Source organism: Asterias rubens, chromosome 22, assembly GCF_902459465.1.
Source record: "Asterias rubens chromosome 22, eAstRub1.3, whole genome shotgun sequence".
NCBI classification, from domain to species: Eukaryota; Metazoa; Echinodermata; class Asteroidea; order Forcipulatida; family Asteriidae; genus Asterias; species Asterias rubens.
This window is the reverse complement of record NC_047083.1, coordinates 7,386,809-7,457,713: the sequence shown is the minus strand read 5'-3', so window position 1 is coordinate 7,457,713 and position 70,905 is coordinate 7,386,809. Positions and strand designations below refer to the sequence as shown.

At 40.0% G+C, this 70,905-nt stretch overlaps 2 protein-coding genes and 1 non-coding gene across 5 annotated transcripts; 2 read left to right on the top strand and 1 right to left on the bottom strand.

The window, feature by feature from the left end:
• Positions 1-13,240: 13,240 nt before the first annotated feature.
• On the bottom strand, positions 13,241-31,747 carry LOC117304975 (zinc finger protein 143-like). Of its 3 annotated transcripts, none has more exons than XM_033789635.1 (14): positions 31,600-31,747; positions 29,372-29,522; positions 28,858-28,993; positions 28,287-28,358; positions 27,131-27,208; positions 26,194-26,286; positions 25,259-25,332; positions 23,840-24,034; positions 22,312-22,513; positions 20,272-20,451; positions 17,202-17,429; positions 16,101-16,258; positions 15,356-15,529; positions 13,241-13,498 (listed from the first exon to the last, which is right to left on the bottom strand). In XM_033789635.1, exons 2-14 carry the CDS (start codon positions 29,501-29,503, stop codon positions 13,376-13,378), a joined length of 1,845 nt encoding a protein of 614 aa, XP_033645526.1. In that variant the 5' UTR covers positions 29,504-29,522; positions 31,600-31,747; the 3' UTR covers positions 13,241-13,375. The 3 variants fall into 3 exon arrangements, with proteins under 3 accessions (XP_033645526.1, XP_033645527.1, XP_033645528.1); XM_033789636.1 differs by lacking the exon at positions 31,600-31,747 and adding an exon at positions 30,958-31,216; XM_033789637.1 differs by lacking the exon at positions 31,600-31,747 and adding an exon at positions 30,349-30,385.
• Positions 31,748-32,090: 343 nt separating this feature from the next.
• Positions 32,091-32,162, top strand: Trnad-guc. The gene has a single exon. It is a non-coding gene; the product is annotated as a tRNA-Asp (tRNA).
• A 2,909-nt stretch (positions 32,163-35,071) lies between these two features.
• LOC117305191 (SCY1-like protein 2) lies at positions 35,072-67,673 on the top strand. The gene is made up of 15 exons (XM_033789998.1): positions 35,072-35,321; positions 36,782-36,939; positions 39,304-39,445; positions 41,543-41,692; positions 48,467-48,682; positions 50,560-50,676; positions 51,447-51,572; positions 53,400-53,576; positions 55,975-56,097; positions 57,745-57,858; positions 58,690-58,822; positions 62,571-62,689; positions 63,402-63,502; positions 65,912-66,017; positions 66,338-67,673. Exons 1-15 carry the CDS (start codon positions 35,172-35,174, stop codon positions 67,373-67,375), a joined length of 2,970 nt encoding a protein of 989 aa, XP_033645889.1. The 5' UTR covers positions 35,072-35,171; the 3' UTR covers positions 67,376-67,673.
• The last annotated feature ends 3,232 nt before the right edge of the window (positions 67,674-70,905 follow it).

Sequence of the window (70,905 nt, the reverse complement as noted above, 5' to 3'; positions counted from 1 at the left end):
TTTTCATTGTATTACATTTCTCATTGTATGTAATTAATTCAACTTCCCCTTTATGCTCATATATTTTGAAGCGCTGAGTATTTATTTCATTAAAACTTAATGTCTTATATTTTGTTGTTCTAAACCTTGACTCCCAATCACATTTTGTTCAAGTGCGGTATTTCCCTTTAATTGCTGTTAAGTATGTTAATTTCGATTTGCGACTTCGTAACACTACCAACACATTTCCTTATCTTTGCGAATAAAGGACATTCTAACCGTCTGAGTGTGTTCAATCATAGGTCCTTTTCGGAACCACAGCTCCGGCTTTGGAATCGGCTCGGCTCAGGCCGGATAGCTTCGCCCCGCGGCAGTGTTTCGACAATTATTGCGCGTGCTTTGCGTACGCGCTCAGGGCTTCTTCTGACGAGAGGATCGGACGGAGCCTGAAGCCGAACCCAAAGCCGAAGCCGTGGTTTCAAAAAAGGGCAATAATAAGCCATAAACGTACGACAATGGCACCACACAGGGATACTGGCTCACAAAATGGCGCAACCTCAAGATTTATTATAGGCCTTTCTTTTGTTGATAAACAAACCGCCTTGGTTGGCATGGTCGGCCGAATGTTAGTAAAGCATTCAATCGTATTAACAGATGTTTTAACAAAATTCAAACATTTCTGCTAACTTTCAATTAAACAAAATATCTCTTATAATTAGTTGTTTTATTTTAAACAAAATCAACAAATTTTGTTACATTGTTACCAAAAATAGCGATCTTTTCTTGATTCGCACTTACGGCTTTCCATAGTTTTCCAATCTGGGTTGGCAAAAACTCGGGCTGTGACGTTGCAAAAGAAAGGTCTATAGACTGTGCAAGTCTCGCGCACACCGGAGCGAGAAAACACGACAACTGGCTGCGCACATGCCAGAACCCGCGTATTACATTTTTAACAACATAATGTCATTTTTATGGTCATAAACTACATTAAACTAAAGTAATGGACGAAACAAAATCTCCCCAACGTAAAACTCCATAAGGTTGGGACCACAATGGTCCCGGAAGTTCAAATCCACGCGAGACTTGCACAGTCTATTGCTGATCAGGTAAACTGGGTCAATTGAAAAGCGACTCATGGACATTTAGTTGGCTGTATAAATACATGATTAAATTTATGAACCTGTAGTATTGATTAATGACATCAAGCGCTAGGACTAAAGTAACTTCGCAATAATGCTCAGTGGACCGTCCCATTCCGAGCAGTATCATGGTCTTTGGAGCTATTATTATTATGATACCGTAACAACAATATTAATGTTTGTAAGGGGCCGTTCAGAACATTCAATTTTGAAATATTTTGATTAGACCTAAGCAAGAAAAACAATTTGCCCCGAAAAAACAACAAATTTTAGATTTTTTAATTTTTGGCTTCTCAGACTTCAATACTTTAATCTTTATTGAAAATGACATCAAGCGTGGGACAAAAGTAAATTGATTTACAATCACAATTAGTGACCTAAACGATTCTGAGAAACAGCTTAATATCTGTGGAGCTATTTTATTATCGTAACAACAATATTAATAATGGTAAGGGCCATTCATAGTCAATGAATTTTGCCATTTGGCAAATTGTTTTTGAGGGTAACAAACAAAAATTCGAAATCATGAACGATGTAGCAAAAATCTCTACAATGATAAGCCCTTCCCTCCACTTTAAATAATTTCATTCTGGAGGACTAATACTGGCAAGAATAAAGGTCAATTACGGTAGATTTCAGATCGAAATTTTTACCGATAATTTTTGTTATTATTTATAACCTCGATCCCGCTTATAGGCTGTGCATGATAAAACTCGCTGAGAAGAGGAGGGAAGGAGTGACTTGTTTATCAGCAGACTGGGCCTAAGGATAACGACAGGTCCCTGCTGTCAGATCCAGTGATTCCATTGGGTACAATGATACGTGCAGTGACATGAGCTTTCCATAGATGCCCAAACAGTACACTTCTGTCACGTCCGCAATATAATATGACTGCGTATCTCTACGTGAAATGAATGTAGGTCAAAGGTGAAGGTACACGCCGGTTTGGAGGTAGTCTTGGTTCAGGACTCTCCTGGATTTGTAACAAGAAAGCGCGCTATCACCCCCAACGCGCTATCAACCACGAACCGCTATCACAGGAGAGTCTTGGAACATTCGTTAAATCTCCCCCAAAAATCGGGGGGAAACATAATGCGCGTGCGTAGGTTTCCCGCAGAGCCCGCCCCTTTTTTTTTTTTTTTGGGGGGGAGATTTAACGAATGTGCCAAGACTCTCCTGTGATAGCGGTTCTCGGGTGATAGCGGTTCGTGGTTGATAGCGCGTTGGGGGTGATAGCGCGCCCTGTTGTGACAAATCCAGGAGAGTCTTGAACCAAGACTAGTTTGGAGGCAGGTCTCTGGCGTTATTCACGAGCCTCAAAGTGTGACGTCAGATGTTTAGGCTAGTTTATTGTAGGCCATATAGGGAACGTGTTCTGCATCACGTCGGCTTTTCAAAAGGAGAGCAGTGTCTGGCTCTCTTCAATTGTCTTGCTTATCATCCACTGTCATCCATCAGCTCGCTGCGACCGTAGTACGGCACGAGTCCTCCATCTAAAATACTTGAGTGAGTGTATGGCTGGCCTCACTCTATATTTATCACTCCATGTAGTTGAGCGCCTGTTTCAAATTGGCTTCTCAGTTTACTTCATGACAAATTAGTCTTGACTTTTACACTGCGTTTCACAATTGTTAATTTCTGCGCCAAGAAGTGGATTTCCTTCAGAACTCATCAGCACGCCAGGGAACCTCTCACGGACAATTGAACTTGATTACATTGTTGAAAGGTAAACAAAAAACCCGAGAGAGTTTTTGATATCCGTAAAAACAGACTGTGCGCGCCCGTCGTGTTTGCGTCGATGCAATAACCGCCTGTTGTTTTAGACCAACGTCACTGTACAACACTGATAGTCTTCTATACTTCACTGTCCCAGCTAGACTGTTGCTTTAAATTATCTTGGTGACTGCAAGGACAAAAGTGTACAACCAGCTACAAGTGGTTGAGATCGCCACCTCGCGTTGGACATTCGCTACAGAGGAGGATTTTGAGTTGGTGGAACTAGACTTTAAAACACATCAATTTGTACCTTATTGTTTGCCGTAATTTCACCCAACGCACAACGGAAATTAATGTGTCACTGTCGGTAAAAACTCGCACTGAGTTTTATAAAACATTTCGTCACACTCGCGGCTTTTGCGAGGAGTAAAGACCCAATTTTGACTGGAAATATTAGAAAAAAAATCTGCACATTCAACGAGGAGTTACACCGAATCTTGACTGAATATTAGTGAACATTTCTTCACATTCAACACCCCATTTTCGAGGAGAATAGACCGATATAAACTTCATAAAGCTTATGCCAGTACAGTTTTATGCTATAGACCATGAAGCTAACAATATGCCTTGTTGCCCTTGTCACTGTGATTGCTCTATCGCAGTGGTGCCCTATGGTCTGGGGCGACTGCCCGGCTATGGTGATCGGCAGTTGCTCAAGTGGGTGGACGCAATGGGGACGATCGTGCTACATGGTTAATACCGAAAAAGCTAATTTTGAAGATGCAAAGAAAGTTTGTGCAAAGAAAGTAGCCGTTATGGCGGCTCCTCGATCCCAGTTAGAGAACGAGTTCTTGGCAGACCTTCTGAAGACCGGTACAGAAACTACGATCAAAGCATCGTGGGTTAACTGCGTCACGCGTTCAAACGCCACTACCAGCTGCAAATGCTACGGGGATGACCAGAATGAGTATGACTTCACGCCTACTTGGAAAGCAAGTGACCCTACAGGTACAGATGGTGAGAATTGCGTCATTCTGCATGTAAGGCCGGACAATATATCCGGCAAGTGGGGTGATACAGCGTGCCATGGGAAAAGGGTCTTTGCGTGCAAACGGCCCGCCGGTCAACTTCACTTCTAAAGTGTGACCTTTTGCGTCTCATTTGCCGATAGATCGTTTTATACATCAGAGGTACCACCACCTCACTGCATACATTCAAGACACTCCTGAAAGCTTACCTGTTTCATGAGGTGTACCATCAATAATGTTTCTTCTTTTGGTGCCCCATACATCAGCAGCGCCTTGGAGCAAACTTTTGATTTTGGCGCTTTATACAGTGATTGATTGATTGATTGATTGAAGCGTTTTGGCTCACTTACAGGAAAACTAATCATTTCCTTTTGTCAACGTCACTTCTAAAGTGGGGGACGACCAGCCGATTTGGCACACGAACAGGAAAACTGCATTTCATTTATCAACTTCATTTCTAAAGTGGGGTAACTTGGACCACACGACCAACCGTTTTGCGTCACACTGGAAAACTAAACATTTCATGTGAACTTCACTTCTAAAGTGGGGCAACATGGCCATCACGGAAAAACGTTTTGGCTCGCAAACAGGAAAATCATTTCATTTGTCAACTTCATTGGTGACTATCTAAATAATTTGGATCGAGCAAAGAACATTAAAGAACATAGCGTATAGAGTGCCACCTCTTTGAACTGGCCCACTTAAACAAAGATATTGACACAAAAGCTTCGGTCATCGAAGTTGCGAGATAATAAGGAAAGAAAAAACCCTTGCAACACGAAGTTGTGTGCGTTTGGATGGTTGATTTCGAGACCACAAGTTCTAAACTTGAGGTCTCGAAATCAAATTCGTGGATTATTACTTCTTTCTCGAAAACTATTGCAATGCAGAGGGAGCCGTTTATCACAATGTTTTATACCATCAACCTCTCCCCATTACTCGTCACAAAGAAAGGTTTTATGCCAATAATTATTTTGAAGGTTTTATGCCAATAATTATTTTGAGTAACTATACCAATAGTGTCCACTGCCTTTAATTTGTCGTCGAAGTTGCGAGATAATAATGAAAGGAAAAACACCCTTGTCACACGAACGAGCATGTGCTTTCAGATGCTTGATTTCGAGACCTCAAATTCTAAATCTGAGGCCTCGAAATCAAATTCGTAGAAAATTACGTATTTCTCCAACGCTACTTCAGAGGGAGCCGTTTCCCACAATGTTTTATACTACCAACAGCCATCCATTACCATTACCAAAGTAAAGTTCTATGCTAATCATTATTTTGAGTAATTACCAATAGTGTCCACTGCCTTTGACTACTCTTTGTGCAGCAGGCACAATAAAACCATCTCAGCAGAATATGAACACATTGTGACTGGTATCCTGCTCATTTTCTGCTTAGCAGACAGTAAGCACAATTTTCTGCTTAAGCAGCTCTATTAAATTGGGCACTTTTTGTATGGATGTATTTCGTAAGTTGCTGCATAATTGATAATCTTCAGTTGCTGGTTGAGTTATTTTTGTTAAGGTCTTTGAGGCCTGGCATTATGAGGCGTGATATAAATACGTATGATGGTGTGCACACGCATGACAACGTAAAGGGGCATCTATAGGTTAAACGATTGGTTTTAGTCTAAAAGCTCACAGATTAGAAACAGTTCACCAGAACAAAATTCTCAAGGGAAGTAGTAACGGTCTGATTTACTGGTCGAGAAAATATAATTGGATATAAATCACATTTGTATATTTCGATTTGGCCAAGGATAAACAATGTTTGACAAAAGAAAAACTGATAAAAAATAAACCTGTTTTTGTTTAATCAATTAAAGCGATTTTTTTTATTTGTATAACTGGGCCTAATTTCTTAGAGATGATTAAGCAGAAAAATGTTGCTCATACATTTCATGCTAAGCAAAAATAGGCAGGATATCAGTAACAGAGTGAACATGCGACATAGACTTTTAGCTGGAGACCTTATTCGAGTAAGCAAAGTTGTGCTCAGCGTTTTGTGCTTATGCGCATCTTTATTATGGCCCTTTTCGAAACCACGGCGTCGGCTCCAGTTAAGCGCAGGCTAAATTGCCCCGCGGCTGTTTTGAGAAAATGCGCGTGCTTTGCGTACCGTCGCTCAAGGCTTCGGACAAGGGGCCATCGTTCATCGAATAGGCCTAAAGAACTGAAACTAGAATATAGTTACAAAAGGTATATAGAAGATACAGCGCACAAACGGTAATAACCTACGAAAATTGGACACTGAAATAGGTTTATTGTATGGCTTATTCGAACAGTTTACAAACTCATCTACATATAACGAAGCATTTTAGTCTAGTTTTGAATGATGTGATGTTTTTTTTGTTTGTTTTGGTAGGCCTATACAGCAGTGCCATGAGCGCCGGTTGCGGTAGATACCGGCGTAGATACCAGCGGTAGATACCGGCGTTTTAAAAAGTTAATCATTATTAATAATATAAGCATGACGTGGGTTCTGTGAAGATAATAATTTCCTTAATGTTCTGTAAACATAATAATAACCGTAATGTCAGTTTAATTGTGGTTTTATTGGAAATTACAGCTTGAAAATTGGAAATTAATTTAACCTTCCCATAGTCGATATTGTAGTGTAATATACTCTCACAAATCATTGCATATCGTAACAAAATAAAAAATATTTTGTTATTATGCTTGGATTGCGGTTTAAATTAACTTCCACTATGTAGTTTCCAATAAAAAACACCATCAAACTGACATTATGAAACTGGTTATCTTTACAAAATCCTCATCGTTTCAGTTTGTGTCTTCATTAATTTGTGTCTTGTGCACATTCACCGTTTTCGTCCTGTTTTCGGCAGTGGACACTATTGGTAATTACTCAAAATAATTATTATTACAAAACCTTTCTTGATTACGAGTAATGGGGAGAGGTTGATAGCATAAAACATTGTGAGAAACAGCTCCCTCTGAAGTGACGTAGTTTTTGAGAAAGAAGTAATTTTCCTTGAATTTGATTTCGAGACCACAGATTTAGAATTTTTAAGGTCTCGAAATCAAGCATCTGACAGCACACAACTCTGTGTGACAAGGGTGTTTTTCTTTCATTATTAATATTATCTCGCAACTTCGATGACCGATTGAGCTTAAATTTTCACATATTTGTTATTTTACGCATATTTTGAGATACACCAAGTGAGAAGACTGGTCTTTGACAATTACCAATAGTGTCCAGTTTCTATATGCGTTGATGCATCTAATGTCGGCTATTCAGCCGTTGCCACAGCGTGATATTTTTTAACAACCAATGAATTAAAGTGGTGGACACGTTTGGTATTAATATTGTATTGATAGTGCCATTATCCTCGAATCGTTGCATCTAAAAATGATTAAATGTTTGTCACGATTTATATGTTTAAAAAATATATAAAGTTGTTTGGGGGGCTGACTCCGCCTACCCCTTTTGTGACGTCAATCGAGGCAATGCCTGCAATGCGTATAGTAAACACACGTGCAAAGTACATGTACGTCCAAGTCGTGAGTTGGTACATTTCAAAAACAATTTTTTTTTTTAACGTACAAAACTCACGACTTGGTCCGTATATGTACTTTGCAATTGTGTTTACTCTACGCATTACAGGCAAAGTCTGCCTCGATTGACGTCACGAACAGCGCCCTCTCGGGTCGGGGTCTACTCTTAAATTTGTAAATAACATAAGAACTGATTTTTTAAAACCTTAGTTAACTGTTTATTTACATTCCACTCATCAAAACACATATATTAGTGACAAAAGCTTTATTTAAAAAAAATACCACTTCCAGGTGACTTTAATTTTAATAATTTTATTTTTGATAATCTTCATTAATGTATGTCTAATGCACATTAATTGTTCTTATTTGACTTGATGCGCTGATGCACCTATTATCGGCTGCCTATTCAGCCATATTTTTTACCAACAATTAATTATTGAATAAAGAAATTTATTAGCGTTAACAGGTCAACTGTGACAGGAGAGAATGTAAAAAAAAACCTAAATATATACGTGTGCAACAATGACCTTAAATCGCGCCTTTATCCCTGGTCTATTTTGCTTTCAATGTGTCTTTTTTTAATAAGGTTGTCTATTATGAATTTGTGTTTTCCTTATGAGATCAGAAGCTTCGCCATGGTTTATTTAGGCCAAAAGTGGCTAATTTTGGCTGCTGTCTTCATGCATCATAGATCCAATATCCGATTGGTCTTTTCATTTGGATCATGGGTGTTGATGGAATCATGGAGGAATAAATTAGACCTCCATGATGGAATATAGATTCTTCATTAAAAGATATTGTACAGAAGCGTATAGTCGCCACATGAAAAAAAATTGTACAGTGTACGTACACACAACTTATCGTGTTCATACAAAATAAATTAAGTTTATCTTGTTTGTACATGATAGGTTATAAATCCAAATTAAGTTTATCTTGTACGTACACAATAAGTTATTGTGTACGTACACCATACAATATTTGTTTTATTCATGTGGAGGCTTTAAGCTGCAATATAATTTTTATCCCCAAAAATTTGAATGTTAGAAGATTACTGGAGGATAGATTCTTCATTAAAAGATAATGTACAGAAGCGTATTGCCACCACAAGAATAAAAAAAATCTCTCGTCGTGTATGTACATGATAACTAAACAAGTACGACACGATGAATCATGTGTACGTACATGATAATTTATTGTGTACGTACACGGTAATTTATTGTGTACGTACACGATAATTTACAAATCCAAACTATTAGTGTCATACACAATACATACAAGTGTACGTACACAATAAGTTACAAAACAACTTATTGTGTACGTACACGATAATTTATAAATCCAAACTACTAGTGTCATACACAATACATACAAGTGTACGTACACGATAAGTTATCTTGTACATACAAAACAACTTATGGTGTATGTATATCATACATTATATTTTTTTATTCTTGTGGCAGCTTTACGCTGCAATATATTATTTCTATTCCACAAAATTTGGATGTTAGAATATGACCGCTCCAATCACGCTTCTTAGGGCATGGGAGTCTTAGCGATATCCCCAAAATGTGACCTGCTTTTGAAATAAAATTTTCACAAATTAATTTTATTGTATACAACCACATTTAAAAACAATCAGAAAAAAACCCAATCGAGCGGTTACAAAAACCAAAGCTTCCTTGATTTGTGCCAATGCTGAAAACACAATGAGGGTTTATAAATGAAGTGAAATCATACACTTTAATACAATCACCATTTGTCATTTCTAATAATTTATTAGGATTTAATCAATTATAAGAACTACATGTATTTGTACATTCTCAAAGAGTTGTCCTAGGTGTGACCTAACACTCTTTTTCAATGATAAAGCTTTGACTACAAGCTTCTATCATACCTACATCTATAGTCCGGGGGTTAAATAATATACCTCCATCATGGTGCCACCATCTTGGGTCATGTTCCCTGTATCCAATGACAATAATAGAAACTAATATTTGTACAAAATGGAACCAGACTATTTTTTACTTCCAGCCTCGGTTTGGTAGCATCGATTTGAATGGGATTAAGTCAAGATGGGTGCTATACTTCAAATATGTATTGACTTCCAATTTATTTTAAGGCACTTTAAAAATAGCCTACATGCAGTATCCAAGAAAGAATCTGTAGATTTAATCTTAAGAACCTCTACATCCTAGTTTCAGTACTGCACAGCCAAAACCAATCATGCTTAGCATGAGGCCAGTCATACCAATCATGCTTAGCATGAGGCCAGGCATACCTATCATGCTTAGCATGAGGCCAGTCATACCAATCATGCTTAGCATGAGGCCAGGCATACCAATCATGCTTAGCATGAGGCCAGGCATACCAATCATGCTTAGCATGAGGCCAGGCATACCAATCATGCTTAGCATGAGGCCAGGCATACCAATCATGCTTAGCATGAGGCCAGGCATACCAATCATGCTTAGCATGAGGCCAGTCATACCAATCATGCTTAGCATGAGGCCAGGCATACCAGGCAACAATTAGGTGTGATCCCTGGCTACATACACGCCAGTATAGTAACCGGTTGAATGGCATCTGACTCGCTTCCCCCCCCATGTAGGTGGCTCAGTTGGTCGAGCCATGGAGGAAGGAAGAGAAGGATCTCGAACGACCCGCAAAACCGCAGAGTATCAAAAGAATACCCTTACAATGCCCCTGTCTGACCAGTGGAAAAAGATTAACGAGCAGGATTAGATCTCTTTGTACAGAACCCGTGGTACCGTCGCTCTGCACCGTTGCCTTCTTGTAAAGTTTAATCATTTGAGACAAGAATTGTGAATATACAAGAATTGTGAATATACACGTTTTCGTTTACCGTTTGTGGTGTTTCATGGAAACATCATGGCATTTTTTACATTTTTTGTGACTTTCCGGTCACTAGCGGTGGTTCAAAATTTGGGTATTAGCATACGAGGGTGTTTGGTATTCAATTGTGTTTTTTGATTTGGTGGGCACAAGTGTACACAATTTTTTCTGTATTATATCCATACGACATACGACACCATAGTTGAGTGAAGAACCAAGTGCGCACGCGCAAACTCACACACGCCAGGTCGCCCATTGTTTGTGTAAGGTATGTGGGTGATTACGAGGTGTCGTTAAACGATGCGGTACCACGGGTTCGACTTTTGAAGTCCCTTTGTTCGAGCTCCTTCTCTTCCTTCCTCCATGGTCGAGCGCTGGCAGGTTAGTCCAGAGGTCGCAGGTTCAAATCCTGCTGTAGTAAGTTTTTCTTTTGTTTATCACAAACTATTCAAAGTTGACCCAGTTAGTTTCCCTTGTAGTTTATTACTTGATCATAAGAATCCTGACAAGTTTGCTGTTATCCTTACCCCCCCTTTTTTGTTTTTCATTCAAAGTATCAAAAATGGAAACAAATATACAATTATTATCACAGTATTCTAAAATAAAACAATAAATAATGATAAGTCGTTATAGGAAATCTGAATTTGTTTCATTAAATACAATTATTGAAAAAGAAGGTTGTACGGAAATATTATTTCAGTTTTATAAAAGCACGCCATTTTGTAAAGTACAAAATATTTTGCACGCGGCAAAAACAGATTCACCGTGTCCAACATGAAGGCATAAAACATGATTGGTAAAAGGGCAATTCGGAATATCCAACATTAAAAGTTCTAACTGTTTTCAAAAATGTTTTGACCAACCCAGCCAAATTTTTGCACAGAAAAAAAGGACAACCGTTCAATATTATCTTTTATAACACACCTCTTGCTCGTTCTGTATTCTGGTTGGCTGAAACACGGTCACGTGGGGTGAACTAATATAGTCTAGTGATCGCGCCCGCGTGTTTTGCGGGAATAGCGCCCGCCGGCCTGTGAGTGACCAGAAGAGGGACCTATTTCCCTCGGCCTCGGGAAAAAAGGTCCCTCTTCTGGTCACTCAAAGTCCCTCCGTGGAATAGACGTACACTAGTCACCTCATTGCCAGTCAATATGTGTATAATATAGTATGACATAGTGACGCCACAAATGAAACAATTATTTTTTAGATAACAGCTATCCCAACATTTCAATGGCTTTTCCTGGCTACAGCTGTAAAAGCTCTATAAATTATAAAAACAATATCACAATTTTAAGAATCTGGATATTTTGAATGGCCCTTTTGATGGCTGAAGGAACTTTTAAACGTCTTGTGATCACAACCAAGTTTTCTATAAGTTTGATGCTATTAGCATTTTTCGTGTCCATTTTCCCCCTCCGGTGTACAAAACGCTGTGGATCCTGTCACAGTGTACAACAAATGTATTATGTAAACAAAAGTAAAGCTGTAAAAAGAATAGGGACACCGCCAATATAGGGCTAGATAGCTCAGTTGGTAGAGCGTCGGCACCTTAATCCCACTCTAGTCAATTCTTTGTTCAACCCCCAAAATCATTTCAAAATTTACCCAGTAAGTTTCCCTTGTGGTTTATATTGATACCTGGCACCCCCGAACAAAGATATTTACAAAATAGGGACACCGCCAATATAGGGCTAGATGGCTCAGTTGGTAGAGCGCCGGCACGTTAATCCGGAGGTCGTTGGTTCAAATCCCGCTCTAGTCAATTCTTTGTTCAACCCCAAAAATCAAAAGTACAGCTCTTACGCTTTTTGACTTTTTAAAGTAAGATTTACAAGGTATTTTTGAAGTAAATGTTTTGAAATAAATAAATTTAGGCCAGGGGGCTTTTTCGCCAGTCATATGAGGAGGCTAAGTACCGGGTTTTTTTTCTCCGATGGCTTGATACAAACTAGAGATTTAGAATGCATTTACTTCTTCTGAATACTGATGATGTATTGGACTTTTAAATTTATTGTAATTCAATATTACCCTTACCAGAACAGGCATGATATTTGTTCCTTGGACAAAGAGTAGGACAATTTCACTGAGTACAAGTACATGGTGTTGACTTTAAAGGCAGTGGACACTATTGGTAATTGTCAAAGACTAGCCTTCACAGTTGGTGTATCTCAACATATGCATAAATAACAAACCTGTGAAAATTTGAGCTCAATCGGTCATCGAAGTTGCGAGATAATAATTATAGAAAAAAACACCCTTGTCACACGAAGTTATGTGCGTTTAGATGGTTGATTTTGAGACCTCAAGTTCTAAATCTGAGGTCTCAAAATCAAATTCGTGGAAAATTACTTCTTTCTCAAAAACTACGTTACTTCAGAGGGAGCCGTTTCTCACAATGTTTTATACCTTCAACCTCTCCCATTACTCGTCACCAAGAAAGGTTTTGTGCTAATAATTATTTTGAGTAATAACCAATAGTGTCCACTGCCTTTAATATAATTTTCAGAGCTATCTGATTACAATTTTTCAGATTTCTCCAAGGGTAAACAAAATCAGGAATCAGACTAAGTACAAGGAAAACCATGCCTGCCAGAATGAGGTTACCAGCCAAAATACCAAATCACATGTAACATTTATGACTGGTATCTTGCTAGTTTTCACTAGTTTTCATTTCTTTAGCATTAATTTCTGCTTAAAGGATTTGGGTGCTTTTTCAGTTACATTAAACTTACACGGTTTGAAGATAATGATAGTGGAAAGCTTCCCTTCAAATATTTCTTACTGAGGTGCTGTAGTTTTTGAGAAATGAGTAAAACAATGTCATGAAAATACGGTTGTAAATGATTAAAATAATTTTTGTCTCATGAGACAAAAATTATTTTCATGACATTGTTTTACTCATTTCCCCAAAACTACAGCACCTCAGCACGTAATATTTCCAGGGAAGCTTTCTACTATCATTATCTTCAAACCGTGTAAGTCTAGTGTAAATCTGTGGACATTGTGTTTTTTGTCCTACAAAAGTTACATAGACCCTTTAAGCTGCTCTATGAAATTGGGTTTGAAGACTAATCATGTACCATCCATTCAGTTACTGTAAGAAAGTTTGACTTTTGCGCTCACCCCCACTGAGTGACTAGCTCTATGCCTCTAATGATGCCATAGCTGTGTCCGTTTCAACTGCGGAAGCTACATTAGCGATACTCACTCCCTCTGGAGTGTCTTGTGCGTTAACAGCTACAATAGCATCCTGTAGTTGCTGCCTCTGTCAATACAAAATCCAATAGGATAGATGAATAAAAAACAGGGGGAGGATGTTCAGTACTTGGGGATGACAATTAATAGAGTCCTTTTGAAAGTGGGGAAAAAAAACCTAAAAGTCTCTAACCTTGTGTTCTTCTTCAACTTTACGTCCCGTTCTAGGACGAAGCAATAATGGTTAAGTGTCTCACTTTAAAGAAACTGGACACCTTTAGTAATTGTCAAAGACCAGTCTTCTCACTTGGTGTATCTCAATTGATCGTCGAAGCTGGGAGATAATAATGAAAGAAAAAACTCCCTGTGTCACAGGAAGTTGTGTGCTTTCAGATGCTTGATTTCGAGACCTCAATTTTGAGGTCTCAAAATCAAATTCGTGGAAAACTACTTCTTTCTCGAAAAGTACGTCACTTCAGAGGGAGCCGTTTCTCACAACGTTTTATACTATCAACCTCTCCCCATTACTCTTTACCAAGTAAGGTTTTATGCTAATAATTATCTTGAGTAATTACCAATAGTGTCCACTGCCTTTAAGGACACAAATTTGTGTCAAGACCGGAACTCATGACACGAACCCACACTCTGCTGATCACAAACACCAGCGCTTGAGTCCAGCGCACTTGACCGCCCGACCGCGACAACTCATCACTAACCAGGTTTGTAGCTAGACCAATTTTAGTGGTGGGCAATAAATCCAATTTCGAAAGGCCACCAAGGGCAAGCGGATTAAAGGCATAGGACACTATTGGTAATTACTAAAAAAAAATATTATCATAAAACCTTTCTTGATTACTAGTAATGGGGAGAGGTTGTTAGTATAAAACATTGTGAGAAACAGCTCCCTCTGAAGTGACGTAGTTTTCGAGAAAGAAGTAATTTTTCACAAATTTGATTTTGAGCCCTCAGATTTAGAATTTGAGGTCTCGAAATCAAGCATCTGAAAGCACACAACCTCGTGTAACAATGGTGCGACAAGGGTGTTTTTTTCTTTCATTAATATCTCGCAACTTCGACGACCGATTTAGCTCAAATTTTCACAGGTTTGTTATTTTATGCATGTGTTGAGATACACCAAGTGAGAAGACTAGTCTTTGACAATTACCAATAGTGTCCATTGTCTTTAATCATGTTTCATTATTGGCCATCATTCCTAAAATGCAGGCCAGGTTTCTAAACTGTTCTTGTTATGGGGCCATGCAATAAGTGTAATAGCCTTTTGAATGTGTTCTTTCTCTGTGACACTTGATATTCCTTATCATTTGCTGTGTCTCTGATCAATGCACAGTGGATAATATTTTGATGTATTCTAGGGGAAATCTGTGCTGTATAGCACAATGTATTTTGCTCAGAGTGCTGAGCAAAAAGTGTGAGTCCAGGGTCCAATTTCATAGAGCTGCTAAGCACAAAAATTTGCTGAGCATGAAATGTTTGCCTTGATAAAAACAGGATTTCCCAACCAAATTTCTATGTGATTTTCAAGATAAGCATTACAACAGCTGAAAACCAGTAACAAAGGAAAGGTAACAAAATGGAAATTGGTTGGTAATCCTGTTTTTATCAAGGAGGAAATTTCATGCTAAGCAAATTTTCGTGCTTAGCAGCTCTATGAAATTGGGCCCTGGATAGGCCCGCCCAACAGTGGCTATTACCACGCCATGCCCACCAACTCTTTCTCTAATAGCTTTTATGCATTGACGTCATCCAGCCGCCATCTAAGAGGGAAAACGGCAGATGAAACAATCACAGGGTTGGCCAATGAACAACCTCCTTTTTGACCTCTGGGTGAGGGCACCCTACTGAAATTACGTCATGTGCATAAGGTCTATAAGATATTTGAGAATATCTATCCAGATCCAGAACTAACCTGATCTTCAGTTAGCTCCTGCCCATTGGCCGACACCACATGCAGGGCCGTCTCCTCCACTGCCTTGATGGCTGCCATGGCAACCTCAGGGTCCACATTCGTCACCATGGTAACTTTACCGGTCGAGCCGACAATGTTGTCAATTTGTGACTGGATTACGTTGGCTGCATCGGCCTTGACATCCACATAAATAATAAAAATAATAATATTTAATAAAAAACGTTTTTCCTTTTTACTTTTGATGTTAAATATTTTAAATATTTTTTAAACTTGAAAAATTCATGCGAGAATGATGATTAAAATAATGTATTGCATGTACCATTTGAGACAGGAATCCTGCTACTTTTTGCTTAGCACAACATCTTTTAGCGAAATCGTCTGCTTAAGCAGCTCTTTGAATTAAGGACCTCGGCAAAGCCTGTTAGCACAACAAAATTGCTAGGCAAAGAATAGTATTGCTTAGCAGAAACAGGTTACCAGCCAAAACTACATTAAGTTTGCATTGTTGTGGCTGGTGCCCCACTCTATTTTTGATTAGCAAAGAAATTTGTTAAGCAGTATTTTGCTATGATGCTATGTAAAAGGAGTAGGTCGCATAATTCAGTATGTGTAAGCAGTATTTTCTGCTTAACAGCTCTATGAAATTGGACTCTGGTTCTAAAACTTGGCAAAGTCTTTTTTTTTCTTTTTCAAAATGCAGTTCTGATTTCGGCTCCGGCTAAGCTAGAGCTGGTCTTTGACTCACCTGCTGAAGTACTCCCGCAGCGTGCATGACGATGGTGTCTGTGCCGAGCGAAGCGCCCTCACAGGTGACGGTAGTAATTTCATATTGGACGCGTTGCTGTTTGGTAGGCGTCGTCAAAATTGAAGACACAACACCTCCGACAATTTCTTGATTTCTCTCTGCGATATAACAATAAAAAAAAATAAAAAAAATTCCTTTGCGTTAATATAATAACAACAGTGGCTTCTCATATAACGTTCATATCCGTCACTCAGTGTTGCTCAAGGCGCAGTATTTTCCTTCAAGGTATGTGGGACTATGTTTGATTTATGAGATCTACTCCTTTTACATAGCACCATGTAATTTGGCCCACGACTGGGACTCGAAACCCACACTTAGCTGATCAGAAACACCAGAGCTGGTGGCCGGTGCTCTTAACCGTTAGTCCATGACACGCCACAAACAAATTTAACAAAACAAATTGACTGATGTGGCATTGAATCCCATTGAATTCCGTTTAATCCAAGTAAAACAATGGAATCCCATTTAATCACATACAAAATATCAATGGGAATCAATGGGACTCAATGGGATTGGTGTGGAATTTGGTACATATTCAATGGGATCCAATGGGATCCACAGGGGATCCCATTGAATTCCGTTTAATCCAATTAAAACACTGGAATCCCATTTAATCACATACAAAATATCAATGGAAATCAATGGGACTCAATGGGATTGGTGTGGAATTTGGTACATATTCAATGGGATCCAATGGGATCCACAGGGGATCCCATTGAATTCCGTTTAATCCAATTAAAACACTGGAATCCCATTTAATCACATACAAAATATCAATGGGAATCAATGGGATTCAATGGGATTGGTGTGGAATTTGGGACATATTCAATGGGATCCAATGGGATCCACAGGGGATCCCATTGAATCCAATTAAAACAATGGAATCCCATTTAATCACATACAAAATATCAATGGGAATCAATGGGATTCAATGGAATTGGTGTGGAATTTGGGACATATTCAATGGGACAAATGGGATAGGCATGGGATCTCATTGAACCAAATTGAATCCCATTAAAACAATGTGATCCCTATACTCACCCGTATGCACCGCTAAGAACTGATTTTGATCCTCCATCTCATCTTCGACATCCCCATGAGCCGTGCGTTTGTGCATGGCTAGCGTTGACGTCTGCCGGTAGTTCTTGCCGCAGTGTTCGCAGATGTATGGCTTGGAGTGGGTGTGTACGACATGATGCTTATAAAGACTGGAGTACTCGGTGAAACGTTTGCCACAGCCAGCGACTGTGCAGACATAGGGCTTCTCACCTGATGGGAGAGAAAGGTTGTTAATAACTTGGGCGATACCACGATATTATCGAATATCGCGATACTAATTTGGAAACGATTTCGATATCGGATCGATTTGGTTTTAATCGAAATATCGATATAACGCAATATATCGCGATATCGACTAAGTTTCGCAATATCACGATGTATTTCCTAGCTGAGACATCTTGCACCCAATAGGTTTGGAGTAAAACCAGAAGAATAGGTCATTAGAACACCTCTCTTATGCTATGACTATCTCTTCTACAACTTTCACTGGGAGTTTGAAGATTGATGATGTCAAATTCAATTAATCGCGATTATATCGAATATCGCGATATATTGTCAGCGATATATCATGAATAAAATAAATCGATATCGCCCCAGCTTAGTTGTTAATGGTAGCAAACAATAGCCTACGGCCTAGCAGTGACCTGTATTACAAACTGTTAGGGTCATGCATACTTAAAGTCACCTGGAAATATATATTTTTTTCTTTCAAACATAAGAGTATATGCTTACGAACAATAAAACAATTTTTTTAGTGATTGTTTGTCATGAAAATAAATCGATATCGCCCCAGCTTAGTTGTTAATGGTAGCAAACAATAGCCTACGGCCTAGCAGTGACCTGTATTACAAACTGTTAGGGTCATGCATACTTAAAGTCACCTGGAAATATATATTTTTTTCTTTCAAACATAAGAGTATATGCTTACGAACAATAAAACAATTTTTTTTAGTGATTGTTTGTCATGATTTATATGTTTAAAAATATATAAAGTTGTTTGGGGGGCTGACTCCGCCTACCCCTTTTGTGACGTCAATCGAGGCAGACTTTGCCTGCAATGCGTATAGTAAACACACAAGTACAGGTACGTCCAAGTCGTGAGTTGGTACATTTCAAAAAGTGTTTTTCGGCATTCAGCAGCAATACACCTGGTCGGCATTGCCGGAAAAAAACCAAAAAAAATAATTTTTTAACGTACAAACTCACGACTTGGTCCGTACATGTACTTTGCAATTGTGTTTACTCTACGCATTACAGGCAAAGTCTGCCTCGATTGACGTCACAAACAGCGCCCTCTTGGGTAGGTGTCTAATCTTAAATTTGTAAATAACATAAGAACTGATTTTTTAAAAACCTTAGTTAACTGTTTATTCACATTCCACTCATCAAAACACATATATTAGTGACAAAAGCTTTAAAGGCATTATACACTTTCGGCACAGAGAAACAAAATAAAAGTTCACAGATTTACAAATAACTTACAGGGTTTACAGAAGGTAATGGAGGGTTGACTTGACACGCCCTCTACAGAACCTAAAGGAAGGGCAACTCACCCGTATGAATTCTCATATGGTTTTTATAGTTAGTAGGAGGGTTGACCCTGTACTGAATGGCCAGACAGTAGGAGGGTTGACTGTGTACTGAATGGGCAGACTGAGGAGGGTTGACTTGACACGCCCTCTACAGAACCAAAAGGAGCAACTCACCTGTATGAACTCTCATATGGTTTTTATAATTAGTAGGAGGGTTGACCCTGTACTGAATGGCCAGACAGTAGGAGGGTTGACTGTGTACTGAATGGGCAGACTGAGGAGGGTTGACTTGACACGCCCTCTACAGAACCAAAAGGAGCAACTCACCTGTATGAATTTTCATAAGGTTTTTATAGTTAGTAGGAGGGTTGACCGTGTACTGAATGGCCAGACAGTAGGAGGGTTGACTGTGTACTGAATGGGCAGACTGAGGAGGGTTGACTTGACACGCCCTCTACAGAACCAAAAGGAGCAACTCACCTGTATGAATTCTCATATTGTTTTTATAGTTAGTAGGAGGGTTGACCGAGTACTCAATGGCCAGACAGTAGGAGGGTTGACCGTGTACTGAACGGTCAGACAGTAGGAGGGTTAACTGTGTACTGAATGGTCAGACAGAAGGAGGGTTGACTTGACACGCCCTCTACAGAACCAAAAGGAGCAACTCACCTGTATGAATTCTCATATTGTTTTTATAGTTAGTAGGAGGGTTGACCGTGTACTGAATGGCCAGACAGTAGGAGGGTTAACTGTGTACTGAATGGTCAGACAGAAGGAGGGTTGACTTGACACGCCCTCTACAGAACCTAAAGGAAGGGCAACTCACCCGTATGAATTCTCATATGGTTTTTATAGTTAGTAGGAGGGTTGACCATGTACTGAATGGCCATAGACCAGGAGGGTTGACCGAGTACTGAATGGCCAGACAGTAGGAGGGTTAACTGTGTACTGAATGGTCAGACAGAAGGAGGGTTGACTTGACACGCCCTCTACAGAACCAAAACGAAGGGCAACTCACCCGTATGAATTCTCATATGGTTTTTATAGTTAGTAGGAGGGTTGACCATGTACTGAATGGCCATAGAGCAGGAGGGTTGACCGTGTACTGAATGGTCAGACAGTAAGAGGGTTGACTGTGTACTGAATGGTCAGACTGAGGAGGGTTGACTTGACATGGCCTCTAAAGAACCCAAAAGGAGCAACTCACCTGTATGAATTCTCATATGGTTTTTATAGTTAGTAGGAGGGTTGACCGTGTACTGAATGGCCAGACAGTAGGAGGGTTAACTGTGTACTGAATGGTCAGACAGAAGGAGGGTTGACTTGACACGCCCTCTACAGAACCAAAAGGAAGGGCAACTCACCTGTATGAATTCTCATATGGTTTGTATAGTTAGTAGGAGGGTTGACCGTGTACTGAATGGCCAGACAGTAGGAGGGTTAACTGTGTACTGAATGGTCAGACTGAGGAGGGTTGACTTGACACGCCCTCTACAGAACCAAAAGGAAGGGCAACTCACCTGTATGAATTCTCATATGGTTTTTATAGTTAGTAGCACTAGCGAAGGCACGTCCACACATTGGCTCATCACATATGTACGGCCGCTCTCCTGTATGCGTCCGAATGTGGACCTTGCGAATGTTTGATGTTGTGAAGGATTTGTCGCAGCCTTCAAATGGGCACTTGAATGGCCTCTCCCCTGCGATATCAAAGATGGCGAATGTTTATTTTCTCACACTCCACTGACATGATGAACCAGTTAAAAAACAGTCAGCTGCATGGATTTTGTAGGGTGGCACAACTGTGTATCAGAAATATCTGAGTACTGTATTGATGCATTTAAAGGCAGTGGACACTATTGGTAATTACTCAAAATAAATATCAGCATAAAACCTCACTTGGTCCTGAGTAATGGGGAGAGGTTGAGTGTATAAAACATTGTGAGAAACCGCTCCCTCTGAAGTGACGTAGTTTTCGAGAAAGAGGTAATTTTCCACCAGTTTGATTTCGAGACCTCAAGTTTAGAACTTGAGGTCTCAAAATCAAGCATCTGAAAGCACACCACTTTGTGTGACAAGAATGTTTTTTTCTTTCATTAATATCTTGCAACTCCGACGACCAATCAAGCTCAAATTTTCACAGGTTTGTTATTTTATGCATATGTTGAGATACACCAAGTGACAAGACTGGTCTTTGACAATTACCAATAGTGTCCAGTGTCTTTAAAACTGTGTACAGAATGTGTACAGAATGATCAGAAAGTAAGACAGTACCGACAGTAGGAGGGCAGTGTGCTAAATGGTTTATTAGAGAGTAGGAAGGTTTACTGTGTACTGAGTGGTCAGACAGTGAAATGGTTTACATTGTACTGAATGGTCAGACAGTATAGGAGGGTTGACTGTGTACTGAATGGCTGAATGGTCAGACAGTAGGAGGGTTGACTGTGTACTGAATTGTCAGACAGTAGCAGGGTTTACTGTTTACTGAATGGTCAGACAGTAGGAGGGTTGACTGTGAACTGAATGGTCAGACAGTAGGAGGGTTGACTGTGAACTGAATGGTCAGGCAGTAGGAGGGTTGACTGTGAACTGAATGGTCAGGCAGTAGGAGGGTTGACTGTGAACTGAATTGTCAGACAGTAGCAGGGTTTACTGTTTACTGAATGGTCAGGCAGTAGGAGGGTTGACTGTGAACTGAATTGTCAGACAGTAGCAGGGTTTACTGTTTACTAAATGGTCAGACAGTAGGAGGGTTGACTGTGAACTGAATGGTCAGACATTAGGAGGGTTGACTGTGTACTGAATGGTCAGAAAATAAATGGGTTGACAGTATACTGAATGGGTTGACAGTGTACTGAATGGCCAGGCAGTGTAGGAGGGTTAACTAAGTCCTGACTAGTCAGAAAGTAAGAAGTTAATGATGATTAGACAGTAGGAGGGTTGACCTCATACTGAATTGTGAGCCAGTAGGAGGATTGGCAGTGTACTGAATTGTCAGAAAGTAAAAGTGTAAGAATGGTCAGACAGTTGGGGGGTTACTGAGTACTGAATGGTCGAACAGTAGAGGGCAAGTAGGAGGGTTGGCAGTGTACTGAATTGTCAGAAAGTAAGAGGGTAAGAATGGTCAGACAGTAGGAGGGTTAACTGAGTACTGAATGGTCGAACAGTAGAGGGCAAGTAGGAGGGTTGGCAGTGTACTGAATTGTCAGAAAGTAAGAGGGTAAGAATGGTCAGACAGTAGGAGGGTTAACTGAGTACTGAATGGTCAAACAGTAGAGGGCAAGTAGGAGGGTTGGCAGTGTACTGAATTGTCAGAAAGTAAGAGGGTAAGAATGGTCAGACAGTAGGAGGGTTAACTGAGTACTGAACATTGGTGGAACAGTAGAGTGCAAGTAGGAGGATCGGCAGTGTACTGAATTGTCAGAAAGTAAGAGGGTAAGAATGGTCAGACAGTAGGAGGGTTAACTGAGTACTGAATGGTGGAACAGTAGAGGGCAAGTAGGAGGGTTGGCAGTGTACTCAATTGTCATAAAGTAATTAGCACTGATTGAGATTCTAACCTGTGTGAGTTCTGACATGTTTCTGTAGGTCTCCTGACGTCTTGAACGCCCTGGTACACAACTCTTGAGGGCACCGGTAAGGCTTCTCACCAGTGTGGACTCTAGTGTGGCTCTTCAGTCCATAGCCTGAAGCAAACGCCTTCCCACATCCCGGTGCCTCACATTTATACGGTTTCTCTCCGGAGTGCGAACGCTCATGAACCTGTGAAAAATATTCCACAAGTTGCATAGTTAGTTGACTAATAAGTTACAACGTATCCTCTTATTCGAACAGGCTTATGTAAGGGAAGTAGGATTTGAAACTTTGCATGGTGGAAATACAATATAGTAAGGTTTGCGGTAACACCATGTAATGACTATCTCTAATAAGTTGGAGTGGTTCTGAAAAGAACTGTTGGTTTCAACTCGACGTTTCGATCAGTATGCTCTGATCGTCTTCTGGAGAAAGCGCTCTGATCGTCTTCTGGAGAAAGCTTTCTCCAGAAGACGATCAGAGCATACTGATCGAAATGTCGAGTTGAAACCAACAGTTCTTTTCAGAACCACCCCAACTCATTCGAGATGGTCATTACATGGCGTTACCGCAAATCTTTCCATATCTTATGTAAGGTTTCATAGGCCCTTTTCACACTGTATCTCTCATTCCAGTGGAATACAGCCCTGGGGATTTTTTGTTTACCCAACTGTTACCCCGACGCACTTTCAAACTGTCCTGTCTATGTCCCTATTCTGCTTGGTTCCGGCTGCCATTTCAAGAATACCACAGGGTTTTACTGCTTACCCCTACTCCAAAGCACGGATGGCTATTCCGTTGTCAGCCAAGCGGTTTAAACAGGCATGCAACTGCCCGTTGAAAAAAAAAGAGTAAAATTTTCAAAGGCACAACGCAAGTGCGGAGCGAGGCAGCCGAAACGCCACGGGACATTAGATCCACAATGGTACCCTAGAAAATGTTGAGGTTTATTTTGCTCTTAGATGCATTGTTAGCATGTACTAGGCTTATTTTACATGATTGTAGTTGTACACTGTTGTTGCCAGGCATATTAGGCTAAAAAAACAATCCGAAAAACAAAACAAAAACCCCAAAACGCGGGATTCCCCGGAAACGCGGAAGAGTTGCATGCCTGTTTAAAGCATCAAAATCAGATCTGGTGGTTTAGTCATGGGAGTGTAGGTTCGAATCTTGATCATGACACTTGTGTCCTTAAGCAAGACACTTCACCACATTGCTTCTCTACACCCAGGAGTATAAGTGATTTTAGTGCGCTACTTGGCACAGGCTGTATACTCCCCAGGAAGCTGAGATGGTTTAAGGAATAAATAAAATCAGAAAAGAAACTAAACATTATGCGGTTCAACATAATAGGGACAAAGTTTTCATAATCAGGGAGATCTTCAAATTTGTTCATCAGACAAGAAAAAATTTGTTGATTTTCTGCATAATTAGGGAGAGTTGGTTGCTCTGCTAGCCACACCCAAATATCCCCAGCCACGCCCTGATATCCCTAGCCACACCCTACTTTCATACCTTAAGATGATGTGCAGTGGTGTACATCCTCCCGCATTCTTTGTATCTGCATCTGAAACCCTTTGATGAGGAGCCTTCAGAGAGAGCGGTTTTGGTGATCATTGGTTGATGGACCAGATTGATTGTCTTGAGCATAATGCTAGGTTCGCTCACTTTGCTGATATCGCTCTGGGAGCTGGATGCCTCATTCTCCATCTGACGGTCAGAAACAAAAATCCTTAAAGGCAGTGGACACTATAGGTAATTACTCAAAATAATTATTAGCATCAAACCTCACTTGGTGACGAGTAATGGGGAGAGGTTGATGGTATAAAACATTGTGAGAAACGGCTCCCTCTGACGTGCCATAGTTTTTGAGAAAGAAGTAATTTTCCACGAATTTGATTTTGAGACCTCAGATTTAGTACTTGAGGTCTCAAAATCAACCATCTAAATGCACACAACTTTGTGTGACACAGGTGTTTTTTTCTTGCATTATTATCTGGCAACTTCGATGACCGATCGAGCTCAAATTTTCACAGGTTTGTTATTTTATGTATATGATGAGATACACCAAGTGAGAAGACTGGTTTTTGACAGTTACCAATAGTGTCCACTGTCTTAAAACCTTTACTTTAAATCCAACTTGAAGGCAAAGTATACCGTCGTTTTTTTTTAACTGTTTGATTGTTTTAATCCAATATAAATGTGGAGTTTATTTGTGATTTGTGGTGCTACATACTTTAGCAGCACAGGCTATTGACTCCCCAGGGAAATGAGATGGTTTCAAGGAATGAAATCAATGGCCCAGTGACCCGGGGTAATAATGTTCATTGAGCCTATTAACTGTTCGATTGTTTTAATCCAATATAAATGTGGCGTTTATTTGTGATTGGTGTGCTACATACTGAGCAGCACAGGCTATCGACTCCCCAGGGAAATGAGATGGTTTCAAGGAATGAAATCAATGGCCCAGTGACTCGGGGTAATAATGTTCGTACGCCAATGCCATGAGCCTCAAAATTGATGGATACAGACAGGGTTGTAGCTAGATCAATTTTAGTGGTGGGCTGTAAATCAAATTTCTTTTAGTCCACCAAGGGCGAGCAGATCAACAAAATTATTCATGCTTAATTAAGGTGACATTATTGCTGAAGTGCAAGCATCAGGCATGATGCCAGGTTTCCAAACTGTTATTTTCTCCAAAAAAAAATTCTCTTTTACATTTCATACTTCTTATCATAAGCTGTGTTTCAAATCAATGCACAGTGGACAATACTTTAATTCATTAGGGGAAATCTGTGCTTGTCGACACAGTGTATTTTGCTCAGAGTGCTGGGCAAACAACTTGAGTTCTGGTCAGGCCCACCCAGCACAGCACACCATGGCTACAACACTGGCTACTGACTCTATACAAATGTCCTTTATTTTGTTTCTTACTTGCGATGTACATGTAAACTGATCCAATACATTGAGTGCTGTGGGATCCACAGCTTCATCAGTACTATAGGAACCTGAGAAAAATACAAAATAAATCGTGTTGTGATATTAAGTTTAGGGCCAAATATCATAAAGCTTCTTAAAGGCACGGGACACTATTGATAATTACTCAAAATAATTGTTAGCAGAAAAACTTACTTGGTAACGAGTAATGGGGAGAGGTTGATAGTATTATAGAACATTGTGAGAAACGACCCCCTCTGAAGTAACATAGTTTTTGAGAAAGAGGTAATTTCTCACTAAAGTATTTGAATTGAATTTGAGACCTCAGCTGAGGTCTCAAATTGAAGCATCTAAAAGCACATAACTTGTGCATAACTTGTGTGTTTATGTATATTTGGTGGGCGCTAACACAATGTGTGTATCTACTTGCCAGGTAGAGTTTGTTTTTAGAGACTGTCTTGCTTTATTCTACTGCCGCAGAGTAGATAATCGGAGGTTCGGGAGACTTCTCAGTTCTGAAAAGAACTGTCCTGCTTTTTAATTTGAACTATTAAAAGGGTTTGGGTACCGATGTACAACACAAAGCACAAACATCCACAAATTTACACGGTTATAAAATAATGATGGTTGAAAGTTTCCTTAAAATATTACTTCCTGTAGTTTTTGAGAAATGTGTGTAAAACAATTTAATTGTCTCAGTGAGAAGGAAATGATTTTAGCATGTACAAGGAATAACTGCTCTGTGATTTTCTTCAAGGCAAAGCAAGAAACTAGTCAGACTTTGGAGGTTCAATGCATGAAAAAAACTATCAATTTGATTTTTATCTGGAGATATCCAAGTTGTCATTGATGAGTACCTTTTTTTTGATTTGGTAACTTTTCATAGTTGTATAAAACAGAGTGCATGATTGGTTGGATTTTATGTAACAAACCTTGTGAGTGGTCAGCAAACCCTTCAGGTGAAATCTCCGTTTGAATTAGTGCCGTGGAGCCGTCTTCAAGTTGAATAGCTTGCAAGTTTTGACCTGAAATAGAAGAGGAAGAAGAGTTAAGAGAGGATTGGTGGATTAAAGTTTTTAGAGTCAGCAATCTTGAAACCTAAACCGACCCAACAAAACAATTACTTTTGGGTTGTTACAGCCTCGTCAATGCAGTTTACAGGCAGTGGACACTATTGGTAATTACTCAAAATAATTATTAGCATAAAACCTCACTCGGTAACGAGTAATGGGGAGAGGTTCATAGTATAAAACATTGTGAGAAACGGCTCCCTCTGAAGTGACCTAGTTTTCGGGAAAGAAGTAATTTTCTACAAACTTGACTTCGAGACCTCAAGTTTAGAATTTGAGGTCTCGAAATCAACCATCGGAAAGCACACAACTTTGTGTGACAAGGGTGTTTTTTATTTCATAGTTATCTTGCAACTCCGACGACCAATCGAGCTCAAATCTTCACAGGTTTATTATTTTATGCATATGTTGAGATACACCAAGTGAGAATACTGGTCTTTGACAATTACCAATAGTGTCCAGTGTCTTTAACCAAACCTGCCAAATAGCTCAACCAATGGCCAAAGCTCAAACATGTTTCTGGTTGCCCTTGCCAAAACGCACTCTTGCCATGGCTTGCCTCACATTTTGGTTATCAGGACCCAATTTCATGGCTCTGCTTACCGTAAGCACAGAATCAGGGAAGCAGGGAATTATGCGCTTACACCAACCGTATTTCATGGGTTAGCGGTGAATTTTGGCTTGTGGGAGTGTATACACCACATTACGAGGCCAATACAGCTGTGGAGAATGGTGTTTGTAAGCACAGATAAGCAGAGCCATGAAATTAGGCTCTGTTTGCCTGAGAAGTTTACGATACCTTTTGGTTGTGTTCTGAGGATGAAAGCAGTAGAGCCATCTTCCAGTTGGACAGCCTGGCCTTCCTCAAATGTTGGAGCTGTAGGAATGAAAAGGTCAAGAAGATCAATTCCAAATGTTGAAAATAATAATAATAATAAAATCGAAGTCTTATAGACGATGTGACCTATGTTTACATTCAAACCGCCCTCTGTTGACAAAACACTGTATACGTCATGTTTCGCCGGGCAAAAAGTAGTCATGGTAAGATTGCATACACTTTCTAGCTGGCTGCCAAAACACAAAGGTTTTGCCCGGCGGTATGCGCGCGAATCATGTTATGGTTTTCAAGTGACGTCAGAGGTCACATCGTCTATATAGCGCACGTATCTACCAAACAAGGTACTCAAGGCGCTGAGTATATACAAACTTTCAGGAGGATAGGTTATTGCAGTGATGAACTCTGAGAACCAATTATTTAGCACCTTATAGCATAAGGCAACATTTAGTACCTTTGTTAAGGGGTTTAAAAGCATGTGTCTTAGTCCTTCGTGAATAAAAGCTAAAGCCTCTAGCTACCAGCAATCTCAGTGTTCTAGTTGGTAAGACACTGCTCAAGAATTGCAAAGGTTGTGGGTTCGAATCCCACTCAAGTAATATGCCTGTGATTTTTTTCACAGTATACACTGCTAACGTACATCGGTGTGTATGGGTAAAACCAAAATTTAAAAAAATATATCAAAAGTTAATATTTTGAATTAAAAAAAAGGGTGCATTTCTGTATTTTGTTTCCCTAAATGGTTAAAAACTTGTGACTGCTCACAAGAGGTAAGTTCTCACTTAAATATTTGAATTCAGGCGTCTGAGAGCACACAAATTTGTGCAACAAGGGTGTTCTTTTCTTTCATTATTTACTTGCAACTTCGATGACCAAATGAGCCCAAAATATATTTTATCTTGAGTGCGTTTTGAGACCCCAACAAGAAACATTAGTCATCGGTTGAGCGTTTTTTGCGTGTTCGGTTAAGCGCGGTGACGATGCTGTTCAGACCAACCGGTACCCGACTTGTTGAGTCGGTTGGGCTTTGGTTGGGGTCGCCACAACACACTCCAGATGCTAGGAAACCTTAAGTGAGAATACTGGCCTCTGGGAGTCTGTTTTGATTGATTTAAGTTACCCTTGTTAGTGACTTGTTGGATGTAAGCTGTGGACCCATCCTCTAGCTGTACTGCCTGTCCATCCACAAGATCTGAAAATAACACACACAAAATGTTAGCACTTTCTCAAGCCTTGAATTACAAGGAGGTCGTGGCCTTCAATGCCCCATGTCTTAGCCTTGGAGCCCTTACAAGAGTCTCCCATAGACTTTCAGATTTTACAATGGATGGAAGTGCCCTGTGCAAAATGAAAATGGTCTTGCCCTTTCAAAGATGAAATTCCAGGCCTGCTTTCTTAACAAATTATCAAACCAGGGCCCAAATTCATAGAGCCTGTTCGACAAAAACTTGCTAAGCACAGACAAATCTTGCTTAGCATAAAGCCAAAATATGTTACCAGACAACGTTCCATAAAGTTGACATTGTTGCTGCGAATGTTGCCCCACTCGTGTTTTCTCCCGAGAAACGACGCTTTGGCAATTCAAAACTTGTATTGCGCGTCACGTAAATATTTTGGGAGTTCTGCACTGACACAACAATTTATAAGTTCCTTTAAAATATTGAATGGATGTAGTCTTGTCGTCAGGTCACCTTTGCGTTGTATGATAGCTGTAGATCCATCAGGGAACTCCACTGCTTGAAGAGTCTGCCCATCCCCAAAATGGAGGCCACCTGCGTCCGTTACAGTAGAGGCCATGTTACCGGTGGGCAACCCTCCATGTTCGACCTATTGGGACAGAAACAAAAAAAATTCGAGTTAGAAATCCTAAATTCAGGTAAAATTCCAAGATTAAGAAATCACCACATGGCACAATATGCAGCTAATCAAACCAGGAACACCAGGGTGAACCCCTTCTGTTTTCGATAGAAAGTGCACTGAGTACTTTTACATGTGTTTCACAACACACAGGACCGACGGCTTTATGTCGACTCCGAAGGACGAAGCAATGGTTAAGTGTCTTGCTACAGGACCAAAGTGTCACAACTGGGACTCGAAACCCACACTCTGGTGATCACAAAAACTAGACTTTGAATTTGGTTCCCTTTAACCGCTCGGCCACGACACCCTATAGATGCAAACAGAACAGACTCAATCTCCACAAACCTCGGATGTCGGAGGCTGTTCTATTTGAAGTTCGCCCTCCTCATGCTCGGCCTGCTGGGCCAGCAACATACCAATCACCTCTTGCTCATTACTCGCAGAACATGAAACGGGCACAGCTACCTCTGTATCCATGGCAATGATATGTCAATGTCTGTGGAAAAAAACAAGGAGCAAATTGAAGTTACAGATCTTGAGCTGGGGTGGTTTTTGCCAAAAACTGTTTGGGTTGAAATGTCCATTGGTTACGGTTAATCACCGGCCAAAGACCAAAATTGTTTTTGGGTGCAGACGCTACAACTGCACCCATGCATGTTTGATTTTTTCACCATTGGGGAGGAGGGGCGTTGCAGGGCTGAAATTACATGGATCTGGAGGCCATAACTGTTGCATTTGTTCTTGGCGTTGGAACCCTTCAGAAGTTTATGGACTTTCTAAGATTTTCTAATGAAAGTGCCCTCTGCAAAATGATAATGGCCTTGCCCTTTGATGAAGTTGTAGGCCTGCGGTTGTCAGACAGTACCATTTTCTTTTAGTTTTACTTAAAATCTGAGAACTCACTAACTCTATTAAAGAATAAGTTTTACAATTCTACAAAGTACAAACAGGGCAGCTACTATTTTCTTGTATAATTATTTTATGTAACTAATTTGTAACCTTCCATCCTTTCCGATCGTCGGGAGGATTGAGGGTTACGATTATTGTAACTAAACTAGTGTCGACTGTGCAGTTTGGATGGTGCACCAATGATGCGGTGACCGAACGATTGTCTGACAACCGGGTACTTTGAGCCAAGTGCAGAGCAGAGGCCAGAGTGCTAAAAAAGCATTGAATTGTGAGTCATGGCCTAACAAAAAGTGACTTGAACTTGATTTTAACTTTTAAGTTTTTAATTTAAATATTATTTTGTTTTAAAGCCATTGGACACTTTTGGTACAGAAACAAAATTAAAAGTTCACAGATTTTACAAAAAAACTTACAGGGTTCAGAAGGAAGGCCTAATGGTGAAAGACTTCTCTTGAAATATTATTCCATGAAATGCTTTATTTTTTGAGAAAACATTAAAACAATATCAATTCTCGATATCGAGAATTTAGGATTTATTTTAAACACATGTCGTGACACAGCGAAAAGTGCGGAATCAAGGGTGGGTTTTCCCATTATTTTCTCCCGCCTCCGATGACCCGAGCCTAAATTTTCAGTTTGTTATTTTATATAAAGGAGAACTGGAAAGTTGTGATACACAAAGTGTGGGCATTTGGACAATACTGTTTATCGATATTGTGAGATTGCTTTATTTAAAAAAAAACCACAAAAACCCCAAAACTATTTGACATAGGCATGATACTGATTGATAGTACCATGGAGGAAGAAAATAGTACTGGGGGGAGGCCTGTTTTCATTTTCAAAATAAATTTGATTTAATTTTAATATTTGTATTACATGACAATCTCATTCCAGACCAGATATTAGTGCCTGCCAAGACAGAGTTGAGCAAAAGTTTAGGTGGTCATTTTGAAATAACGTACAACAACAAAAACAAAGCCACATTTTGGGATATTGTTGTTTGTTTTGTAAACAAAAATTACCAACGAAAACCTGTCTGGCTTCTTGACCCTCCTAATAAAGCAACAACATAACCTGCAGACAGGGGATCAGACTAAAGTAATACAACAAAATCGTATCCGTCGTACGTGCACATACACAACATTCCTCGCCTTTTCTCAGAAAGCTACTCATTAAAACGTATGCCATATTTTGCAATCCAATACTTCAAAAAGTACGATCACTTTGGCTCTGAAAATTTCTGTCTAAAACGCTTGAATACTGTCGCCGATAAACTATTTCGGTAGCAGCCGACAAAACTTGGCATTTGTGCTTTGAATTCTGGGACATAATTCTAAGATTTCTGGGTAGGCCCAAAATGCATCGGGGAAAATTTCCAATTAGCAGCGGCCCTGAAACATGAATAGGCTTGCTTCGCCCGGTTATCTTCGCTACGCAATGCGGGGTTTGCAACAACTATCCTGGTTCAGGGGCCATATCAAGACGCGGCATTGTGGGAGATTACCTACAATTCCGTGTTTTTCCAACTTATTTGCTTGTTTTTGATGCTTGGTTAGTAACATTGGAAGTTAAATTTGGACAAGAGACACAGAATAGCTTAAATAGAACCAAAAAAATACTAACCTAAAGGCTACAATGCATGAGATATTTGATAAAATTCTTACCTATTTTTGGAGATTGCCGTTTGGCGCATTTACTACTCCCTGTTTATTTTGCGCAGCAAATATTACGCATGCAGATTTTCTTCCGGCGACCGGGGGCGCCACGGTCATTTTCCAAATCGAACATGAATCAACTACATTTTTATACAATTTTGTAATAACTGTATTGTTAATTAAAACAAATTTTGCTTACATTTTAGTTTCTAAAAGCTTATAAACATCCCTGTGGCTGCACGTGACATAACTGTACAAAATAAAGCAATTCTATTGCAGTTTGTGTAAAGTGGTTCCCCGAGTCGTCACTGAAATTTTGTCTTACAGATTGATGGTTATCGGGGCAAAAATTCAAATAAATTGTGCAGTATTATGGTCAAATGCAGCATATAAAAGCTATTTGAAGAGAGCAAAATTTAAATATATTGTACAACAAAATATTAAAAACAACTCAATAGTACTTTACTTTATATACAATGCATTTTCTCTCAAAGTATACATCCTCGGTAGTATAGTGGTAAGTATCTCTGACTGTCACTCAGGAGACCGGGGTTCGATTCCCCGCCGGGGAGGATGCAATTTTTTTCCCCCAAACAGATTTTCTTTTTTTTCTTATTGAATTAATTTTAACCAGAATTGTAAGGAAAAAGCAATCAAATATATATATTTTTTTCATGTTGAAACTATTGTTTACTGAGGTGTGGTCAGTATGCATGTCTGTGCCCATCTGATTTACTTTTAAATATATTAGTTTTGCTTCGATGTTTAACCAGAATCTTCGGGAAGAAGAGCATGCAATCAAATAATATACTTATGTGTTTTCATAATAAAGCATTTGTTTACTGTAGTGGCCAACATGCAAACTTTTCTCCCGATAAAACAATTAAAAGATGTTGCTTTGTTTCTAATTGTTTACCCATGGTTTTACAGATACTTTTTTTATTTACCCCTTTAGTAACCTTTTTTTATGAGAAAATTGGGGATTCTGGAGAATGTTGGTTTTGGAAGTAGTAGGAGCTGCAAAGTAATACCATTATCTGTTTGAATTTTAGTCAGACATCATAATTATGTTATTTTTTATTCGACCGGGGGCGGGGGCTAAAAAAAAAAAAGTATCGTGAAAGTGAAATTTAGCCCTTTTTATTGAAACACTTTCTTATCATTTTAATTTACCGAAAAGTAGTGCACCGAAAGGGAATTTTGGACGGGCTCTGTACCCCCCCCCCCTGTTCACTGTGACCGCAGTTAGAAAAACACGTACATCCCCTCTGTCGGTTATCAATAGAGGGGGTACTTTTGTTTGGTAACTAGAAGCTTTGCAGTTCAAATAGGTTTGTTTTTAGTTTTGGACAAGTACACTGACTACTTATATTTGAGAACACAAAAACGTGAAATTTGTGACTGGGTACGGGTGACGTGAGTGCTAGTTAGTGTTGTTTTTCAGGTATATATTGCATTTGATCACATTATTTCAATTATTTGAACTTGTGTGCTGAGTAACTAGGGTATATTTATGTTTGTCATGTCAATTTCTTCATTCGTTAGATCGTACCTGGCTGGCTGCTCACACGATTTGTTGATGCTTTTTGGTGTGCCCAATTTTTTAATTTGATGAGTTATGAGTATTTTTACCCTGTCCGTCGGCGTGTCGCCTGTCACTCTGTCATAAGGTTTATCGCGATTCAGAAACGCACTGCCCCTAGGGAAGGAATATGGGGCGGTTACTATGCAGTTTGTACGACTCGCGCACGCAACGCCTATACCTAATTGTGTGCGTTCAACAGCGCCCTCTCTTGTTATTTTGCTATTCGCAATAAACCTTATGTTTGCTGAATGCTGGTGTATGTTTTGTTTTTCGTTACTGTATTTATTTGTACTTGCACAGTATTGGACGGGGATAACTTTCCGTATGGCACCACCACTTTTTCACTCATCATTATTACAAAAAGGGATATCTCATTTCATATCGACGAATGAAAAGGTGGTCTGTCGCGCCACACAGAAACCTTTCCTGAATCCTTAGGCCTAAGTAATGTTGATTGTTGGCAGCAGGGTTTCACAAGATTACAAAATAGTAAGAGTTGGTTGATTAACACCAAAGTTTTCGGATAGTGAGAGAATATTTTCAAAAGTGAATTTGAATGGAATAAGATTTATCGCGAATAGCAAAATTTCAAGTGAGGGCACTTTTGAACCCACACAAAGATTAGGCCATGTGTGCGCACGTCATGCATGACAACATAAGTAGGATTTGAAACTTTGCATGGTGGAAATAAGATAAAGAAGAGTTTGCGGTAACACCATGTAATAACTATCTCTAAATGAGTTGGGGTGGTTCTGAAAAGAACCGTTGGATTAACTCGACGTTTCGATCAGTATGCTCTGATCGTCTTCTGGGGGCCTAGGGGGTGACCGTGGGTATCTCCAATCGCACAAGGTCAAGAAGGACCCCTCCACCTGTGCCGAAGTCTATCGCATTCCATGCGAATGTGGTAAGATTTATGTCGGGGAAACCGGGCGTAACCTTCCCACTAGACTTAAGGAACACCGAGCACACGGAAGGAGGGGGGACTTCGATAAATAGGATAAATCCGCCATCGTCAAGCATTCCCACATCACTGACCACCAAGTGAACTGGGAAGCAGCAGAAATCATCGCTCCAATCCAGGCGTGGCACCCTAGACGCATCAGAGAGGCCATCGAGATCCACAAGCATGACACCGTACCCCAAGACATCGGCTTTCACATCAGCGACATCTGGCTTCCCCTCCTCCCGACCAATGGATCTTCTATATCCACGGTCACCCCCTAGGCCCCCAACCATTAGAATGCTTTGGGTCATCTATACCCTCAGTCACCTAGGCCCCACACCCTCACTATCCCCTGTGCTTGTTCCTACTGACACGGTTCAGTGAGCACACACATCCCACACCCTACCCAAGGCTCCACAGCAGGTTTCACCACGCATCATCGAGTTCAACTTCCCGCCTGTATTTCCCGCCTTCGTTAATCCGCCGCCCAGTACTTCAGCAGCATTCAGCATCAGAGTCCAGCATTCTCCAGAAGACGATCAGAGCATACTGATCGAAATGTCGAGTTAATCCAACGGTTCTTTTCAGAACCACCCCAACTCATTAAGAGATAGTTATTACATGGTGTTACCGCAAACTCTTCTATATCATGACAACATACACACCACGAATGCCCCCTTTACCTACCCATAACGCATTGCGGTTCTGAATCGCGATTAACCTTATTAGTTGATTGATTGCTAACTTTCATTCCATTCCCTCCAGCATACATGTAGATAACACTAACAAGTAGCAACATCGTCCCAATGGAGAATGGATGAGAGAGGAGTCCGAGAAGGGGAGAGTTGGGACACCTGTGGGAGAAATTAAAATTTTTTTTTAAAAATCTCAAAATATTTAAGGATTTAGCCAATGCTATAATAATGTTTGCTTTATTATTATACTTTTAGCCGGACACACACAGTGATTCACACAATGTGATAGTTGCAAGTTACCAAGAAAGAGCGAGTTGTTCTTACAAGAGAGACGTTGTATAATTTCCAGATCGACATGGAGATGTTCAATCGACTGAAAAGCACAGTTGGCGGATTAATTGGGAATCCCGTTGTAGGTCAGTATGACATCACAGGCCTGATTGCCACCGGTGGATTAAATTGCCTCTGGAAGATCTATCATGGAGTCAAACGATCAACAAAGCAGGTATGTATGATGCGCTTTAATCGCAGCCTTGCTACCACAAGCAGCACGTGCTGTTTTATTGTTACCTCTCGTCACTTACCCCTGGAAGGAAAGCAACTGAATAGATGGGTTGCAATACGCGTCATTGCCCTCATCTCTAATGTAAAACAATGGAAAAGTGTGTGCGTGTATGCGCTGCGCGTGACTCTCGGCCAATGGTAGCTCTTTACGCATGCACAATAATTCAAATATGGCGGCCGATGACGTCTATTTCAGTCCATCTATAGCAGCACTTGCTTACCAACACAGTTATTTCCCAAGCGTGATCTGATTATGGAATGCCTTTCCAGCCTCAGTTGTATCAGCCCAGCCCCTGGAAGTTTTCAGGAGTCAACTGATGCCACTGCCGCTCCGCTAAATATTGCTGTTGCCTTTTGTTTTTTACACGCACCCCCTTCATCACCCAGTTTGTGACTACTTACACGTTCCCATTAAGCTTGGGCGATATCACGATATTATCGAATATCGCGATATTAATTTGGAAATGATTTTGATATCGGTTCGATTTGGTTTTAATCGAAATATCTATATGTCGCGATATATCGCGATATCGTTTTAGTATCGCAATATCGCGATGTATTTCCTAGCTGAGACATCTTGCACCCCATAGGTTTGGAGTAAAACCAGAAGAATAGGTCATTATAACACCTCTCTTATGCTATGATTGTCTCTTCTACAACTTTCACTGGGAGTTTGAAGACTGAGGATGTCAAATTTAATTAATCGCGATTATATCGAATATCGCGATATATCATCGGCGATATATCGTGAATAAAATAATCGATATATCACCCAAGCTTAGTTCCCATACTCGCACCCTTTGCACCGCACCTGACATTACTTGGGAGTCGCCGAACTTCTAGGAGGAACTGTACTAGAAGGAAGATAGGGTGTTGTGGCCGAGCGGATAAGAGCACCGAACTCAAGCTCTGGTGCTTCTGTTCAGCAGAGTGTGGGTTTGAATCCCGGTCGTGACACTTGTGTCCCTGAGCAAGACACTTAACTATAATTGCTTCTCTCCACCCAGGGGTAAATGTGAGGGCAGAGATGGTTCTTGTGATTGATTTAGCCGAGTAGCGCATGTATGTTGCACAGGTTGCATACTCCCCACCAGGGAGCTGAGATGGTGGTAAGGCCTAGTGACCAGGGGTAATAATGTGAAGCGCTTTGGGACGCCCTCCGGGTGTGAAAATCGCTGTATAAAAACAGGTTATTATTATTATAGATAGATAGTACTGATTGGCTACCAAAAATAAGTGCTCGTTGCATACGCTTGTTAAAAACTTTTGAGCGCTCGTCTGGTGCTTGTGGGGCACTTGGTACATGTACGTATGCATACCTAAAAATTTCATTTGGATTTACTGCCCACCACTATAATTGGTCTAGCTACAGCCCTGTGTATCCTATTTTCTCCCACTCAGGAGGCAGCAGTCTTTGTATTTGAGAAGAAGCTTTTAGAGCGTTTCCATAAGAAGGATCGTGAGTACGTCTTGGAGGTGTTGAGACGAGGGCCGACCCAGTTGACAAAGCTGAGACACCCATGTCTCCTGACGATACAAACCCCAATGGAAGAATCAAGGTAATAATTAATAGTGGCTTCTTATAAATATCCGTCACTCAGTGATACTCAAGGCGTTTTAACATACAGTATTTTTCTGCAAGGTATGTGGGACTACGTTTGAATTTTGAGACTAAAGCCCTTTTCACACGACCAAAATGTAGCCAGGGTCCCTTGCTACAAAATTTACGAGCGTGGATTGTTTATTTGTTATCACCGTGTGACTGATTTTGTGAGCTTTCCCACTGCAAAGTTAAAAAAACTAACAAGCCTTGTGCGACATGAGAGTGATATGACAAATTGGTAATCCTGATCACCATAGTTGGACAAGATAGCACCCACAATAGCATGCGCTGTATGGGCATTTTCACCTACATGTAGGACGTCGTTCAATAAACAAGGATTCCTTTCACACGATGATGTAGCACATGTCCTTGGTCAAAACTTCCGCTAGTGTAAGATTTTGTCGTAGGGTAGCAATGTTGGACAAGATTTGACAAGGGACCCTGGACACTCCCAAAATTATTGTCCTTTCACACGAGGTGCATTTTGTAAAATCTTACAACCATGCTACAGTTTAGCAAGGGACCCTTGCTAAATTGATCTTGTGTGAAAGGGGCTCTACATGTACTCCTTTTACATAGCACCATGGTTTACAAGGTTCTGTGGCGCTATGTGCTGCCAATCAAACCAGGACCACTGGGGCGAACCCCTTATTTTTTTCTGATAAGTGCACTGGGCTCTTTTACGTGTGTTACACAACACACGGACCAGCGGCTTTAGGTTCCATCCAAAGGACAAAGCTTCATGGTTGAGTGTCTTCGGTACGTTGTAAACCTAATGGGCCGGTGTCTTAAAACTGGTCCTCTTATAAGTGTATCAATGGCGTTGCCACAAGAATTATATTTGGTTTTATCTAAACACCGATGTGTGAAAGCACTGTATACTCGGTACTATCCCAAATTCTGTAAAGGAATCACATATTCTTAGGAGGGAATCAAACCCAAGACCTTTGCAATTCTAGAGCAGTGTCATACCAACAAGACAACCAAGATTGCCCGGTAGCTAGTTTGAATCCTATCCCATTTATTTCATCCTGGACTTTGTTTGTCTGGTGTCTGGACCCAAATGTTTAAACCTTTTTGGGTTGGAACAAAAGAAAAAGGTGAGTAGGTGAGCAGGACTAGAACCTGCCACCTCAAGGTTAACGTGCTCTTCCAACTGAGCTACAAAATAATATTAATAACAATAATATCTAAGTATTAAATAGCGCACATATCCACCAACAAGGTACGCAAGACGCTGAGTATACAAACTTTCAGAAATATGGGTTACTGAAGTGATGAATTCTGAGACCCGTTTATGTAGCACCTTGTAAGAGTTTTACAAGGTGCTACGGCGCATTTAGCAGCCGCAAATAGGTACACCGGGGCGTACCCCATCTCTTTTCGACAAGTGCACTGGGTTCTTTTACATGCGTTACACAACACACGGCACCAACGGCTTTACGTCCCATCTGAAGGAGGAAGCATTGGTTAAGTGTCTTGCTTAAAGACACGAGTGTCACGGCTTGGGATTCGATACTTGTGTCTATCTAGCCTTAAAGTTGCCGGTCTCCCTATTGTTAACCTGTAACTGCCATATAGCTTAGAATCACAACCAAGTTTACAACCTCGGTAGTCTCGTTAGTAGTTTATTTGTGGCTTCATCAACAAGTATCTCTAACAGTTGGGTTAAGTTTTATCAAATGTTTATCAAATTTGATCAAATTTTTTTAATTTGTGCATTCATGCCTACAGTTTCTTCTCCTTGTTAAGTCAGAGTTTGTTGTCTTTTGTAATTTTTAATAATAATGAATTATCAGTTTTATCAAATGTTTATCAAATTTAATCGAATTTTTATCTTTTTTTGTGCATTCATGCCTGGAGCTTTCCTTCTCTTCTTTTAAGTCTGTGTTTTTTGTCATTGTTTGCAATAATGTATGTAAACACGCCAATTTAAGTCTTTTTAACTTCTGTCGTGTATTTTGTGCTATTTTTAATAAACCTTAATGAATTGAAATTGAATTGAAAATAGTAAGACACTGCTCTAGAATTGCAAGGGTCGTGGGTTCGAATCCCACCCGAGTAAAATGCTTGTGATATTTTTTCACAGGACGCGGGATAGTACTGAGTATACAGTGCTAACACACATCGGTGTATGGGTAAAAAAAAAAAAAAATTCAATAATCTTTATCCCCGATGCAAATTTAACATCTCTTACAAGTTTACAACACAACCCGGGAAGTGGCAGCAGCGGGATCACATGAAGAGAATGTAACATTTTATTTCACATATCAAGTAATAAATCACAATATTAAAGCCTAGATATTTTTTTGTATTGCAGAGATAGCTTGGCCTTTGCTACGGAGCCAGTTTTTGCCAGTTTGGCCAATGTATTGGGTTGCCATGACAACCTGAGTCCGATACCTGACATTCTGAAGGGTCATGAGCTGTTCGAGGTGGAGATCAAATATGGGCTGTTGCAGGTTAGTTTTACTTGCACCCCCCATTTCATTTCCTGAAGTTCAGACCGTGGGATTGAGCAGTCTGGAGGCGCCTTGTCCAGAGTTCCTCAAGCATGTGTCAAGACTCAGAAAAACACACAGCACTACAAACACATGTCAATCAGTGTTACTGCTCCCACTCTCTGGAACAATCCCCTCCCCTATCACATTTGATCTATCACCTCCTTTGAGTCATACAAAAGGTCCCCGAAAACCCACCTCTTTAATATGTGTATACAGCATTAATGACCTAAATGTGTGTTAATTTTAGAATAAGATCATTCAGTCAATTGTTAAAATAATGTGCATTTAAGTTTATGCTTAAGCACCTAGAAATAAATTTATATTAGGCGCTTTATAAATCAAGTATATTATTATTTAATAATTTTAGTTTTTTACACATACACACCGGTGTGTGGTAGCATTGTATACCGGAGCTCTGTGAAAAAAAATCACAGGCATATTACTCGGCCGGGACTCGAACCCATGATCTTTGTAATTATAGAGCAGCGTCATAGCAACTTTAGCAGTGTCTTACAATCCCTCCCGAGTAATGCCTGTGATTTTTTTCACAGAGCTCCGGAAAGTATCGAGTATACAGTGCTAACACACATCGGTGTATTGGGGTAAAAACTCAAATTAATATGCTTTATCCCTGTTCCAAATTAAACCAACATAGGATTTGAGGTGCCTCTAGCTACCGTGCTATCTCGGTAGTCTCGTTGGTATGATACTTTCTAGGATTGCAAAGGTCGTGGGTTCGAATTTCACCCTGTGATTTGGTTCACAGAACTTGGAAAGTACTGAGGAAACACCAATTCAGGCGCGCACCGGCGCGCAAGTGTTGAGCACCGCGGCCATTGCTGAGGTAACATGTGCCTAGTTTTGTGCACAGAGACATAAGGAAATCATGTTTCTTTTCTCTTTTTATGGAAATTTAATGTCTTTCTCGACAATCTATGCGATATCTCTGACAGCGCTCTCTTAGCTGCATGATATGACGATTTACGACATTCTTGTTATTTTTTTTTTTAAATTAAGCACAAAGTAAAATACTGAAATTCTGACAACATCACATTTTACTGACTATTTTATGCAGTTTCCGCATCTTTTCCCCCTATTTCACCTAATACAAGCACCGTTTTCAAGATGATTCGGTTTCTATTTAGTTGCAAATTTTGTAGTCAGTGATCTTCATTAGTATATATCATGAAGTCCTGTTAAGGAAAATGTGATAGTCGTTGAGGAAAACATTTCATGTCCATAAAGAGTAAAAAGAAACATGATTTCCTCATGTCTTTGTGCACAAAACTAAGCACGATGTACACCTCAGCAATGGCGCACGGTGCTCAACACTGCTCGCCTGTATTGGTGTATACAGTGCTGACACACATGGGTATGGGTAAAACAGTAAAACCAAGATGATTATCTTTCAGTCAGTTTTAAATATTTTAACATGTAAGTTTATTCAGTATACTGAGAAAGTTTATTACTATACCTCATACATATTCATGACCGAGAGTCGAGTTCTCATTGGTCCGTTCATCGCCACGTGCCAGGTGTTAATTTGCTAATTACCAAGCGCGCACGTGAGTATTCAAGCAAGTGGTAAATGCGCATGACAAGTAATAGTTCCCCGGGAGCTATTCTACTTGTCAAGCGCACTACCATTGCGCGACGTCATCCCCGGGCGCTATTGATCGTGGTACTGTTTTGTATACACGCACGAACAGCGCTCTCTTAGCGACATCCAATACATGAACAAACTTATCATGTGCATTTTGTTTCACAGTCATCATTTTCTCTTTCTCAAAACTCATGCTCCGGTAACTGAATATGTATGAAGTATAGTAAAACAAATATAACATGGTTTATTTCTGGTTACTAGTCGATGAGCTCCCCTCGGTATTGGAAGTTGACAAACTAGTTCCCTCGGCTTCGCCTCGGGAATTAGTTTGTCAACTTCCAATACCTCGGGGAACTAATATCGACTAGTCACCCTCAAACCATGTTATATTTGTATAATATTAGCATTATTATATCAATTATATTATTATTGTTTTATGGGTTTGATTCTAGGTCACAGAAGGGCTGAAATTCCTGCATAATGACGTTCATATGATTCACGGTAATCTAAATCCAGAGAATATCATACTCAACGCTAACGGAGCCTGGAAACTGGCTGGCTTTGATTTCTGCAGTCAGTCAATCACACCTCAGGATCAAATGGTGAGTTAGTCTTGATTCAAGCCGTTTCTGTCTAACCAGGGTCCATTTTGATAGAGCTGCTTTTAATAGCAGAAAATACTGCTTAACAATTTTCTGCTGAGCAGAAATGACCAGAATACCAGTCACAAATTGTACTTGAGACATGGTTGTGGCAAAATATTGTGACTACTTGTAGTTACTTGTAACATCAACTTCATTAAAGTGTGTAGTGAAAAACGTGGCAAAATCCATTAAAGGCAGTGGACACTATTGGTAATTACTCAAAATAATTATTAGCATAAAACCTTTCTTCTTGACAAGTAATGGGGAGAGGTTGGTGGTATAAAACACTGAGAAAAAGCTCCCTCTGAAGTGCCATAGTTTTGGAGAGAGAAGTAATTTTCCATGAATTTGATTTTGAGACCTCAAGTTTAGAACTTGAGGTCTCGAAATCAACCATCTAAACGCACACAACTTTGTGTGCCAAGGGTGTTTTCTTCTTGCTTTATTATCTCGCAACTTTGATGACCGATTGAGCTCAAATTTTCACAGGTTTGTTATTTTATGCATATGTTGAGATACACCAACTGTGAAGGCTAGTCTTTGACAACTACCAATAGTGTCAACTGCCTTTAACTACAAAATATAAATCTGCCGACAGATACAAAATACAAATCTTTGCATATGTGTCAATGTAATATGTATCCTGCAATAGTTATCAACCAGTACTGGCACAGCTACATGTACACTGCAGCATTGGGTTGAGATCTTTCTTTCTTTTTACTAAGGGAATAAAAGAGTAGCGACGAGATCTTAAACTGCCGTTTAAAACCTTGCAGGGTCATGGCCGTGCGATAAGGGCCCAAGCCACACGGCCACAATCCTGCCGGTTTTTTCATTACTCTTTTATTCCAAGTCATAAATGCCTTTTTGGTTAAAAGGCGTAATGAAGTAAGAAACTCTATAACACTGTTTCCAAGGTCTGTTGATCGTCCCCGCCCGACTGTTCAAAACCCCCGACCCCATTTTTATTTTAATTTAATTTTTTTATCATAAAAAAACAACCTTTTCAGCTGCTATTTTTTTCAAAATGTACAGGTTTGAAAAGATGTTTAAAGAAGGTTTTTATTCATGTTGGCAAAGCAAGAACAATTCTTCAAAAAAGTTAAATTTGTCTGACAAAACTATTGAAAACATCAAAAACACACAAACCCTCTGTTTTATAGTGATTGTGATGATTTCTTTTTTCTCGATTGCATATTTGGCATGTCAACAAAACTAAAAAAAAACTAAAAAAAACCTCCCTCCCTCCCCATCTGCAAAAAAAAAGGACGAGCAACAATTTTTTTTTTGTGGCCTAAGTGTGTTGCATTTTTATGACTGACACAATTTTCGGATATGCATTCATGTGCCTAGTAGTAGTAGTATGCATTCTCGCATTCATTGGCCAAAATGGCACAGCGAGATCAATCACCCCTGGGAACGAGGTTGTGGGCTAGGATAACCCGCACAAACGTATCCGAAAATAAACAGCTCCAACAGGTCATGATCAATCGTTTAAACACCCCCACGTGACGCGCTCTCCACTAATAGGACTCAATAGAAACTGTCTGAGGTATTTATGAGTTTATAATGTGTACAGTTATTTAGTGTCAGAAGACTTAATTCAAAGACTAAACCTGCCGTATCAATCAATGTAGTGTATTGTGCAATAACTATCACAAACAACTGGCACAGCTACAATGTAGCATTGCTTTGAGATCATTAAATCTTTACTTGATAAATGTGACAGTTAATAACGGTATCAAAACAGTACATATTTGGTTTGAGGTAACACCATGTGTGTATCTACCTTGCCAGGTAGTGTGTGTCTTAAGTTTCTGTATTCTACTACCGCGGAGTAGATTTATTAGATGTTTGGGAGACTTCTCATTTCTGAAAAGAACTGTCCTGATAAATAACTACTACCGGGCGGAAGGTATAAAAAATAGGCTGGAACTACTACTTTAGCTTTATATAGGTTTGTAATGAATTGCACTACCGCGGAGTCAGTTCTTGAATTGGTCTCCAAGATTCGACTCTAGCTTGCTCTAGCCACTGTCAGGAGACAGAATCAAAACAGTGTACAGAAAGCCTGTACCTGCCGTTATCAACAAACCAATCACTGTGCAGATTCATCCTGAGGCTCTGCTTGATGTTGTGTTGCATCAATAACTGACACTGTAGCGCTAACAGTGTGTTGTGCATTAGTGTCTTGCCTGGTTGATCCACTAGTTGTACCCACTTGGTTGATGTTGCGCTGACGTCCACACACCATCTTCTTGACTTGTTTCTGAAAGCGTTCGTAGGTGAAGCAATAGATGAATGGATTGATGCAAAGATTCACAAACACTATGGTGCTGAATATCGCAGACACAGAACTAAAGGAAGAGGGGTCAAAAATACCAAAATTGAACAACAGGTAGTTGACGGAACCTGGTGTCCAACAAATGGCAAAGAATATGACTACAAGAAGTAAAGTTTTTGTGACGTTTTTCTCGGCTCTAGACAGCATGTTTCGAGCATCTTGGTTGTTGTCGTTAGCCCTGGCTCTAGAACGCCTACGAAGCTCTAAGATGATTTTAACATAGGCAATGGTCATGATGAATAAAGGGATTAACAGAGATGTGGCAACCGACTGGCAAATAATGACACTCTGCACAACTGGACTTGACCACAAGGGAACACATGTGCTATGGCTTTGAAACCAACTGAAAAGTATATGTCCTGTAGAAATCAAGCCACAAATCCAGGCAGTAGCCATGATCATCTTGAGGCGGCAGGTTGTGAACATGTTACGATGTCTAACCGGTTTACATGTTGCGTAGTACCGCTCAATAGATATAGCCACCAGGTTATAACTTGAAGTGACAAACACTGTGTACTTGAGTAATTCTGAAGACCACAGTTTGCAGTAAAGTGAGCCTAGGATGTTGTCTGGTACAGTCCCTGGTGATATCTTCAGAAACTGTTGAAGAATAAACAAAAACGACGCCAGGAAATCCACAATAGATTGATGGATGATTAGCTTATTGGTTGCAGAGTTAAAGACTTTACGATTTCTTAGCATGACCAGACTGACGAATGCATTGCCAATCAGCCCAAAGAGTCCAATGCTGCTGTTCACATAGTTGCTAATAACAGATCCATCCACAGAAGCAATCATCTCAGGGCTTGATTGAGTAGAGGTTTCCATCTTTTTTCATAAAGTTTCATAGACGTGTAGCAAACGATATCACGTACAGCATCTGTTCTGTTGAAATATTTTGCTGTGGCGTTCAGAGCATGATTTCCCTCATGTACATAGCAGAGCAAAATGCTTCACAAATTGTATCAGTTGCTACTCAAAAATCACAATTTGCTACTCAAAATTGGCATTCATAGGCGAAAAATAAGTTCTGTTGAAATACTTTGCTATGCCAGTGAACAGTTTTCCTTGTATAGCAGAGCAAAATGCTTCACAAATTGTATCAGTTGCCACTGAAAAACCACAATCTGCTACTCAATATTGGCACTCAGTGTTCACAAAATAAGTTCAGTTAAAAAAGGTTTGCTGTGCAAAACTGCTGGACGAAATCGTTCCCTGAAGTTTACAGTGCTACAGTGCGGTTGTGTGCTGCAACTGGTGAACATTTTGCAGTTGCTAAAATGATGGAAACTTACGTCACGCCGTACAACATAAAAGACTTGAAAATCACCCCCTGTCAGTCACGTGACACATTACGTTACCCTTTTGCGCATTGTTGTAAGTAGACTGGTGCTCTGTTTATGTAAATGTTTTACCATAGATGGCATGAGTTTCCAAACATTCAGCTCAAACATGTCAAACAACCGAGGTCAGAACACACATCAGTCCAATCCTTTGACATCAAAAGATCGTTTGTTATCGGGTTTCTTAATGGTTGCTCAGTGGAGGAAATGGGATCTACTTTCGAGAAGGATTCTTTTCTTCTGTTTGCTCAAACTCCTTTTAGCCCTCTCGTTACTGATTGATTATTGTGAACAAACAATTGCTGGCAACTGCATTGTTTGACCACTCAAGCGTTAATTGCACATATTTCAACAGCAGAAAGCTTTTGTTTAAAAGCACTGGACACTTATATAAATATTGGCAGCATAAAAACTTACTTGGTAACCAGCAATGGAGAGTTGTTGGTAGTATAAAACATTGTGGGAAACCACTCCCTCTGAAGTAACATAGTTTTTGAGAAAGAAGTAATTTCTCACTATAATATATGAATGGAATTCGAGACCTCAGCTGAAGTCTCAAAAAAATCTGAAGCATCTGAAAGCACATAACTTGTGTGACAAGGGTGTTTTTTCTTTCATTATTCTCTCGCAACTTCAACGACCAATTGAGCTCAAATGCACCATGTGAGAAGACTGGTCTTTGACAAATATCAAAGGTGTCCAGTGCCTTAAATTGCATGTTAATTGAAACAGCAGAAAGCTTTTGTTCAAAGGCTATTTTTACAAACCTTACAAATCATCAGCTTGAAGAATTGTTTTTTTCTAGCAAAATCCATATGTACATGAAAGTGATAAAAACATCAAATTTTTTTAATTTATTGTATCCCTTTCATAGTTAAAAGGCACTGGATGGACAAGTTTGATATTTGTCAAAGACCAGTATTCTCACTTGGTGTATCCCAACATATGCATAAAGTAACAAACCTGTGAATAATTTGGGGCCAATTAGTCATCGAAGTTGCAGGAGAATAATTAAAGAAAAAACACCCCTTTTTGCACAAATTTGTGTGCTTTCAGATGCCTAATAAAAGGCTTCAGGCCTTAAGTCTTTTAATATTTGACTGAGGAATGACATCTTTCCCCAAAACAATGTTACTTCATCAGAGGGAGCCGTTTCTCACACTGTTTTACACTGTCATGACTATCAACAGCTCTCCATTGCTCATTACCAAGTAAAATGTTATGCTATCAACTATTTTGAGTGTAATTAACAATAGTCATTATAGTGTCCAGTGCCTTTAAAAAGATCCAATCATTCTGTTTGCAACCATATAAAGCTAAGCTTGGGTATGGAGGGTAAACATGTGGACGCACAAAGTACAGCTTTATTTAACTAATGGCTCTTGTGCTCTCGCATGAGTTTTTTTGTTCTGAATAGCTTTGTTGATTTTAGTCACCAAATGGTAAAAGATGATGGGGTATGACGTGTATGAGTGCAGAAGGAAATGGTTATGTAATGTATCCTTGTAACCTTCTAAACATTTTATTATAGTTTTTTAATTACTTTTGCTGCCTTGTCAAATAATCAAGGTTTCTTCAAATCAAGGTTTCACTTATTATTGTAATTGCTAAAAGGAACCTAAAAATAGAGCCTCTTGACATATTGATTTCCTCTTACGAGAGATTTGCAGCTATTACCTTTTATTCCCATCAGAAACTACAGGGCACTCTAGTGCAAGTGTCGTGGCCGAGCGGTTAATAGTACATCGTACTGTATTCAAACTCTGGTGTTTCTGATCAGCATAGTGTGGGTTTGAATCCCAAGCCAGGACACTTGTGTCCATTATTTAAAGCAAGACACTTAACCATTGCTTAGTCCTTCGGATGGTACACAAAGCCGTCGGTCCTGTGTGTTGTGTAACGCATGTCAAAAATCCCAGTGCACTTATCAAAAAGCGAAGGGGTCCCTTGGTGTTCTTGGCTGTGGCTGCTAAATGCACCGCTTTGTAGCACCTTGTATTAAGACTTGTAAGGTGCTACATAATTGTGTTTCAGAATTTATAACTTTCAATAACCTCTCTTTCTGTATAAATATGCGCCTTGAACACCTTGTTGGTAGATACGACGGACATATAAGGCTGTGTCCGAATTGGCGACTTTGGCTACAGCTACGGCTAGATCAGCGCGTCTGTCAGTGTTGAAGAATGGCAGACGCGAGCGCCCTAGCCGTAGCTGTAGCCGAAGTCGCCAATTCGGACACGGCCTTAGACTCAATATTATTATTATTAGTTTTGGCTCAGAAAGCTTTCAGGAAAAAGCGCTTAAAATGCCCCTCATCTTTGAAGACATGATGCATGGGTTTCAGCAACCAGTGGCATGGCTCCCCAAAAATTCAAGTGCCCGCTTACATGTTAAGGTGTTGGTATCCCCCATGAAATTGCAGTTGTGCTCCCAAAAAAAGAAAGGAAAAAGAAAATAGAAAAAGGAGGAAAATGCGTGTTTGTATTTACCGCGGCCACAAAAAAGAACATACATGTAGGAAGATGGTATAAAGTCCCCTGCAGCGTCCCCCTTTCATTAAAAACCAGGATCCAAGGACAGTTTCCTTGGGTGCGTTTTGGCGGCTGTAACCAATAATTGTTTCTGACGTCATAACCAAAACGGTAACCGAGCTCACAACTCGGTTGTCGTTCAGTCTGAACAGCAGAACCAACGACCAACAACCAAAACAGTTTTTGGTTGGGGTCGCCAAAACGCACTCCATATGAATGAATGGAGCCCGGATTTCCCAGCATTCATGGCATTAGCCCAGCCGAGGTTAGAGTGCTTAGCAGGCCTGATACTTCACAGAGGCAACGGAGGCGATTGCCACCGTTGCCCCTTGTCATTGCCTTGGTGCCCTTGAAATGCTCCAGTAGAATTTTACAATTTCCTCATAGGGTGCCCTTTGACAAAGAGAAATTGCCTTGGTGCCCTTGCCCTTTCTAAGCCTCAGAGTTCATGTTATCTATGAGCCTTAATACTGTAGATTATTACACGTATTTTTCTTTGTATTTTCCTGTTAAGGCGAGTTTCCCAATGAAGGAATGGAGCTCGGACCTCCCAGCGTCAGCCCAGCCGAAGTTAGAATACCTTGCCCCTGAGTATGTCTTAACGATGAGCTGCGATACTGCTAGTGACTTATTCTCTCTAGGAATGCTGATGTATGCTGTTATGAATCGAGGAAAGACCATGTTCCAATGTAATGAAAACATACAGACGTTCAAGCGAAACTGTGAGCAGGTAAGAAATTCATTTTAACGGTTGCTTATAATAATAATTATAATTTGGGGGGCTAATCATCCTTACTCGCAGCTAAGAGCTGAATTGCGAAGGACGCGGCTACATTGTGTTCGAGAAGCAGGCATGCAAGGGCGCTTTTAGCTGCCAGCCACATCAACCCATTATGACCACAGAGCACAGCCAAGATCGGAAGTGTTTGAATTTTTCCCGAGGGAGGAAAACCGGATAGTCTGGAAAACCCCCGTGGTACAGTAGAGAACCAACGCACAACTCAACTCATACATGGCCCTGGCCGGGAATCGAACCGGGGTCACCTTGGTGAGAGGCGAGCGCTTTACGCACAAGCCAATCCTTGTATCTGCCCGCGGCCAGGCCAGGTTTCTCAGTAATTTGCTAGTGTTTTTACATATTATTTTTTGTTCTCTTTTTATAACCATTGCTTTTTCTTGTAAATCTTTGATGTGCAGTTTTTTTAATACATGTACACCTGTACATGTATTTGTTTTTTCATGTTTGCCGGCAAATAAAATGAAATGAAATTAAATGAAACCGTACCGTACGTGCCACCCACAGGGATGAGAAATTTCAGTCTTTTATCTGAATTCAGACTTTTGAAGTAAGCGTTGTCCACATTATAAAGAAATCCTGTTGGTGAGTACATGTACATGCACTGTGCACACTATCAGGGCCCAATTTCATAGAGCTGCTAAGCATAAAAATTTACTTAGCATGAAACTTTGCCTTGATAAAAACAGGATTTCTCAACCAAATTTCCACGTGATTTTCAGGATAATCAAACAACAGCTGAATACAAGTACCAAGCAATAATCAACAAATGTAAATTTTGTTGGTAATCCTGTTTTTATCAAGGAAGAAATTTCATGCTAAGCAAATTTACGTGCTTAGCAGCTCTATGAAATTGAGCCCTGGTTGTCGTGGCTGGGTGGTTTAGAGCATCAAATTCATGTACTGGGTGTGTAGTTCATCAGAGTGTTGGTTTGAACAAGATGCTTAACTATAATTGCTTAATAATAATAATAAATAATAATATTAGGTATTTGTAATGCGCCAAATCAATCTTTACAGATGTTCAAGGCGCAAGCAGAGACAATGTAAACACAACAATACATGTACATATCCAGTGAATGCTAAACAAACGATAATAATAACACCATTTAAAAACAAAGACAATGGGAAGAAATCAGAGGAGGGAAACCACAACCAGACCTGCAGCATTGAGCCAAAAGAAAGTTCTGCCAAAGCCGCGCTCTCTATGACAAGAACGTGCAGGCCATGGCCGAGCGATACCGGGCACACACTAAAACATAATATGAAAGGATCAAAAAAGCAAAGTAACATTTAGGGAAAACATACAAAAATTGTACAATGGAAAGCAACAAAAACTATGCATTTATGAAATACATCTTGAACAGGTGAGTTTTCAGGGCAACTGCACCTAGGTTGTAAATGGGTACCTGCGAGGGTAGAGGTTGATATTGTGTATGAGAAAGCCTAGGGTTGTATACGGTTGTATACTCTCCAGGTAGCTTAGAAAGATTAAAAACGGAGTGTTATTGGCCCAATGACCAGGGCACTAGCCCATGCAGACAATTATTGTGAAATGCGCTATATTAGAACTATCACTGGGAAGGGAATTTCATAAGACCGATTGGAAATAATTTGCTTAATTTTTGTTTTAACAGCTCCGTACGAGCTGAGAAAGATTAAAAAAGGAGTGTTATTGGCCCAATGACCAGGGCACTAATGTTAAGCCCATGCAGACAATTATTGTGAAATGAGCTATATTAGAACTCTCACTGGGAAGGGAATTTCATAAGACCGATTGGAAATAATTTGCTTATTTTTTGTTTGAACAGCTCCGTACGGTTAACATGTCACTACTCGGTAGTCTTAGTGAGGGTTTGAAGGAGTATGTTAAGATGTTACTCAGCTCTACCCCAACGGTCCGACCTGATGCTGATCAAATATCAAAGGTAACAACCCTTTTGTAGCCATCTTTGGTCTAGTTCCCTGTCTTTGATATTATACTTGTGACTCTTATTTTATGTTAGGGGACCATACTATTTTCCCCGTAACCTCACTTTGATTGTACTCGGTCAAATGAGAGAAAACAAGAGGTTGCAGATAGATCCTTTTAAGGAAAAGAGTTTGTAGCAGAAGGAACAGAGGCTGACACCGAATGTAACCAGAGACTTAGATAAATGTAGCAGTGACCTGAATGTAGCCCCAGGCTTGTACCTAAATGTAGCATGGGCCTAATTGTAGCCCTGACCTGAATGTAGCCTGCACCTAAATGTTTAATTGTAGCCTGTTCCTAAATGTAGCCTGGGTTCCAATGTAGCCCTAGCCTAAGTGTAGCCTGGGCCTAAATGTTGATAGGACCTGATGAATGTAGCATAGACCTATGTGTGATTGTAGCCTGTTCTTAAATGTAGCCTGGGCCTAAAAGTTAACATGTAGCATGCACCTAAATTTAGCCTGGACCTAAATATGGCCTGGACCTAAATATGGCCTGGACCTAAATATAGCTTTGACCTGGATGTAGCATGGTTATGTTTAATTGTAGCCTGGTCCTAAATGTAGCCTGTTCCTAAATGTAGCATGCACCTAAATATAGGCTCGACCTAAATGTAGCATGGGTCTAAATGTAGCATGTGCTTAAATGTAGCCTGGACTTATGCTTGAACAAATGACTATAGACATATGCTTCACTCTAATAAAGCCACATTTTGTCCGTTTGCAGATTCCCTTCTTTGAGGATGTTGGTTCGATGACCTTGCAGTACTTGGACTCCTTATTTCAGCAAGATAACCTCGCCAAGTCACAGTTCTTCAAAGGGCTTCCCAAAGTGCTGACAAATCTCCCAAAGGTATTAGAAGTGCTTACATGTCTTCCTTACTTCTTTAAGGGTACTGGATACCTTTTGTAATTGTCAAAGACCAATATTCTCATTTGGTTTATCCAAACATTATGCATAAAATAATTGGTCATCAAAGTTGCAAGAGAATAATGAATGAAAAAACACCCTTGTTGCACAAATTTGTGTGCTTTCAGATGCATAATAAAAGGCTTTAGGCCTGAAGTCTTCTAATATTTGAGTGAGAAGTGACCTCTTTCTCAAAATCTCTGTTTCTTCATAGGAAGCCGTTTTTACAGTTGTTGAACTATCAACAGCTATCTCGTTACCAAGTAAGCTGTTATGTTCAAAATCATTTTGAGTAACTACCAATAGTGTCCAATGCCTTTAAAGCCATTGGACCCTTTCGGTACAGAAAAAAAAAAAAAGTTCACAGATTTACAAATAATTTACAGGGTTTACAGAAGGTAATGGTGAAAGACTTCTCTTGAAATATTAGTCCATGAAATGCTTTACTTTTTGAGAAAACGGTAAAACAATATAAATTCTCGTTAACGAGAATTACGGATTTGTTATAAACACATGTCATGACACGGCGAAACGCTCGAAAACAGGAGTGGGTTTTCCCGTTATTTTCTCCCGACTCCGATGTCCGATTGAGCCTAAATTTCCACAGGATTGTTATTTTATATATAAGTTGTGATACACGAAGTGTGGGACTTGGACAATACTGTTTACCGAAAGTGTATAATGGCTTTAAGGATGACTCTTGTAGGGAAACATGCCTACAAGAAATCTAACAACAATAATAATAACCGTATTTATTAGGCGTCTTTTGCCAAAGGATACAAAGCGCCAGGTACTATTACTGCAGGGAGTGGGGCGAATTTTGAGATATAGGACCTAATCCTTAAGCACCATGTAATGGTTTACAAGGTGCTGTGGCGCAATATGCTGCCAATCCAGCCAGGAACACCAGGGCGGACCCCTTCTCTTTTCGATAAGTGCACTGGGTTCTTTTACATGCGTTTACACAACACACGGGACCAACGGCTTTACGTACCATCCGAAGGACGAAGCAATGGTTGTGTGTCTTGCTTAAGGACTTAAGTGTCAAGGCTGGGGATTCGAACCCACACTCTGCTGATCAGAAACACTAGAGTTTGAATTCGGTACTCTTAACCGCTCGGCCACGACACTCCAACAGAGACACCCTTGTACTTCATTTATTCAACAACCTCCGTCTACACATCAAACAAGCTACCACCATCTCGCCTTTCAAGATTCTTCTAAAAACATTTCTGTTCAAGTAATCATAGTTTTTTTTTTTTTATCTTAGTGCTTAGAAACTGTCTTCTGAAGGCGTTAGGTTTTAAATATAAAAACAGTTGTTGTTATCATTATTATTATTATGACACCTCTGATCACTCTGTATTTAAAGACACTGGACACTATGGGTAATTGTCAAAGATCAGTCTTCTCCCTAGGTGTATCTCGACATATGCATAAAATAACAAACCTGTGAAAATTTGAGCGTGATTGGTCGTCGGAGTTGCGAGATAACTACGAAAGAAAAAAATACCCTTGTCACACAAAGTTGTGTGCTTTCAGATGCTTGATTTCGAGACCTCAAATTCTAAAGCTGAGGTCTCAAAATCAAATTCATGGAAAATTACTTCTTTCTCGAAAACTGTGCCACTTCAGAGGGAGCCGTTTCTCACAATGTTTTATACTATCAACCTCTCCCAATTACTCATTACCAAGTGAGGTTTTATGCTGATAATTATTTTGAGTAATTACCAATAGTGTCCACTGCCTTTAATTTTTGTTTTGCTTTAGAGAGTTGTACATCAGAGAGTTTTACCCTGCCTCAGTAAGGAGTTAGTCAATCGAGACATGGTGCCGTTTGTTCTTCCTAACATCCTACACATTGCAGACGCTTGCTCGGACCAGGAGTACGTCAAACTGGTCCTGCCTGAACTCAAGCCCGTCTTTAAAATACAGGAGCCAGTGCAGGTGAGATGAATAATAATAATGACTACTTGAGCAGGTTAGTCAAAGCCTTGAGACCAATTAAGAACTTACTTTGCAGTAGTGATTAATAAAGATCCACTAATAGTTTAAGTAGTAGTCCCGGCCGATATTCTACCTTCCCCCCGGGTAGTAGTCAAAAGCAATTCTGAAAATCTACTCCATGGTAGAAGAATATAAAGCAAGATAGTTCTGTAAAGAACAAAATCTTCCTGACAAGTAGATACATACATTGTGTTACCACAAACCAAATATAAAGCAAGACAGTTCTCTAAAGAACAAACTCTACCTGACAAGTAGATACACACATGGTGTTACCACAAACCAAATATAAAGCAAGACAGTTCTCTAAAGAACAAACTCTACCTGGCAAGTAGATACATACATGGTGTTACCACAAACCAAATATAAAGCAAGACAGTTCTCTAAGAACAAACTCTACCTGACAAGTAGATACATACATGGTGATACCACAAACCAAATATAAAGCAAGACAGTTCTGTAAAGAACAAAATCTACCTGACAAGTAGATACGTACATGGTGATACCACAAACCAAATATAAAGCAAGACAGTTCTCTAAGAACAAACTCTACCTGGCAAGTAGATACATACATGGTGTTACCACAAACCAAATATAAAGCAAGACAGTTCTCTAAAGAACAAACTCTACCTGACAAGTAGATACACACATGGTGTTACCACAAACCAAATATAAAGCAAGACAGTTCTCTAAGAACAAACTCTACCTGACAAGTAGATACATACATGGTGTTACCACAAACCAAATATAAAGCAAGACAGTTCTCTAAAGAACAAACTCTACCTGACAAGTAGATACACACATGGTGTTACCACAAACCAAATATAAAGCAAGACAGTTCTCTAAGAACAAACTCTACCTGACAAGTAGATACATACATGGTGTTACCACAAACCAAATATAAAGCAAGACAGTTCTCTAAAGAACAAACTCTACCTGACAAGTAGATACACACATGGTGTTACCACAAACCAAATATAAAGCAAGACAGTTCTCTAAGAACAAACTCTACCTGACAAGTAGATACACACATGGTGTTACCACAAACCAAATATAAAGCAAGACAGTTCTCTAAGAACAAACTCTACCTGACAAGTAGATACATACATGGTGATACCACAAACCAAATATAAAGCAAGACAGTTCTGTAAAGAACAAACTCTACCTGGCAAGTAGATACATACATGGTGATACCACAAACCAAATATATTGATACCTCACCATATGCCTCAAATCCCATATAATAATGACTTGTTATTATATAGCGCTTCATCTTCAGGCGTCTCGAAGCGCTTATCATTAGTTATTTCCAGACAGTTTTTGTGAAGTTTTGTTTTGTTTTAAACCAATTGATGTTACACCTTGGAGCTGAGAAAGATTAAAGGAATATTCATAAATACCTTAGACAGTTTCGCTATTCCTATTGGTGGAGGGCGCGTCATGTGGGTGTGTATAAACCTTTGTTTATGACCGGTAAAAAGTGTTAATTCATGGGCGTGACACGCGACCGTGCACCTGTTCTTATAAGACAGTTTCTTCATTCCTATTGGTCGAGAGCAACTGTTGAAACAGTTGTGCAACATCACGAGATACGCGCGACGCACACAGCATTCCCTTATAAGGAGTTGTTTACCCGAGGGCGGCAGAGGGCTTTACCATTTCATAGCTGGAGGGGTGTTGTGTTGAAAGAAATCATTTAACAATTATTATAATTTTTGCTTTTATTTTACTTTTTGACCAAAAAGTGATGATTTTTTTTAACTAAAAGGTATTTATGAATGGAAATCAAAGTGTGTTGAATCGGTTTTCAACTAGTGGTTTAAACCTGCCGAGGCCTGGGGTCGATTTCACAAAGAGTTAGGACTAGTCCTAGCTTAGGACTAGTCCTAGGAGATATACAAATTGCATGGATAGTCCTAAGTTAGGACGAGTAACTGGTCCTAACTCGAGATAAGACTAGTCCTAACTCTTTGTGAAATCCACCCCTGGTTCTTTATAATTTACCTTGACTTCGTCTCGGTAAAATTATCAAGAACCAGGCCTCGTTGGGATTAAACCACTAGTTGAAAACCTCTTCACCACACATTGATTCCCTTATTATAGCCTTCGAGAAAGACTCTGCTAGGGTCGAAAAATCAGGCGATTAAGTTAGGACTACCTTTGTGAAATCCACCCCAGGCCTCGTTGGGATTAAACCACTAGTTGAAAACCTCTTCACCACACATTGATTCCCTCATTATTGGCCCAGTGACCAGGGTAGTAATGTATTGATGCATTATTGTAAAATGCACTGTAGAACAACTAGTAGTTATTATTAAGTGGTTTGATTTCTTTGCTGCAGGTGATGTTAATATTTATGCAGAGGATGGACATGTTGCTGACCAAAACACCTAAAGATGACATTAAGAATCACGTATTGCCGCTGGTGTATAGGGCACTAGAAGCACCCTCACCACAAATACAGGTTAGAGATCATCTCACACTGACAAAACAGACGGATAAATGCACAGACAAATAGACATGTGAACACACCGACAGACTAATGATGATAGATTGACGTATCGGAACTGTTGACCAAAACACCCAAAGATGTCATTAAGAATCATGTATTGCCGCTGGTGTATAGGGCACTAGAAGCACCCTCACCACAAATACAGGTTAGAGATCATCTGACAAACAGACAGATAAACATATAGACAAATAGACGTGTGAACAAACTGACAGACTAATGACGATAGATTGACGTATCGGTACTGTTGACCAAAACACCTAAAGATGGCATTAAGAATCATGTATTGCCGCTGGTGTATAGGGCAATAGAAGCACCCTCACCACAAATACAGGTTAGAGATCATCTGACAAACAGACAGATAAACATATAGACAAATAGACATGTGAACAAACTGACAGACTAATGACGATAGATTGACGTATCGGTACTGTTGACCAAAACACCTAAAGATGGCATTAAGAATCATGTATTGCCGCTGGTGTATAGGGCAATAGAAGCACCCTCACCACAAATACAGGTTAGAGATCATCTGACAAACAGACAGATAAACACACAGACAAATAGACATGTGAACGAACAGACAGACTAGAGAAGATAGATTGACGTATCATACTGTTGGTTTCATCATCCTGTAAAAGTTTGCCTGGTGTTGTGGGAGTGCTTTCCCTTTAAACTTATATTCATAAATACCTCGGACAGTTTCGCTATTCCTATTGGTGGAGAGCGCGTCACGTCTGTGTGTATGAACCTTTGTTTATGACCGGTAAAAAGTGTTGAAACATGGGCGTGACACGCAAGCTTTCACCTGTGCTTATTAGACAGTTTCTTCATTCCTATTGGTCGAGAGCAACGGCCGGGACAGTTGTGCCACATCATGCGATACCCTCGACGCCCACAGCATTCCTTATAAGGAGTTGTTTACCAGAGGGCGGTGGAGGGCCTTACCTTTTCAAAGCTGGAGGGGTGTTGTGTTGAAAGAAATCATTGAACAATTAAAATTTTTGCATTTATTTTACTTTTTGACCAAAAGTGTTGATGTTTTTTGACCAAAATTTTATTTATGAATGGGAATCAGAGTGTGTCGAATTGGTTTTCAACTAGTGGTTTAAACCTGCCGAGGCCTGGTTCATGATAATTTACCTCGACTTCGTCTCGGTTAAATGATCAAGAACCAGGCCTCATTGGGATTAAACCACTGGTTGAAAACCTATTCACCACACATTGATTCCTTTAATATCAAACTTTTGGGCTGGGAAATCAACTGCAGATAAGTTCATCCACAAGTTAGGGGCACTTCCCAAACCTTGGCTTGCGCTGTGGTTCCATGAGCTGTCTGATGTTCGAAACCACAGCATGCAAAATACACACTGCTCCAAAAAGCTTAGGCCTAAAAGCCGAGCTGCATTTCCACTGCGTACGCAGCACGCAGAGCCCAAGCTGCAGATGGAGCCCAAGCTGAGGTTTGAGAAAGGCCCATGTTAAGGTTTGTGAAGGTGCCTTACACACAGGTTACACAGTTAATGAAATTGGCCCAAGGTAAACACCAAGTATCTAAGATCTTGCTGCCTAATGATATTTCCTTGGTTTTATTTTTGGCAGGAGTTGTGTCTGACCATTCTCCCCACGTTTGCAGGAATGATTGACCAGGCCTCTATGAAGCACTCCATCATTCCACGCATCAAGAAACTTTGTTTAGAGACAGACCGTCTATCGGTAAGTCTCTTTTCATGAGCTTTTGAGAAACCAATGTTTATGGAAGTGGCCAGACGCATAAGGCCAAAAGGTCACTTCAAGGTGTGGGCTACATATCAACTATTTTTTCACGGGCCGATGCCACCTACTCGTGGGGCTGAAACAGGGTTCACCACTTTACATACAGATGTAGGCTTGGGTATCGTTCACCAGCCTGGCTGGTAGAGCAGAAAGCACTGCCTCGCCAACTTTTACGAAGCAATCAGGATTAATGTTTTCCTTAAGGACACAAGTGTCAGGACCGGAACCCACACTCTGCTGATCAAACACCAGGGAAATACTGTACTGTCCATTTTAATTTTGGTTGTACCCATACACTTTTGTGCGTTACTGTATACTGTAAAAAAAAATCACAGGTTTTTTAAGCAAGTCGCCTGACACACAAGGCCTGAAGGCCACTTCAAGGTGTGGGCTACAAATATTTTTTTTCAGAGGCCATTGCCACCTACTCCTAGGGCTGAAACAGGGTTACCCCTTTCACAGTCCATACGAATGTAGGCTTGGGTATCTTCAATTCGAAGCCTAGCCGGTAGAGCAGAAAGCACTACCTCCCCAATTTTATGTAGCAAGTGTCACGACCGGGATCCGAACCCACACCCTGCTGATCAAACACCAGTGCTTGAATCCGGTGCTCTTAACCGCTCGGTCATGACACTGCTATAAAAGACTTTGATTATTGTTATTATTATTATTATTACTTGAGTGGGATTTGAACCCAATACCCCATGCATTTCTAGAGCAGTGTCTTACCAACTTGACAAAACTGTATGTCCTTTATTTTTATTTATGTAGTCACGTGTTGGAAGCCTGGTATGTACTGGCAAACTGATGGAATACATGGATAAATGGTTTGTCATTGATGAAGTGTTGCCAATGGTGATGGCAATACCATCCAGAGAACCCGCCGTCCTTATGGGAATATTAGGTAAGAGGAACCAACTTAATTCAGTGGGCGGATCCGTTAAGTACCGCTCACCAAACCAGGCATGATATTCTTTCTACTTAAAGGGTGTACTTTTTCTTAACACAAAAAACAATGTCCACAGATTTACACTAAACTTACACAGTTTGAAGATTATGATAGTAGAAAGCTTCCCTTGAAGTTTTACTTACTGAGGTGCTGTAGTTTTTTAGAAAAGGGTAAAACAAATAATTTTCGTCTCAGTTTTAGCATGTAAAAACGTATTAACCAGTTATGCTATGGTTTTGGTATAATATCATAACTGGTTAATGGGATTTAACATGCTAAAATAATGTTCGTCTTCCGAGACGAAAATTATAATGTGACTTGTTTTACTCATTTCTCAAAAACTACACAACCTCAGTTAGTAATATTTGAAGGGAAGTTTTCCATTATCATTATCTTCTGACCCTGTAAGTTTAATGTAAATCTGTGGATATTTTGAAAAAGTACCCGAATAGTTTAAGTCTGTTTTTTCCCCGGATTTTTGGGCCATTGAACAAATTCTATTTTTATTATTATTCTTATTATGCTGATGTTGAGAGATAGCAGGCTGGACACGACGTACAAGTTGTGAACACAAGATCCTCTCAAACACTTAAGAAACAAGTGGTAACAAAAATACCTATCTATAATTGGCTACATTCTCTTTTTTATCGGATTTGTGAACAGTTACAATGTTAGCAAGTTTCATGTCATTTCTGTAGACACCAAGTCACTGCCAGAATTGGTCTCATCTCTCTTGAGCGAGCCTGTGCCAGAACTCACTCTGTTTGAGGAGCCATCTACCTTCTTTTGATCCACTGACTTGTGCCTGCATCAGTTGTTTTTATCTTGTTTGCTGTACATAGTCGTTATCGCTTAGCGATAGACAGCCTATATACATGTAGCAAGTTTCTAACATGCTGGAAACTGTCCTTCACGTACATGTACATGTAGAGATCTTTTAAAAAGACAAGACATTGGGCTACACATGATTGTTGCAAATGACTTCAAAATAAAGCCAGGTAGGTTGTCTGGGCCACAAGCTTTAGAAGTGTCTATGCCCATAAGTTCACGTTCTGTGGCAGTGCTGTCTATGTAAATGGGTGACATGGAGTCCAAATTCGCTGGTTGAGTGTCTGGTAAGATGTCATTATCCTGGGAAGATGTGAGGTAGACGCTTTGAAAATGTTCCATCAAAAATGTCGCTTTACTGACGGAGTTGTCTGCATGCCTATCGTTCGTTCGTCTGCATGCCTATCGTTCGCTTATCTCCATCAAGCAAACTGGTCGAGCTCTAAGATCTTCGGGATCTTTTCTGTTGATAGAACCGAGAGCAAGAACTGTTCGCTATGGTCAGCGTGCCTTTGTCTAAGCTGCACCTGCTATCTGGAACAAGCTTCCTGCAATACTACGTCAAACTTCATCACTGGACATCATCAAGAAGAAACTGGAAACTCATTTGCTTTGCTAGCTTCTACTGTTTTCCTGTGTGTAGCCGCCTTGATCCGGTTTCCTGGATAAGTGCGCCATATAAATCTATATTGTTATTAATATTATAAAGAAATGATGGCAATGTATATTGGCGAGACCTTGTCTTTACAAAGCTCAAAAATCGTTTTGGGTTGTTGCCTACATCCTCACCTAATGCCTTCAAGTACTCTCCATACTTTGTCCTGCCAGCTCAGTTGCTTAAATGTAGATTGTGCCAATAACGTTCTTCGGTGTCAGTTTTTTGTAATAACTGATATATAATTTTTTTTAATATCGAGTATACTCGTGTCGACTTTTTTTCCGTGTGCAAGATGAAGCCTAAAAACAGTTCTTTATATACCGAAGACCAACAGTTTAATAGGGTAGCATATTTACCGGTTTTCGGCTTGATTATTCGTGCTTATTGTTAGTCTAAACAATAACAATATGCACTCTCCAGTTCGCCTTTTTTCTATTTTGTTATCAACAAAGAAAAGATTTGATTACCATTGCCGCTTCTGCTTACTAGGCGAAGAGAACGTCCGGGCTCCCAATTCTCCTCGTGCAGCATACGATGAATGTTCTCGGGGGATGGATTGCCAAGTTTTTTTCCTGAAAGCCCTTTCCTTGGTTTTATCTGCTTTTGTCACTTCACCATCAAACCACGGAGGTCGTGGAAGAGCGAGGCTGCTTCGAACCTAACTGAAAGTTAAAATTTATTTGATTTGATTTGATGTGAATGGTATAAGCCATCAGATCACAATCATCTGTGGGTCGTTTTAAACGCGCCTACAGAAGAGCTCTTCTCTCCCAGTATTTGTCATAGTTTGTCTTCTCTCTCTTATTTACAATTTTTAAACCTGTGGAGGACAAGCTTTATAATACCCTCGTGCTCTTATTGACCTGATTCCCTCCGCTTGAATACATGCAGCTTGCATAGCTTTATGATCTGCCCAGGCTTCAGAAACTGTCCAGATTCCATGTGGTCATCATACAGGGGCACATCAACGCTCAGGCATCCTTGTCCATGTGTTTAATCATATCCTGGACCTGTTTCTACTTGTTAGGTATGAGAAGGAAGACTTCTTGCCTGATGGCTCGTCTTCTTATTGTCCCGATTCCCTCCGCTTGAATGCATGCAGCTTGCATAGCTTTATGATCTGCCCATGCTTCAGAAACTGCCCAGATTCCATATGGTCGTCATACAGGGGCACATCAACGCTCAGGCCTTCTCGTCCATGTGTTTGATCATATCCTGGACATGTTTCTACTTGTTAGGTATGAGAAGGAAGACTTCTTGCCCGATGGCTCGTCTTCTTATTGTCCCGATTCCCTCCGCTTGAATGCATGCAGCTTGCATAGCTTTATGTTTACAAAGCATTTATGTTTATGTTTATGGGGTGTCGTGGCAGAGCCGATAAAAGCACTGAACTCAAGCTCTGCTGATTCGGTTCAGCAGAGTGTGGGTTCAAATCTTGGTTGTGACACTTGTGTCCCTGAGCAAGACACTTAACTATAATTGCTTCTCTCCACCCAGGGGTAAATGGGTACCTGTGAGGGTAGAGATGGTTCTTGTGATTGATTTAGCCGAGTAGCGCATTTGTTGTACAAGGCTGTATACTCCCCAGGGAGCTGAGGTGGTTTAAGGAATGATTTAAGGCCCAGTGACCAGGGGTAATAATTTTGAAGCGCCTTGGGACACCCTTCGGGAGTTAATAAAAAAAATTAATATTGTTATTAATATTATTATAACAGGAACCAAACACATGCTCTGGCAAGAACAGAATTTAAAGGCAGTGGACACTATTGGTAATTGTCAAAGAATAGCCTTCACAGTTGGTGTATCTCAACATATGCATAAAATAACAAACCTGTGAAAATTTGAGCTCAATCGGTCATCGAACTTGCGAGATAATAATGAAAGAAAAAATACCCTTGTCACACAAAGTTGTGTGTGTTTAGATAGTTGATTTCGAGACCTCACGTTCTAAACTTGAGGTCTCAAAATCAAATTTGTGGAAAATTACTTCTTTCTCGAAAACTATACGGCACTACAGAGGGAGCCGTTTCTCACAATGTTTTATACCATCAACCTCTCCCCATTACTCATCACCAAGAAAGGTTTTACGCTTATAATTATTTTGAGTAATTACCAATAGTGTCCACTGCCTTTAAATGCGATGAACTAAACTGCTCGGCCACCACACAAAATTGACATGCAATGACCCAGATGTGTTTTTTTTACTTCTCCGTTAAGGTATCATCAAGTTATCGATTGGTCACAAGAAGCTTGGAATAACTAAGGATCTTGCAGCCAGCAAGCTTCTTCCGTTTCTATTCCCCCTGAGCATCGACAACAATCTTAACCTCAACCAAGTAAGGAAATTAGTTCATTTTTATTTCATATAAAGGTCTTGTGCTCTAATTTTAACCACAATTCTAGAGCAGTGTCTTACCAACTAACTAGACTATTGAGATTGCCCGGTAGCTAGAGGCAGTTCGAATCCTATTTTTTAGCAGCGGATACCGGAAGGGTTTAATAGATGGAAATTTACATCGGGATATAGAACATTTATTTTGGTTTTACCCATATACACCAGTGTGTGTTAGCACTGTATACTCAGTTTAATCGAGCTCTGTGAAAAAACCATAGGTATATTACTCGGATGAAATTGAACCAATGAACTTTGCAATTCTAGAGCAGTAGTAAAAAAACATGTCTAGTAAAGAATCTTTACCATGCCCTGTATTTTTTTCAGAACTTTTTTGGGGGAGATTGTTGTCGCAATGAAACATTGACATAAGCCCGGTTTATACTTCCTGCGAACGCAAATGCGAAGCAATGTTGACATCACTAAATTCGCAATGAATACTCGCAGCAGTTCAGCTCTGGGCAACCCACTTGCGGATATCGCTGCGAAGGAAAGTTGTGATGTCAATCAAATTCGCTTCGCATTCGCGTTCGCAGGAAGTATGAACCGGGCTGTAGTAAAGAAAAGACAACACAGAGTTTGATACAAAGTAAATATTTTTATTGCAATTTTTGTTATTCTTTTCTTTATGATTTTGTAATGTAACTCTTTTCTAGTTTAATGCCTTCATGTCAGTAATTAAAGAGTTGATCCGCCATGTTGAGAATGAACAACGAGGGAAACTTGAACAACTCAACTCCATGCAAGAAGAACAAAAGTGAGTCAAGAAAATCGTTGTGTTAGTTGCAAAAATGTGACCCGCTCTGACGGAATGAGGAATGTCTAGTAAAGTCTCATTTCGTGTAATTTGACACCGAACATAATCATAACAAACAATTATTGAAAATTATTTAATTTTTTTATTTTTTGTATTTCTACACTTTTAGGTTGCCTAAATCTTGATTAAACTTACTATGGTCTTACCTTTTCTTCAAAAGATTACTAAAGATGTAAAAACAGACGATTTCTGAGCCATGTTCTTGACGTAATTATCCAAAAATATTCCTAATCCCACGGGACAGACAGCGAACATTCATTGAAAACACCAAATTTGGCGAGCGTCGCAAAACTTTTCACACAACTTGCATAGCGCCACCAAGAGTACCATTGGAAAGCCAAAGATTAGAGGTGTCTAAATATAGCCACCAAAAACATGTGTCAACACTGAGAGGGGTTCAAAGGTCACCAAAGGCAAACCCTGTTTTATCAGCGACGACATCTCTCATTCATAAATCCGCGTCGCGAGATTTAGTATGGCTCACAGACCGAGGCGTTGTTTATCCATGCAGCGTGAGAGTCCGATCACCCGACCCGGTCTTGTTGCCATAGCTAGTTGCAGCGCTGGTAATACGACAATGTACACACGAACACTGCGCGGGTACCATGCACAAACTTTGCTACACGTACGACGTATGGAACAGTGGAATGTTTATCGAACGTTGGGAAAACAGTGTCTAATTTCCATCATTGTTTCGTAGTTTTTCAAGGTTGAATTGTTCAAAACCAAAATAATTCTGAATGTTAAAGGAACAATCTTTCAGTTAAACTTCATGCTGGGTAAGAAATTTCGCTAAAATCATGAGAAACATGCACGAGGAAATTGCGAATGTTACCTGGTCTTCAAGCCGAGTATACCCGTGGGGGTTGATGCTATGCGCTGAGTGACAGCTGTCTTTACTATGTTTTGACTTGACGGAACAAAACTCGCCTTTCAAGTTGGAAATATCAACGCAAATTGCTCTAAAATTTCAGGTAAACATTGTCAAACTTATTGGTGAAATTGTCTACACATTATAATCTAACTTCTCGTTGAGTTGTTTGTTCATTTTGGTAATTTTGTTTGCCTGACTACGGGGGGTTAAAAATTGATATTTTCATTATCGTAAACAAAAATATTAATATTATTTTAATGAGTGTGTGAGACGTCGCGTTTTTTCAAATCAATTTTTCTGGAGTTTGTGTTTTCCAAAACGGGTCGTAAAATTAAGCGTCAAGGTCGTCGTAAAATTCCACATTATTTCAGACAGGAAGGTCGTATGGTCTTGATTTTTATTTCATTTAAAATGTAAAGATTTGCTTGTTTGGAATATTATGAAATATGCAAATGTGAAAATCACTAGACATTCCTTATTTCGTTAGAGCGGGTCACAAATGTTTTAAAATGCTCAAGGCAAAAGTGTTAATTAGCACTTGTGTCATGCACAAGTTTGAAATGGGAGACTTTTTGAAAGCTTTGCCACTAGAGGGCAGCAGACCTACCAGGTAAGAGTGCACAACTTCTATAGCAAACAATGGTAAATGCTAAAAATTCAAAAATACTCAAAAAATATTTAGAAGTCTCTCAGCCTCTTGAAAATTATATCAGATACATTGTCATACAACTAAACTTCAGATTCCTTCTCAATTTTTGGTAGGTCAGCATTTTGGAATTTTTGCTAATTACCCTAGAAGAAACACTCCCAAAAACTCATGCACACCGCTTGTTATCCTTGGGGAACTCGTGTCCAGTACGCCCTGTTCCAGAACAGTTTGGTTTATGATGGCAATGTGTTATGAAAAACAAAAAAACAGTTTGGCTAAATCTAAAATACAAAATCAAAAACACGCAAAACACAAGGTATTTGCTGTCAGTGACCGTCACTCATGCTTCTCCTATTCCTAAGTTGTTGACATTACCTGGTGAAGAGCGCCCTCTCTTGGTGATTGGCAGATAGTCTAAAGTTTGAAATTGTCAACGTACATATCCCACTTAAAAGAGCCTGTACACACAAAACAAATACGCACTGAGAGACGCTGTGTTTTTAACTGTATTCATAAACTGATTGTGATTTACATGGGATCAGGCATACCACCATAATCAGAGCCAAACAATTTGGATGTTGAGTTACTGTATGGTGTTGGACTGGGGACTGCACTTGTGAACTTGTTATGCTTTACATGGGATCAGGCATACAGCTGGTACTCAGAGTCAAACAGTTTGGGTGTATACTTACTGTACGGTATTGAACTGGGTCTAACAGGTTTAACAGAAGCAGACAAAACATACAGTTGGATTTTGATGGGTAAGGGTTGGTCAGAGGTAACCCAAGCAGTTATTAAAATAATTTTCACACTGATTTTGTTCCAGGACATCTGTGGATTTTAACCAGAAGCTTCAGAGCCAAACCAAGTTAGATGAAAACCCATTTGCAGGTTTGGGCGTTAGTAAAACCAATGGACAGGCAGACTCAATGGTGAGGCAGTATGTTGTTTACTCATAAGGCCTGACAAGTCTATTATAGCCCTTGTACTTGATGACATTTTTCTTTTTTTTTCGTCCTTCGGATGGGACATAAAGATGTAGGTCCCATGTGTTGTGTAACGCACGTAAAAGTACCAAGTGCACTTATCGCAAGAAGAAGGGGTTCGCCCTGGTGCTCCTGGTTTGATTGGCAGCATATTGCGCCACAGCACCTTGTAAACCATTACATGGTGTCAGTATAATTCTTAACAAGGGGCTCTGACTGTTTTGCCACAGAATAAAGACGGGTTTACATTTTCGTTTCTTTATTAGATGGATGATATGTTTAAGACATTTGGCTTGAGTGAATACATCGGGGATGGTGCAGACAAAGTGGAAGCTGTTAACCGTGGAACCGCTCCCAACAGCTCTAAACCGGATAAAACCAGTTCATCTACTTCACTAGCCTCAGGTTCAGCCACTAAGTACAAGCAGCAATCTAAGGTCTCATTGTCAATGGAGGAGAAGCAGAGAATACAAAAGGAACAGGAATTCCAGCAGAGGGTGAAGAATCAAAAGCCAATAACACCTGTTGAGAAGACTAAGCAAGAGCCCAAACCACAGGCTAAGGACTTGTCCAGTATGCTAATGGAATCCTCTCTAGGTACAAAGCCAAACTATTCTTCAGCTGGGACAAACAGTGCAATGGGAGTAGGCTTAAATCAAGCCGCTAGTTCCTTTGGTAATAGTAACAGTATGGGTGGCCAGACATGGGGCATGGCCACACCAATGGGAGGAGTGTCTGCAATGCAGACTAGTCAATCAACTTTAAGCGGAGCAGGAAGACCCGGGATTGGATTAGGAGCCGACCAATCAACATTCAAACAAAAACCAAACATGGCCGCTTTTGATAGTTTACTTGGACCATCACAATCACAGAAATCGAAACAAAAGTTGAATCAGATGACTCCAAAACCTGCAGGAGGAACTCAAAGCATGATGGGAAATCAGGGCATGATTGGAAATCAAGGCATTATGGGAAATCAGGGAATGATGGGCAATCAGGGGAAGATAGGAAACCAGGGCATGATGGGAAATCAAAGCATGATGGGAAACCAGGGCATGATGGGAAATCAAAGCATGATGGGAAACCAGGGCATGATGGGAAATCAAAGCATGATGGGAAACCAAGGCATGATGGGAAACCAGGGCATGATGGGTAGACAGTCACCAGGAAGGATGGGAAATCCTCAAAGCTCGATGGGTGGCCAGCAGCAAAGCATGATGGGAGGATTTGATCCGCTTTCGTCGGCTCAACCCTCAAAGCAACCAGCTAAGAAATCTAACGACCTTCTAGGATTCTTAGGATGAGATTTTTGTACAGGGAAATCAATTTCCAAGACGATCACAACAAAATTACTGCAGAAAGTCAATGAGTGCGTTTTGGCAACGCCAACGAGAAACATTGGTCATCGGTTGAGCGTTCGCGTGTTCGGTTGAGCGCGGTGATGATGCTGTTCAGACTAACCGGTAACCGACTTGTGGACTCGGTTGGGCTTTGATCGGGGTCGCCAATTAAATCGACTCAATTTCTGAACTGTATAATGGCAGGGCTGATTAAATTGGCCCATATCTGTGTTGGCAGCAACACATCGTTTTACCTTAAAAATTAACTTTGTGAAATACAGGTTGTGACTAGAATAATGTTTGGGAAGTCAGTATTGAACTTGTGTATGCCTTGACTGCAGTCATTGTTACTGAATGTTTTATTTGCCATTTCTAATAAATTGATCAATTGCAGCTTAAAAAGTGAAGCATTAACCCCACCATTAAGTTCACTTCACACGTGATGCAATTTTCCTGGCAAAAAAAAAAGATCACTCATTACCGGCCCTCCAGTTTTACTTCCTCCAGTAAAATCTAACATTTGCGACCACTGGCTGTGCTATGTGGCAGGCCTGAAATAACAAAGAAGGTATGGCCTTCTGTTGCCCCAACCCTTGGCCTTGGTGCCTTGTCAAATTTTTACGATAGATGTTCAGATGTTCCAATGGAAGTGCCCTTTGCAAAAAGAAAATGGCCTTGCCCTCTTAAATATATAAATTTCAGGCCTGCTGTGGTAATATTCATGTCATGGCGTAGCGGTTAAGAGCACCAGATACAAGCTCTTGTGTTTCTGATTGGCAGAGTGTGGGTTCGAGTCCCATTCGTGACACCTGTGTCCTTAAGCAAGACACCGCGATGCTTCGTCCTTCGGATGGGTCGTAACGCTGTTGGTCCTGTGTGTTGTGTAACGCACATAAAAGAACCCAGTGCATATTGCACCACAGCACCTTGTAAAATATTACATGGTGCTATTGGTAAAAGGAATAGATCTCATAATTCAAACGTAGTGCCACATACCTTGCAGGAAAATACTGAATATTGAATCACCTTGAGCATCACTGAGTGACGGATATTAGCGTGCTATATAAGAAGCCACTTTTATTATAGACTGGGCCCCTGTCTTTATCCGCAAGGGTAAAGACAGGTACCAGCTATTCAGGTCCAGTGATTCCACAAGGATAAAGACAGGTACCAGCTATTCAGATCCAGTGATTCCAGTAGGTATAATGTGGCTGGAGCCACAGGCATGGACGGTCACCACGGGTGACCGTCCATGCCTGTGGCTCCAGCCACATCCTTCGGCTGTTAGCTGCACAGCTGCAAGTAAGAATTATTATAGCCCCCCAAATTATTAATGTTAGAAGTATTTATTTTGGAAAAAAAGTAGTAAAACCTTTGCATGTACATTTCCTGTTTTTGTACCTAATTTCCGTAGGTAAGTCCTAGATGAGTCGTACCACCATTAGATTTTATGAAATGATAGTTACAGTTTACACATAGTCTCCATTTATTTATCTGACACAAATATTTTATTGGGGGAAAGAATAATAATAACATTTTGGTTTCCGTATAAAAGGTATGTATTTCAATGATTCGTATCAATTTGTTTGGCCTGTAGGATAAAAAGATTATTTTTAACATTCCTGGGTTAGGGAGATAGTAATTTTTATATATATTTAATTCTAATTTTTAATCAGTACTACTGCATAATTTGGGAAATGTTAAGCATGTGAAGAGTTAGAGCTGCATGGAATAATATGTATAAAGTCATTGCAATATATTTATTTCTCACAGTGCTGGTATGTAATTGTACTTAATAAACGAATTCAGGAAAACGCTGTATCCCAGTTGTTTTGCAAATATTGTTTGTGTTTTGGGTGTGTTTCTTCAAGGCACTGGACACGTTTGGTAATTGTAAAAGACCAGGGGTCGATTTCACAAAGAGTTAGGACTAGTCTTATCTTGAGTTAGGACGAGCTACTCATCCTAACTTAGGACTACGCATACATTTTGTATATCTCCTAGGATTAGTCCTAAGTTAGTACTACTCCTAACTCTTTGTGAAATCGACCCCAGTACTCTTGGTAACAAACAATGGAGAGTTGTTGATAGTATAGGCCTTTCTTTTGCAATGTCACAGCCAGGGCTTTTGCCAATCCAAGTTGGAAATTTATGGAAAACCATAAATGCAAATTAAAAGCAGATCGCTACTGTTTGTAACAGTGATACAAACATTGTGTTGATTTTGTTGAAAACAAAACAACTACTTGTGGGAGGTATTATATTTAATTTAAAGTTTGAAGAAAACCTTGAAATTGGTTAAAACATCTGTTAATATGATTGAGTGTTTTACTAACATTCGGCCGGCCATGCCAACCAAGGCGGTTTGTTTATCAACAAAAGAAAGGTCTTTAAAGACAGTGGACAATATTGGTAATTGTCAAAGACCAGTCTTCTCACTTGGTGTATCTAAACATATGCATAAAAGAACAAACCTGTGAAAATTTGAGCTCAATTGGTCGTCGAAGTTGCGAGATATGAATAAAGTAAACAAACACCCTCGTCACACGAAGTTGTGTGCTTTTATATGGTTGATTTCGAGACCTCAAATTCTAAACTTTAGGTCTCGAAATCAAATTCATAGAAAATTCCTTTTTTTTCTCGAAAACTACGTCACTTCAGAGGGAGCCGTTTCTCACAATGTTTTATACCATCAACCTCTCCCCATTACTCTTTACCAAGAAAGGTTTTATGCCAATAATTATTTTGAGTAATTACCAATAGTGTCCACTGCCTTTAAAACATTGTGAGAAACAGCTCCCTCTGAAGTAACGTAGTTTTTGAGAAAGAGCACATTTCTCACCCATAGTAGGAATCACTGTGCATCAAGGGTGTTTTTTTCTTTCATTTTTCTCCTGCAACTTCGGTGTTCAATTGAGTCAACATTTTCACAGATTTGTTATTGTATGCACGGATGTTTGGATTCAACCAAGTGAAAATACTGGGTCCAATTTCAAAGAGCTGCTTAAACAGAACATTTTGCTTAACAATTGTCTGCTAAACAGGCCTGAGCAGGATACCAGTCACAAATTGTACATGTGCCATGGTAGTTTAGCGCGTAACCTTTTTCTGGTAAGCAAAGTTTTGTTATGCTTAGTTACTTTGTGTGCTTAAGCAGCTCTGAAATTGTCCCAGGTCTTTGACAACGGGCGCGGTCCTGTTGCACCCACTATAAAGCGCATGGTATACGCCCACTTTCCAAAAAATCCAGGGATGACCTTTGCACCCAATCAATTAAACATTTCCCCAGGGTAGGCATATTGTTTGGAAGCACACATTAATCATCATGCGCATACTCCCTGCCCGTTTGTACAAAAGATTAATACTTCAGAGAAATTCTCCACCTGTTGGATTCGCCGAAAAAGTTTTAAAGGGGTGACAAACTTTTAAATATTAAAACGTTTTAAAAACACCATATCTGAGAATAATTATTGACGTTTGCAAAAACTTTTTTG

Bases quoted from the DNA above. Each gene is read 5' to 3' on its own strand.
- LOC117305191 (XM_033789998.1), top strand. From the start codon at position 35,172: ATGGAGATGTTCAATCGACTGAAAAGCACAGTTGGCGGATTAATTGGG. The intron at 50,677-51,446 runs GTAACAACCCTT...GTCCGTTTGCAG, and splicing joins ATGCTGATCAAATATCAAAG to ATTCCCTTCTTTGAGGATGT. The intron at 62,690-63,401 runs GTAAGGAAATTA...ACTCTTTTCTAG, and splicing joins ACAATCTTAACCTCAACCAA to TTTAATGCCTTCATGTCAGT.
- LOC117304975 (XM_033789635.1), bottom strand. From the start codon at position 29,503: ATGGATACAGAGGTAGCTGTGCCCGTTTCATGTTCTGCGAGTAATGAG. The intron at 28,359-28,857 runs GTGACCTGACGA...TGTTATTTTCAG, and splicing joins AGCTATCATACAACGCAAAG to ATCTTGTGGATGGACAGGCA. The intron at 25,333-26,193 runs GTTTGTTACATA...TATTTTTCTCAG, and splicing joins GTTTGCTGACCACTCACAAG to GTTCCTATAGTACTGATGAA.